We start from the raw sequence: 72,089 nt of genomic DNA on the forward strand, positions 1-72,089 counted from the left end.
TATTACTTTATTGATACTCAGTTTGTACATATTGTGAAAAGTAGTACATACATTCGATACATAAAAATATAAAGTAGAAGTAGTGTAAACACTACTTGCGGCGGGTATGGCTCCTAGTACTGGGCCCTGCCTTATGGGATTTTGACTCCCTCAAACACCTCTCTAGAGCAGTCTAACGCTCTTGGAGTGCTCTCATTTCAATCTGAACCGTAATCATTTCCACATGGAGCATATCAATGTGGTGTATGGTTTCATCATGATCTCTATCTAGATGATGAATATTGTGACAACCATCAAAATTCGAGTCGGTTCTAGATTTGATAAACTTAGTTGTACGTGTAGGCACGCCACATACTAGACTTAGTAACTAGAAACTAAGTTATAACCTACTAGAAACTTGGAAACAATTAGAATCAATGGATAGTATACTTAGATTTCACATTGATATGTGAATACTACAACTACTTAACTGTAGTGAATATCCATATTTAGATCACTCGTTGACTCGAACGCCTTTTCATGAATCATATACACACATGCACTTGACCTAGTGGTAGAAATTAGGTCCTAGTCTCGTTGGAACTTAAGTCACTGTTGAAAACTAGGTCTAGTATACTTGATTCCTCAATTTCGCTTGAATCTCGGAATCACTACATATAATGCCAATAAACTGATAAAATAAGTTACAAAATTATTTATAACTATAAAAAGAGTTATAATACCATAAGATAAATTGAAGTCTCAAAGATTCTATGGATTTTGATATCCAAATATTTATTAAATCTCAAAAATCTAAAAGCCCTAAAACCTAAATTTTATAAACTTTAATAAAAGTAATACATAAAGCTTGTTGTTAAAACATGTAGAAAAGTAATACACAAAGTTTGGGAAATTTTAGAAACTGTTTTCTATTTATTTCAATTCTTATTAGAATAAATGAACAAAAATCATAAAATTGGGTTAAATTATTTAGAAATCCATTTTTATATTTTTCCCAGCTTAAGTATATCGAATGACAGTATCGTCAAATGTTTGGGAATTTTCATCATTTGGATGCTATTTTTCACGAATTTATATTGTTATGAAGTCATAAAAATTTGGAAAAATAGTTAATCACATCAAAAAATCAAGGGAAAATTTATGGAAGACCTCTACTGTGTTTAGAATCAAATGCAAAGTTTGAGAATTTTTGGAAACTGTTTGATAATATTTTGGCTTTTTAAGAGCTTAAAACACATTTAAATGTGTTGAAATACCCTCAATTGATATTACAAAATTTTGAAAAATTTATATAAAAAATTGTCTTAATCACATGAGTTATAAAACTTCACCATTTCAGAAAAATGTTTGTAACTTATCAATATTAAATTTTGACACAATATTGGCATAATTCTATTGTAGTAGCAAGTATACTAGTGTTAGCTTTCTATTAGAGACTCATTAGTGTGTAACATCGTGTAGGAATCCATAGCGGTACAAGTGGATCGTAGTTGAAGGCACCATTTGCATCATCTTAATGCATATTGTGAGTATTCACGCACTCCCCCTATTTTTGGTTTTATGTTTTGGGGTGGAAAAGCATGTCCGAAAAACTATTTATTGTTCGTTGTATTTAAATTGATTTGTATCAAACTTGATTGCTATATTTTGCTATATCTCTCTATGTATGTCTATGCAACACGAAACATAACAACTTATCGTCTTAAGTCCCTTCCCTTACACTTTTCTCCAACCATTAACTCTTTGAGCCAATGGTCATTATGGATAGCGCTGTTAGGAATTGATAACTCCTCACTCGCCCGATTGCTTGAGTGCATGATACCATATAATCTATGGAATGATAAGCATAGATATTGATAGGGCATCAATCATAGGCTTGGTTGGGAACTCATTGTTTGCTCATACACATACAAACTTGTTATTTATTATGGCAATAAACTTGCTTATTAATTATAGCAATGAACTTTGTTTCTCATTACATCAACGAACTTTATTTATGCAAACTTACTAATCATTTTTGCAATATATTTTTATTTATGGAAACTTTTATCAAAACTTTGGTTTTGATTCATGAAACCAATATTTTTTTTTATCTGTGAGTACTCAAACTATTTTTATAGTTGACGCTCGTTTTACATGCTTTTTCAGGAATCATCGAGTAAGTGGCACTTAGGGACACTTCACTATTAGGAGCATTCGCATGTGTTGTATTCAAAGTTCTTGTGTTATACTTGTATCCCCCCTTAAAACAATAAAAATTATGAAAATACCGGGGTATGAACTCACTTGATAAATGGTGATTTGGATGGCGTTTCGTTTTTTGGAAAAGGAGTTTATTTGGTGAAAAACCGGTTTTAATTTGGTAGAGTTTCGACTGGAGAGAGGTTGTTTTTCTCAGGAATCTCAGGGCTTCGAGGCTTGCTTAGGGTTTTAGACTTGATATCGGGGCTTTAGGGGTTGTATATAAGTTTCTGGAAGTGAAAGAAGTGAAAAGAAATGGAAAATGGGCTGAAAAATGTGAAAAATCCGAGAAGTCTCACACCCTTTATATAAGGGTGCGAGGGTGCGGTCCGAGGGGTGAGTCAGTAGCCACGCGTCATCAGCAGCGAAGGCCATGAGGCCGAAGTCGGAGCCAATGATGTGAGGTTCGGAATGCGCCACCGGAGCGAGGCGCGCGTCAGATCAGGAGGATGGCCAAACTTCGGTCCAATCAGGAGGCGCCATGCGCAGCTTCGGTCCAATCAACAGTGAACACATGTCTGACACAGTGAGGCCTCGTGCGAGGTGTCATGGCAGAAGCGTGACCATGCGATTTTTCCCGATTTTCAACATTTATCGATTTTTGTGCCAAAAACTTGCGAAATTCATAACATTCACATACGAACTCCGTTTTTGACATTCTTTATATGCACGTGTAGGTAAAATTATACTCTACGACTTTCGTTTAGACTTCGTTGGCTAATTTTGACTTTATTTTTAATATTATTATTTTTAACAGACCGGGACAAGAAAATCTGTTAAAAATTCATAACTTCTTACTCTGACGTCCGTTTTTGTCTGTCTTTTTACCGTTGTATTACTACTGACGAGACCTTCAATTCTTGTTTAGGTTGTGTTGGCTAAAAATCACTCGATCTTTATTTCGAGTTTTTAGCTGTACACTACTATACTGAAACTTTGAAAAATTATAACTTCCTCATACGAAGTCAGATTTTGGCGTTCTTTTTATGAAAGTTCTCGGTTTAACATAAACTACAGCTTTCATTTAGATAGTTAAGGCTAAAAAGCCTTTTATTGAAAATTCAGTTTTTACACTGAATAGTGTTTTGCCGGTTTTTTCGCGGATATTCGATTGGTCATAACTTCTTCGTTATAACTCGGATTTTAGTGTTCTTTATATTTTTGGAAACCTTGTTACAATCTTTACCACTTGGTTCATCCCAATCGAAAATGTTTAATATTTTATTTTTGAGGGTCAATTATGTAAATATACACAGTATGCTAAAATTTCTCTTTTTTATTTTAAAAAGAAATACAAATTGACCTACCTTATTACATAGGTTTGAAATAATGGTTTGTTACAAGTGAATCAGGGTGCGAACCATGAAGAGAATGATTCTAGATCCCGAGAGCGAGAAGCTTGTTTGGAATTCCTTTGGAAAAGGGGTACTATGTGGGAGGTCTGTGGATAGGGTCCCACATAAGGGTTATTTAGCATTGTCAGGATTCAGTGGTTTTAACAACTGTTAGTGATTAACGGACTAAAGCGCCAAGGGAAGTAATACCACATCGCCGAGGTATTAGTTGGAGCATCTATCTTGTGGCCTTCAAGACTTGAGTGTGAGGTCATTCAAGCATTAGTGACTGTCGGTTTCATTGGGGTTTAGGAAGTATTCATTTGGTTCTTAGAAGTGTATGATTAATTGTGATTGGCTAGTAATGGAACACTAGTGGGAAAGAGTTAGTTGTCATCTGATCGATCGTTGGGAAGTGAGAAGGATTAGGAATCCTCTAATTTTCATGTATTATGAAGGCTTAGTCGAATCTAAGTGGGGGAGGGTTACCCCGGGATGAAGAAGTGGGAGAGGTTTTGAAACGGGGAATAAGTTTCACAACCCAACAGGGAGAATGGAGGCCCCAGTGGCTGTTTGGTTTAAGGATTGTGTTGATTGGGGGTTCGGTAAAACTCCCCAGCTTAAGGAACACATCTTCTTGGTGCTTGATAGCGGAAGTTGGGGAAACAGGTTGGAGTTCTAGTCAAGAATTGAGTTCAGTTCGAGTATTCGGTCGAGGGTGTACTCATCTATGGGGGTTTTCAGATTGAGAGATTGAGGATTTTTGTTAGCTGCCAGGGCTCGATAGTACTTTTTAGCATGGGCGTGCGGGTTATTTACCGTATGTGGTAGACACGCAGGTCATGGAACAGACCACAGATTCTCAAGAGGGTGGACGATCGACATGAGGCCTAGGGTTATGCCGGGGTTAGATTCCACGGAATGGGTCAGGAGTTCGGAACCCGAAGTGGGTGATGCTCAATAGTTTAGAGCAGTTCGGATAGACTGAAGGCCAGTGGGGCGTACCAGTCAGGTAGAAGGTTCTAAGAGTGGTCTAGATAAACTGAAGGCCTGGTGAGGCGGTCCAGTAATGTTAAAGACTATGTATGTGTTTGTAGATCTACGTGCAGGTATTAAGTATGTTGCTATGTTATAACAATCAACAATTCTGTCCCCAATTAATTAACATGCTGTTGGAGCAGGCGGAAGACTCCGACGTATATTTGGTTTGATCGGGAGTTGCTATTAGAGATCGGATGCAGTACAGAGGATCTTGGTTATCTCATCAATTCAGAGTGCCTCAAAGTATTAATCTTCCTGGATCAGGTAATACTCCAGTTGGGGACTGGGAAGTAGATCCGAATGGGTATTCGTCAGCCTTAGGAAGGATTGGGATTAGAATATCCCGTAATTATGGTTTTGGGAACCGGGTTAGATCTTTCTCATGATCGTCTGTGGCATTTGGATAGGGTTGAGGCGGTCCTGCTTTATGCAGTAGGCCAAGATACCCGGTACGGGCCGACTAAAGGTCGTAGGCACGGAGGCTCAAATGGGAGCGGTAGGGTTGCGGCGGTAGGCTAAAAAACCCTGAGAATTTCAATTCGATAGTTGAATTGATTAGACATGTTGGTATCCCAACCCGAAGGGGTGATATGGGTTAGATATGAGTGTCGTACTGGTTGGCCGGTAGTGGTAGGTATGTGATGATGGTTTGAGTTATTGTGATATGTCTTTGGTTGGCTGCATCTGTGAAAGAGCCACATCGTGTTTGAAGTGAGGAGAAGGTGGGTCGTTGCTATGAGATGGTTGTCGGACGTGGAGGGGTGTTTCTTCACGTGTTCATGCCCTGCTGATCAGAGGGTTAGGTGTGCTCTGAACCTGTTGAGGCTCGTGGCGAAGGATTGGTGGAGATTGACTACGGGGTCATTTTTGGATGTGCAGAGGGTTGCGGTTTCATGGGATCAGTTCAGAGAGATGTTTAGCACTCGTTATGTTCTGCGGGTTGAGAGGGAGAGATTGGCTCAAGAATTCCTTAAGCTGAAGTAGGATTCGGAGTCAGTGACTCAGATCACCAGGATGTTCACTGAGAGGGCGATGTTTTTCCCTGATTTCGCTTCAGAGCCGGCTTAGATGTCCTGATATCTGAGTATGCTCAGGAGAGATATCAGACAGTTTGTGTCTACGCAGAGGTGCGAGACCTTGTTGGAGTTGCAGGAGGCCGCCAAGCGGCGTGATTGAGCTGCAATTGCGTGAGCTGAGGCAGGCTCTGGTGCAGTCGCAGCCGGCGCCGAAATGGTCCAAGACTGTTGATTCTAGGGTGGGAGATCAGAGCAGCCACGCTTGTGGGAAGTGTGGGAGGGGTCACACCGGAGTTTGTAGGTCCGGTGGTGCATGCCGCAAGTGCGGGAAGGAGGGGCACTATGCGAGGGATTATCGGCAGCCAGCGTCGGCTTGGGATCTGAGGATTTGTTATCATTGTCATTAGGTTGGGCACCTGAGGGTCAACAGTCCACAGCTTGCTGCAGGACCAGTGCAGGCTCCAGCGCCGGCCACTTTGAGGATCACGGGTGGAGGTCAGGGTGGAGCGGAGCCCCCAAGGGCTCAGGGTCGTGATTTTCAGCTTGCAGCAGAGGAGGTCAGAGCAGTGCCGGATGCAGCTTCGGGTATGTTTCTTTCTTGATGTCTTGATTATCTTGTGATTATTGTGGAGTATTGTTTATCTGCTAGTCTCATTGTGTGGTTTTCGGTATGGTATTTGTCACACCCCCAAACCAAAATGGCGGAAACATTCGGGGGTGGATGACTTCACGTAGTATCACAACAATTGAATATTGTAAAGAAAGTAACACAACCATCATATATATAATGAAAACGTACATTTTTGCGTTATACATGTTATCAAAAGAATATTACAATATGATGATAAATGTTCAATAATAAAAACATCCTTAGTGTTCCTTCTCCCAAAAGCTGGTAGTTACCTGTATTACTGATTCCCTGAGAAATACAAGTGGTTTTGAAAAAGTGTCAACAATTAAGTTGGTGAGTTCATAAGTGTTTTGCATTGAAAAGTATTTCCTTTTTGATGGTAAATCGATGAACGAGGTTTTCAGAAAATCCAATATTTTCTATAAATGATTTGAAAAGTTTCCCGTGTTGGAGTGCGTTAGTGTTTTTCATACTTGAGGAGTAGTGATAAAATTTGTGTTATCAATAAGATGGAAAACTGAAATGCATATATGAATCTTGTAAATCAAACTTGTTTTTATACTTTTATGTGAGTTTTATAACCATACTATTGACACTGACGGCCTGTAACAACATTCTTCAGGTGTTGTAGTGTTATGACATTTGTCACCCCAGACCTGCCGGTCTAACTATAGCTAATAGTTTAGGTGCGGGGTTGTCAATCCCGTATAGATCTATACAAAAGTATCACGCTCTCTCTCCAAGAGATTATGGTATATAATACAGGACTTGAAATGCATACATACGAGTACGTTGAAGTTTAAATGTCTCACATTACTTGGTATAAACAGATTTACGGTAATAAAGACTTTACTTTATTTGAACGTATTTCGTTTGTCAAGATGTATATGTATAATGTACAAATAACTTGATAATTATATTCATTATAGTTTCTCAAAAAGTATGTTTCCATTTTTGTAAGATCAACTTGATGATATAACAGTACTTTAAACATAAAGATATTTGTATCAATGCCCTATAAGAAAGGTATTAAAACTATGTTTATAAAACGATACTTTGATTTGTAATGTACTTGTATCCCCCCCTAAAACGTGAAAAGAATTGAAAAGTAGGGGTATGAACTCACTCGTTAAGTTTGAAGAGAGAGGCTAGGGTTGAGCAGAACTTCGACCGCGGATGGTTGCATCGTCGGGCTCTTCGGGGATCTCTGCAGCGTAAATCTTTCGTCGGGGGCTCGAGTGCGGAAACCAAGGTAAGAAAATGGTCTCTGGAGCTTAGTGATATGGGAGAATGACTGAGAAGTTGTGAATGGTGTGCAAAACTCGAAGCTTATGCCATCTATTTATAGTGCTGGAACTTCCTCGTACGCGGTGCGTAATCTTGGAGTACGCGGGGCATAATATGGCGTCATGGATTACGACTCCTGGCTAGCTAAGCGTAGCTTGGGCGGGCCGATGGGACTCGACTCTGGGTCTAGTACGCGGGGCGTACTCCCAAAGAACGCGGGGCGTAATCTGGCCTGTCCTCTTCTAAATTCCGTATCTTTCGCGTACGAGCTCCGTTTTTCGTGTTCTTTATATCCACGTGTAGGTGAGATTATGCTCTACAACTTTCATTTAGACTCCGTCGGCTAGTTTTGACTTTATTTTTAATGATATAATTTTAAATGGCTGGGCCTCTTAAAGTCCGTTAAAAATTCATAGTTTCTTTATTCGACGTCGGTTTTCGTTTGTCTTTTTATCAATTTGCCCCTATTGTGGAGATCTTCAACTCTCATTTAGGTTGCCTTAGCTAATTAACACTCGATCTTCAATTCGAGTTTTTAGCCCTCTACTACTGTTACGAAACTTTGAAAATTCGTAACTTCTTCATACGAGGTCCAATTTGGACAATCTTTTTATGTACGCTCACCTTTCAACGAGATCTACGAATTTTGTTTAGATACTTAAGGCTAAAATGCATATTATTGAGATTTTACTTTTTACGTCAAATAATGTTTTAACGGCGTGTCGTAAATATACGAGTGGTTATAATTTCTTCAATATAACCTGGTTTTGAGCGTTCTTTATGTTTTCGGAAACCTCGACATGTTATCTAATATTTGATGCATCCCAACTTAGATATTTGAACACTTTATTTTCAAGGTTAATTTAATTGTATTTGAATTTTGAGCGTTACAATGCTTTTGGAAAATATAGGGTTGTCACAGTATTTGTTGTCCGTTGAGGGTATGGTATGGTTATGGGTTAGTGTTTGGAATTTCGTTGGTTATCATTCATGAGGGTTATTAGTGGAAATCTGGCATTGGTCTGAATGCCAGGTAGCATCTGCAGTCTGAGGAGTGGTTAGCTGAAGATTGAGTTTCTTTCGAGCGGGATGATCAGTGTGGAAATGTGATTTTCGTGAAGGTTGCTAGTGCGAGTGGGAATCAGTCCGCGTGTAAGTGTTGGTTTTGTGCAAGGTTGTTTTGGGAGGTTAGTGATAGCGACCGGTGGTTGATAGTCAGTGCCCTAAGTGCGGGAGAATTGGAAAATTCTCCGGAAGATCGATTAGCATATGAGGTTGTTAGCTATTTGGGATTCAGTAGTGTTTCTGTCAGCCAAGAGCGTAGGCTGGTATGAGTAAGTGGCAGACATGCATGGCGGGATACAAACCTAGGGTATTTGATTATGGAGGCCTGGGATCAGGCCGGGATTGAGTATGTATGATGGAGATAGAGTTTGGAACCCTTAGAGGGCTAGAACAGTATGCATGGGAAGATTTCTCGGAGAGATAACTCGGAATGATAAATGCTAGTTGAGCGGTCCGGATAGACTGAAGGCCGGTAGGCGTACCAGTCAGGCCGAAGGCTCGGAGGACGGTCCGGCCAGACTGAAGGCCCTGGAGGGCGGTCCAGATTGGCTGAAGGTTCTGAGAGTGGTCCAGATTGGATGAAGGTTCTGAGAGTGGTCCAAATTGACTGAAGGCCTGGTAAGGCGGTCCAGTCATGCTGAAGACTCTGCAGGTATTGTTAGATCGGTTCGAGGAAGTGGATTGATTATGTTGCGATGTGTTAGCATTAGAAGGTCTGGCCCCGGGTATTGATCTTGATTAGTGGAGATAGTGCATGGAATCGAGAGTCCTTGCGAGCAGATTTAGATCATGTGTGTTGCATGAATAGCGATTATGCTATAAAGGAGTGGTGTAGCGTTGGGCGAGCACCGTGGCACTTGTCGTAGTGACAAGGTGGCCAAGTGGATTTCCTTGGTAAGGAAAGAGAGAGGAATGAAGCTCCAAGAGGGAGTGTAAATTCACGGAACTAAAAGCAGCAGCGCAGAGTTATGATTGGAGTGGTCCGATTATGGTCATTGATCAGCGTAATTGCGGCAGTGGTATGGGATCACATCCGGATTGGATGTCTGCTGAGGTCGCGGAAGGAATTCCGCGGGTGTAGAGCCAAGAGGCTCGGAAGGGATGCAGGGATGGAGTCTTGGACTCCCAGTTTGATTCTGATCAAGGATTTTTGTATGTAGTAGTGCTTCATCCCGGGGGATGTTTGGTGGTGTCGTCAGTGTAAAGGGTTTTCCCAACCCGAGAGTGCTAGGGCTAGTTCAGCATGTGCATGCGATTGCAAGAGGAGAACTCATGGGAGTTGCTCTGAGGCTGAAGAATGTGTCATTCTGTTAGAATGGAGTGGATAAAGTTGGACTCGGATCGGGAACCCGGTGGTTCAGGGTTATATCTAGCTCATAAGAGTCAAGTGATTGTTGTGATCAGGATCGAGAAAAGTGCCATGGAGTGGTACTCGGTTGATAAGTATGGAGCCTGATAGGTGTGGTTATCAGAGGGTAAAGCCGGTGGCCGGCTTGAAACGGTGGTCAGGACACCGCAAGAAAGGAGAGAGTGAGTTTCGGGTTTCGATGGTTGTGCTTTGAGGAAATTGGTCTGGTTAATGGCAGGTGATGCAATGCGAGAGTATTTCTAGGGTTGAGTTGCCGCAAGATTCAAGGACGAAGCCTAATTTAAGTGGGGGAGAATTGTAACATCCCGGAATGTCAAGAGTAAAGTTGAAGGGCTAAAAGTGTAAATTGGAAAGGGCAACTCGGCGAGTCCACGAGTGGACTCGGTGAGTAGGGTCGCGATTTTGGTCGCGTGTTAAGTGGCCAACTCGGCGAGTCGGCGGCTGGACTCGGCGAGTTGGTGCTGAGTGGAGAAAACCCTAATTTAGGAGGATGAGCCCTATATAAAGGACATTATACCCTCTCCCCAGCCTCTCTACCCTCCCTTGAAGTCCAAAAAACCCTAGAAGCACGATTGTGAAGGTTTTGTGTGCTTTTGAGCCTTGGAAAAGAGATTTGGAGGAAGATCTTGGAGAGTTAGGAGGCTTGGAGCAAGGGGCTTTACTTAGATTCAGATTTCATTACTGTTGGGGCTTCCTTTTGAGGTATTATCTCGTTCTTGGGCTGCTATTCATCTAGATTCATCATTTTTGGGATGTGTGGGCGGTTTAGCATGTGGTATCTTGAGTTTGAAGAGTAGATATGAGGTTGCTACCTCAGATCTGGAGTGGAGGAGGTCTAAAGTGCATTAAAGTCCCTGTTCTTGAGTGATTGGTGAAGCCATCTTGTCCCAAACCCTAGCCCTAGAGTGTAAAATGCCTAGATCTCTTTGGATTCACATAAAGTTTGCCACTTTACGTGATGGATGGGTTGTAGGAGGATAGATCTACGTTTTGGATCAATTGCATGGCCTGGAAGGCTTCTGTATGGGATGAGATCTAGAGGCACTCGGCGAGTCACAAAGGTGTACTCGGCGAGTTGCTTGAAGATGGACTGGAACTCGGTGAGTTGGAAGAACAACTCGGCGAGTGGTTGAAGATAGCCTTAGACTCGGCGAGTCTGGTCGTGAGGTCCAAGTTTCTTCTGGTTGAGCTGTGACTTAGTGAGTCGAGTGAAAAAGGACTCAGAGTTGCTGGACTCGGCGAATTAAGTTGCGGACTTAGTGAGTATGTGGACTTGGCGAGTCATTGGGTTGACTTGGCGAGTAGAGTCAGTCAGGGATTGACTTTGACTTGTCTTTGACCAAGGGTTAACCAGTGGATTCCAGGGGCATTTTGGTAATTGTTAGCTTTTGTTTTGAGTTCAGAGTCTTGGTGTTGGCCAGTGTTGGAGATCATATTAGTGGTTGGAGTAGCTTGGGTTTATCTGCTCAGTCGGCAATTTCGAGGTGAGTTATCCTTACTATATGAACAGGGTCTAAGGCACCAAGGCTGGCCCTTTATCGGATTGAGATCCGGGTATTTGTTGTTATGTTGTTGCTTTGATATGTTTGCATCCTGGTAGCTAGGATGGTATATGTTAGAGACCTGGTTAAGGTCGGTATCCTGTTATGTAGGGTGATGCTATGCTAGTGACCGGTTAGGTCGGTATCCTGGTTAGGATGATGATATGTTATGTGATCTGTTAGATCGGCTTGTTGATTGTGAATTGTTATGTGATTGTATGTTTATGTGCACATGGTTGTTGGACTGGGGATGGGTTGAGGCGGGTCCTGCTTTGTGCTGTAGGCCAAGATACCCAGGGTGGACCGGTTGTCCCGAAGGCCTAGCGAGCGGTCCAGATAGGCCGTAGGCCCCAAGAGGGCGGACCAGACGTGCCGAGGCTCGGAAAGTGGACCAGGCCGACTGAAGGCCCAGTGCGGGCGGACCCGTCATACAGTAGACTCAGAGAGTGGACCAGGAGGATTGAAGGCCCAGTGCGGGCGGACCAATCACACTGCAGACTCGATGTATATGGCTAGACTCGAAGGGTGGACCAGGTGGACTGTTGGCCGGTGCGGCGGACCAGTCACACAGTAGACCCGATGTGCATGGCTGTTCTGTGATCGGATATGATATGGCATGTTATGCATGTATGGTATATGTGGTTGGTTTTTTGGGGATATCTCACTAAGCTTTCGGGCTTACAGTTGTGGTTTAATGTTTTTCAGGTTCTTCCGGAGACCGTGGCAAGGCAAAGGCGTGATCGTACCGCTCCTCATGTTTATATTGATGGGTTTTGAGCATTCTAACACTTCCTAAGTGTACATGCAACCCTAATAACCTTGGATCTATGTTTGTCTAATTATCATGCAAAGTTGAATTCCAAGGTTATATTCCTATCTAGCATACATGGGGAACAATTTTTTCTTGAATGAAAGATAGAATAACTTACCTTGTAGTTGCTTGTGTTCCTTGAAACCTTGTAAGCCTAGCACCCTAAGTGTGATGCCTCAAATGCTTCACACAACACCAAATGCTCTTGGAAAGACTTTAGAGAGAATTCACACTTCTTGAAATTGGCCTAGCCCTCAAGTTTCTTATATGTCTTGTGTGTGTTGCCAATTTGTGGAGAATGGGACCTTTATATAGTATTGTGTCATGACTCTTCATTTTCATGACCCATGGGTTTGTAACTCCCATGGAGCATCCATGGAGCATCCTATGGGTAAAGCCCAACTTGATAATCCATGGAGCCTTTTAGCCCACTATACAAGATATGAATGATTTACATAATCAACCCATATATTTAATTAGTTATCCTTTGATCACTTAATTAATTCCAAATTAATTCTTTGATCAAACTAATCAAATAATATTATTAATATATTAGAACTTATAATATATTAATAATCTCCAAGTGATATTTCTCTCATTTAGTCTATCCAATTGCATGGTGCCATGCAACCCAAATGGACCATGTCGGGTCGGGTCAAGTACACCCCAGAAATAGTTATGGACTTAGACACCTTATCCTACAGTCTCCCACTTGGATAAGTCTAATAACTATAACTCTAGTACTTCAGGAACCGACTGGAAATCGTAGCTCTTTCAAGGTTTCTCGGAACTGAGAAGATGATGGTACGCCATTTAAGATAAGAGATCATATAATCCTTTGTTCTAGATATCAGCCGGACAAATACATGGAACAATGTCTTACTTATTGTCCAGCAGTTTGTTTCCCGATTTCCGATTTGTTTGACAAAGAACTTATTGAACACATCAACTTAGTTCTGACCGGGCCCGGTACAAGGTCAAAACAAAATCATCGAGGGGCCCAGATATCAGCTTCTAATCCAAGAAGGAACAGATAAACTTCGACTCATATGTTTGTTCTACCACTCATTGAATTACACACAAAAGCACGTTTTATAACATCGAGTTACCAATGCGTTTTCGTACAATCAATGCATAACCAACTCGTAAGTAACAAATCATATCTCTAGGTTTGAAGACTTATATGATATTACCGTCTCACGATCACTCGAGATAAAATTCCATGAAGTGATTCCAGTGAGCGTGGGTTGAGTCCAATGCTCAGAACTTATGAGCACTCATGATTGTTGTAGCCATGTCCAACACCTTAGACCTATGCAACCAATCATGACAGTCTTGATTCATACCTACTTCCGACATATGACCGACTGTGGAGGTTTGAATAATATGATATACCAACCAAAATTATTCTGGAAGTCAAAACATGCAAAAGAAATATAGTAAAAGATCGATAAGAGATAGCAACACTTTACTCATAAATAAAACACCTTTTATTCATCATCAAATGTCAATTACACTTTACAAATTTCATAAGTTATCTAACTACTAAAACTTATATCATCCTTCAGTCCTATGCTCCGAGCATGCTGGAGATGCTTAACCCTACTCAGTCCCTTCGTGAGGGGATCTGCTGGGTTCTCATCCGATGATACCCTCTTCGCCACGAGGAGTCCTTCTTCGATTCGATGTCTAATAAAATGGTATTTTCTGTCGATGTGTCTAGATCTCCCGTGATCCCCAGGTTCCTTGGCTAAGGCAACAGCACTTTCACTATCATAGAAAATTTCCATTGGCTCTTTAATAGCTGGTACAACTCCAAGGTCTCCAATGAAGTTCTTCAGCCATATCGCCTCCTTTGCCGCCTCGCTAGCTGCAATATACTCTGATTCACAAGTAGAATCTGCCACTGTCTCTTGCTTGGAACTCTTCCAAGAAATTGCTCCTCCGTTTAGGGTAAAGACCCAGCCCGACTGAGAGCGGAAATTATCCCTATCAGTCTGGAAGCTAGCATCACTGTACCCTACAACTCTCAAGTCATCACTCCCACCGAGGGTAAGGACCCAGTCCCTAGTCCTCCGTAGGTACTTGAGGATATTCTTTACCGCAATCCAGTGTGCCTTGCCAGGGTTCCCCTGATACCTGCTAACCATGCTTAGGGCAAAGGCTACATCAGGTCGAGTACACGTCATAGCATACATGATCGATCCTACAGCCGAAGAATAAGGTATTCGACTCATTTCTGCTATCTCAGCCTCAGTGCTAGGGCTTTGTGTCTTACTCAATCTGGCGTTACTCTGGATAGGTAACTCTCCTTTCTTGGAATCTTGCATGCTGAATCTCTTCAGCACCTTATCCAAGTATGTACTCTGACTAAGTCCAATTAGTCTTTTACTCCTGTCTCTCAAAATCTTTATCCCTAGGATATAGGCAGCTTCACCAAGGTCCTTCATAGCGAAACACTTCCCAAGCCAGGACTTTACTTCCTGCAGGGTTGGGATGTCATTTCCTATGAGTAGTATGTCATCCACATACAGTACCAAAAAACTGACTATGCTCCCACTAGCCTTGATATAGACACAAGATTCATCTTCACTTCTAGAAAAGCCAAATTCCTTGACCTTTTCATCAAAGCAAAGATTCCACCTGCGAGGTGCCTGTTTCAATCCATAAATGGATTTCTCGAGTTTACACACTCTATTAGGGTACTCGTTGCTGACAAAACCCTCTGGCTGACTCATGTAAACATCTTCAGCCAACTTTCCATTAAGGAAAGCGGTTTTGACATCCATTTGCCATATTTCATAGTCATGAAATGCAGCTATAGCTAACAGAACCCGAATAGACTTAATCTTGGCTACTGGAGAAAAGGTCTCATCATAGTCCACTCCAGGAATTTGAGAGAAGCCCTTTGCAACTAGTCTAGCCTTATAAGTGTGTACTTTACCATCCATGTCGGTCTTCTTCTTGAAGACCCATTTGCACCCTACAGTCTTATGACCTGGTACATTCTCAACCAAGTTCCAAACTTGATTGTCATACATGGATTGTATCTCGCTATCCATGGCCTCTTTCCACTTGGCAGCCTCAGGGCCTACCATGGCTTCCGTGTAGCTGTTAGGTTCATCCAGACCTACTAGTGTCTCATCACTAATAAGTGTCTCACCTTCCGCAGTAATATGGAAACCATAGTAATGCTCAGGTGCATTCCTAACTCTCATGGAACGCCTCAGAGGTACAGGCTCATCAATTCTCTCAACAGGAGTTTCCTCCTCAAGTTGAGGGCTAGTGTTTGAAGTTCCTTCACCGCTTGATTCTTGAATTTCTTCAAGATCAATTTGCCTCCCACTGTCTCCTTGGCTTATAAATTCTCTCTCTCGAAAGACTCCTCTTCTTGCTACAAAGACCACATTGTCACTAGGTCTGTAGAAGAGGTAACCAAAGGATTGCTGTGGGTAGCCGATGAAAATACACCTCTCGCTTCGAGGTTCGAGCTTATCATGAGTCTCGCGTCTCACGAAAGCCTCGCAACCCCAAATCTTGATGTGGTCTAGTTTAGGTACTTTACCAGTCCACATCTCGTGAGGAGTTTTGGCAACTTTCTTTGTAGGGACTAGATTAAGAATATGGGCGGCAGTCTCTAAGGCATACCCCCAGAATGAGATTGGTAGCATAACTCGACTCATCATGGAACGAACCATATCCAACAAGGTTCGATTACGCCTCTCAGCTACACCATTCAACTGTGGTGTCCTGGGAGGTGTCAATTGTGAGACAATCCCACATTCCCTAAGATAATCGAGGAACTCTGAACTAAGATACTCACCTCCTCGATCGGATCGAAGCATCTTAATGTTCCTGCCCAATTGATTCTTGACTTCCTGTTTAAATTCCTTAAACCTCTCGAAAGTCTCTGACTTATGCTTGATTAAGTAGACATATCCATATCTACTGTAATCATCAGTGAAAGTCAAATAATAACGATTAGCATCCCTTGTGGTATGTTTGAATGGTCCACACGCATCCGTGTGTACAAGGTCCAACAAACCTTCACCCCTCTCACATGAGCCTGTGAAGGGTGACTTTGTCATTTTTCCAAGTAAGCATGATTCGCAACTATCATCTGACTTTAGGTCAAACGACTCCAAGACTCCATCCTTTTGGAGTTGGCCTATGCGTTTCTTGCTTATATGTCCAAGACGACAATGCCATAATGATGCTTTATCCAAGTTATTATTATTAGTAGAATCAATACACAAAACATTATTTCCTAAATTATCTACAACAGATACAGCTTCATACACACCATCACAAGGTAATGCTTTAAAATAAAAGACATTATTATAGAAAACATCTATAGAACCAACTTCATTATTAAATGAAAAGGTAAACCCTTGTTTGTACAAAGCATGAAAAGAAATAATATTTCTTGCCATTCCTGGCGTATAACAACATTTATTCAAATCTAAACTAAACCCACTACTTAGAGATAAAGTATAAACTCCAATCTTGGTGACAAGTGAAGCTTTCCTATTCCCCATGATCAAGTTTATTCTTCCTTGCTCCACATTCTCACTTCTTCTTAGTCCCTGCAAGTCACAACAAATATGAATACCACAACCGGTATCAAGGACCCAAGATTTAGAATGGGGTGAGTTATTAGAAATGATAGTGTAAATACCTGCGTGGTTGGGTTTAACTTTCCCATCCTTCACATCCTGCTGGTACTTTGGGCAGTTCCGCTTCCAATGAGACTTTTCATGGCAATAGAAGCATTCAGCCTCTTTTGGGTCAGAAGAAGGAGTGACGAAACCTTTCTTGGTTCCACTTGAAGAAGAGCCATCAAGGGTCCGAGCCTTGGTACCCTTCGAGGATCACTTTCTCTTCCTCCATCGATTCTTCCCAATTGCCAAAACCGGAGTTGAGTTTGGAGTAGGAGTGATAGCAACCGACTTCCCCTTAAGACCTGATTCTGCGGTCTTGAGAAGTCCCTGAAGTTTGCTGAGTGTGACTTCTTCCTTATTCATGTGATATGTCATGCGGAATAGATCATTGCACGATGGTAAGGAGTGCAAAATGATATCTATTGCAAGATCCTCAGGGAAGTTCACATTAAGCTTCAGCAAACGATCCACATACCTTTGCATTTTCTGCATGTGGCTCGTGACGCATTCCCCGTCCTTCATCATGGTTGTTATCATGGAGCAGATGATTTCATACCTCTCTTGTCTTGCACTTTGATGGTATCTTTCCATCAAATCTTGGTGCATTTCATAAGGGTAGAAATCTTCATAAGACTTTTGGAGTTCCGCTGTCATCATGGCCATCATGATGCAAGCCACTTTCGTAGCATCCCTTTCATGTGCCCGAAATTCAGCGATCTCCTGAGGAGTTGCAGTGGTCTCATCAATCTCCTTAAGCTCCTTGTCAAGGACATATTCTTTGTCCTTGTAGCGGGTAATCATCCTGATGTTTCTGATCCACTCATTGAAGTTGGATCCATCAAAGGTGACTTTCCCACACAAGTTCATAAGGGTAAAGGAGCCATTAGGATTAGAGCCAGAAGCAACATTGTTTGAAGACATCTGAAAGAAAAGGACAAGATTAGTTTAGATATAAGAGAGTCCTTAATAAAACACCCAAATGTAATATTAAGGCTAGGATCCAATCACAATATAATATAACTTAGAAGAGGTATGCCGTAATCTAAGCTATACCATATTTGAAAGGTAGGTGAATGACGATTCACCAATTTCCACCACGAAAACCGAAATATTTAAGTATTAGGTTTTTGATTGGTTCTTAGAAATTCCTAGATACTTTGAGATTCAATGAAATTTTCAAAGGCATGTTTCAATCTCGAGTGTGCCCTCCAAGTTTTGTGACTGGGATGCCGAGGATGACAAAACGAGGTGTGAAGTAACCATGCAAATCACTTGGTACCCTTAAAAGTTTATCACTCAATCGATGTGCCGGTAAACCACACACGCTCCATCGATACTATAATAAACCCTAAGTCACCCTTTACCTACCTTGTTAAGTCCAAGTTAGTGTGCCGGTTAACCACACACGCTCCACCAATGACTTAATCAAAGTGTAAAGTGTAATTTCATGGATTAGCACCTTATTCACATTTTTCCTAAAGTAACTAAGATTGGGAATTTAATAAAAACATTTAGTTACTTTATAATATTCATCATACTTTGAATGAGAATTTATAAGTCCTTGTCTTACCCGTTTGGCTAACGACCCTCCACCAGTCAAGCAAGCGGTGGGTGAGAATAGACACCCATTAAGTCACCATTTTATAGGCAACAACCTTATACCCACCTTATAGACCGGCTTCGTGAATGAGGCATACTAGCGGTAAGACGACTTTGTTCTTATACATATATATAATTATTAAATCATCATACTATAAGTATAAGGGTTTAATTTTAACTTTTAAAATTCTAAGGGTTGGAACTAAAGTTTAACTTAACTTTACATGTTCCAAAACTTGAGGGCAAGTTTTGTAAACTTTCAAAACTTTTCATTTCTTGTAACTTATGAGTTTAATAGAGTAATAAAATGAGGACTTTTCATTTTTTTCTAACTCTTGTGTTCTTTTAATGGTTTTTAATCCAAGAGACTTTTGGTTTTCCATAACTTGAGGACAAGTTATGGACTCCATTAAAACACATTATGATCAAGAATTAAACTACCACATAGGTTACAAATAATTCCTATGATCATCTAAACATCATAAGAACAAGAATATGAATATGAACACTTTCAAGAATCAAAATCACATTAAACTTGTAATTTTGATAACTAGTTGTTGTAAATGAATTAGCAAATACATTACACCATCTAAAACAAGTTTTCAAGTACCAAAACAATTTAGGGTAATGTATCCAATCCATTTCCAGCAACTAAAGTCGAAATTCTGCACTCTGTCGACCCTACTCGCCGAGTGCATGAACCTACTCGGCGAGTAGGTTGAAGATACAAGTGGACTCGGCGAGTCCCCCCATGGACTCGGCGAGTCCATCAGTCAGACAACAAGATTTCGACTTTTTATTTCAACTTTTAAGCACAAATAAAAAGCAAACAAGCCTAGGCTCTGATACCACTGATGGGTTTTGAGCATTCTAACACTTCCTAAGTGTACATGCAACCCTAATAACCTTGGATCTATGTTTGTCTAATTATCATGAAAAGTTGAATTCCAAGGTTATATTCCTATCTAGCATACATGGGGAACAATTTTTTCTTGAATGAAAGATAGAATAACTTACCTTGTAGTTGCTTGTGTTCCTTGAAACCTTGTGAGCCTAGCACCCCAAGTGTGATGCCTCAAATGCTTCACACAACACCAAATGCTCTTGGAAAGACTTTAGAGAGAATTCACACTTCTTGAAATTGGCCTAGCCCTCAAGTTTCTTATATGTCTTGTGTGTGTTGCCAATTTGTGGAGAATGGGACCTTTATATAGTATTGTGTCATGACTCTTCATTTTCATGACCCATGGGTTTGTAACTCCCATGGAGCATCCATGGAGCATCCTATGGGTAAAGCCCAACTTGATAATCCATGGACCCTTTTAGCCCACTATACAAGATATGAATGATTTACATAATCAAACCATATATTTAATTAGTTATCCTTTGATCACTTAATTAATTCCAAATTAATTCTTTGATCAAACTAATCAAATAATATTATTAATATATTAGAACTTATAATATATTAATAATCTCCAAGTGATATTTCTCTCATTTAGTCTATCCAATTGCATGGTGCCATGCAACCCAAATGGACCATGCCGGGTCGGGTCAAGTACACCCCAGAAATAGTTATGGACTTAGACACCTTATCCAACATATATGTGATGTGATTCTGGGAATACTCTAAATAAATTGTATTGAAAACCTTTTTGTAATAATTTAATGAAATCGGGTTGTTTTTGAAAAGTTTAAATTGGTTGGAATTTTGTGGTCGTTACATACAGGACCAGAGTGTTGGGCAACTGTAGTGATGACAGTAGTGTCGATCGGTCATCGGAAGCATTCTAGTCATGAGCTGAGGGCCGGAGAGGGCATACCAAAATCATGCTATGGGCTCAAAGGCCATCCAGACCTATGTTCAGGACCACGTAAGGGTATTCCAGTTATAGGCTGTGGGCATAGATCCGTGGAACTCAAGTTATGAGTAGACCCGAGTTATGTTCATAAAGGTATTCCAATCTAGGGTATTCCATTGTAAGGATGACCGGTCCCTATGATTGATTGGACCTGATATGTTTGGTATTCCAACTTGAGGATTGACTGGGCCAAACATGTGTGGGATGCGAGGGTATTCCATCCTAGGGATGACTGGACCCGTCGTAGGAATGCCTGGTAATCCAGCCCGAGTCTCATTGGACCAAGCATGAGTGTTCGTGTTTTAGTGGGTTGATTTTTTTTTGTATGATATTGTGGGACTGATTTCCTGTCAGCTCAAAGGGTTCGCCTGAGGAAGGGGGAAGGATGGGTTTCTGATACTTTGGATCATCAGGATTTTTGTCAAGATAGAAAAATGGCAGGAAGGATAGACCTTGTGAAAAGGTTCGATTGGGATTTACATCACCTTTCACATTTCGCAGTTGAGAAAGTTCATCATGGATCAAGAGGCGATAATGTCATTGGATGACATTCAGGTCGGTGAGCGCCTGGATTCTGTTGAGAGGCCTGTGGCCATACTGGGAATAAGGGTGAAGGTTCTGCGGAACAAGGAGGTACCTTTGGTAAAGGTACGGTGGAAGCACCAAAGAAGGTCCGAGTGGACGTGGGAGCCGGAGGCAGAGTTGCGGGAGCACTATCCGAGGTTGTTCACTGCAACAGACTTCGAGGACGAAGTCTAGTTCAAGTGGGGAAAACTGTAACGCCCCGATTCTCGAGTATCAATTTACAAGGTATTAATTCTCATGATTCATGGTCTACTGGACGAGTTTGTGGCATGACTCGCTGAGTAGTAGCGAGTTGGTCCGCAAGTTTAAGTGACCTACTCGCTGAGTCCAAGAAGTAACTTGACGAGTAAGAGCTAGAAGATGAACCCCTAATTCTGGGGTTTTGCACCCTATTTAAAGGCCCTTAACTTTCCTCCTCAGCCTCCCTTGTCACCTTCACGTCCAGAGAAACCCTAATAGCTAGCTAGACTCTATTCTTGAGTGTATGAGGCCAAAAGAGAGTGTATTGGAGCATTTCTTGAAGAGTTAAGAGCTTGGAACAAGAAAGAGCTTGTAGATCCAGTTTTTCCAGTGTTGTGGCATCAAGATTGAGGTATAAAGCTATCACCTTTACATTTCATTGCTTAGATATCCTCTTTGTGAAAGAAAATGGTCATTTATAGGACAAGATAGAGTCATTCTTGGGTTTGAATCCCCTAGGCTTTGTGGACAGAAAAGCATCAAGCTTTATGAAGCCTTGACCCTCCTTCATGTCCAAAACCTTCTCCTAATGCTAGTTATGAGTGTTTTAGTTCCATAGACCCTTGCATGCACGTAAAGTTAGCAACTTTATGTGATAACAACACCCTAGGAGCCTAGATCTACATTTTGGAGCGTTAGCTTCACAAAAAAGCCCTTGTATGGAAGAAGGATTGAAGGGACTCGGTGAGTTGCTTGGTCAACTCAGCAAGTCCGATGAAGATTGTCATGGGCTCGGCGAGTCAGATGAGTGACTCGGCGAGTCGGCTAGGGTTTTCCCAACTTTTGGACATGTATGATCTAGGTGAGTTTCAAGGGAGACTCGACGAGTTGTCCAAGGATTTTACGACCGCAAACCTTAGGAACTCGACGAGTCACTCTAGTGACTCGGCGAGTTGGCGAGTTATGCAAGGAACTCGGCGAGTAGCTAAGGGTACTCGACGAGTTGAGGTCAACATGGACTGTTGACCTTAATCATTAACTTTGACCTTGACCAAGGGTTAACCATTTTGACTTTTGAGAGTAATTGGTAAGCGAGTATTTATGAATTGGATCATTGGTGGTTATAGGTGTTGGAGTTTGGGGCAGTGTTTCGGGAGCGTAATTTTGTGGTTCAGTCCGGCATTGCAAGGTGAGTTATCATCAGTATACTCAAGGGACTAAGGCACCAAGGCCATCTCTTTGGATTGTTATCTAGTTATGTTATGCTAGTATGATCTGTTAGATCGGTATCCCAGAGGGTAGGGTGATATTATGTGGTATGTAGTATGATCTGTTAGATCATTATCCTAGAGGGTAGGATAATATAATGTGGTATGTGGTATGATCTGTTAGATCGGTATCCTAGAGGGTCAGATAATATTATGTAGTATGTGGTATGATCTGTTAGATCGGTATCCTGGTAGATAGGATGGTATTATGTGCTATGTGGTATGATCCGTTAGATCAGTTGTTGTCTATAGACTGTTATGTGATTATCTGTTATATTTATGTGCACATGTTTGTTGGGCGGTTGAGGCTTATCTGCTTTGTGCAGAGGCTAATAGACCGGGGCATTCCAACCTGTTGTTTGTGGGCCATGAGTATTCCATCCCGAGGATGATTGGACTCATAGTATGTGGGCATTTCAACCTGTTGGTTGTGGGCCTGGAGTATTCCATCCTGAGGATGATTGGACTCATAGTATATGGGCATTCCAACCTGTTGGTTGTGGGCCAGGGGTATTCCATCTTGAGGATGATTGGACCCATAATATGTTGGCATTCCAAACTGTTGGTTGTGGACATGGCGTATTCCAACCCGATGGTTGAATAGACCCATAGTATGTTGTTTATAATTATATGTGTATTGTTGTGGGTATAGGTATTTTGAGGGTAACTCACTAAGCTTCCGGGCTTACAGTTTCAGTTTATTGTTTCAAGTTTAGCGGATGGCTGCGGGAAGGCAAAGGCGTGACCGTACACTTCCTCGATCAATGATTATGATTTCTGGGAACTCTAATGTTTAAATTACTTTGAAAACTAATTGTAATAATTGAATGGTTTTAAATGATATAAAAAGTTTTAAATTGCCTTGAATTTTATTGGTGTTACAAGATTAATGCCTACGAGGCTTACGAGCGAAATGCTACGAAAGTTCATTACATCGTACTTGCAACAATGATCGCCGAACTCCAAAAGTCCTACGAGGACTACTACCCCTATGAGATGCATCAATATTTTATGGATAGGTACCATCAATGCGTGAGGCAGGAAAGGTACGAGATCGTCGCTGCGATGATAACTACCAAGATGAAGGATGGAGAGTCCGTCACGATCCACCTGCAGAAAATTAAGAGATACATGGACCGCTTGCTAAAGTTAAATGTTAACTTCGATGAGGAGCTGGCCATAGATATCATTCTTCACTCCGTGCCTCCTTGTTACAACCAGTTTTGCATGACCTACCATATGAACAAGGAGGAGGTCACTCTAAGCAAGCTTCAAGGCCTGCTAAGGACTGCTGATAGTAGTCTGAAAGATAAATCCGTTGCATCAAATCCTACTACCGCCCCTGTCTTGGCAATTGGGAAAAGGAAGTGTAAGAAGAGGAAGGCTCCTTCTAAGAGCCACAAGGGAAAGTCCCATGATGGTACCTCTTCTAGTGGAACCAAGGTTGGTCTCGCTGCACCCTCCTTCAACCCGAAGGATGCAGAGTGCTACTACTGCCATAAGAAAGGGCATTGGAAACGAAGCTGACTAAGTACTTGCAAGATATCAAGGATGGGAATATAAAGCCATCCTTCTTAGTTATTTATACTATTCATTCTAACAACTCATCACATGCTATGTCTTGTGTCCTCGATACAGGATGTGGTTTTCACATTTGTTCTGATTTGCAGTGTCTAAGAAGAAGTAGAGATGTGGAGCATGGGAAGATAAACTTGATCTTGGGGAATAGGAAAGCTTTTCATGTTACCAAGATTGGAGTTTACTCTTTAGTTCTTAGTAGTAGGTTAGGTTTAGATTTGAATAATTGCTGTTATGCGTCAGAAATGACACGAAACATTATTTCTATTCATGGTTTGTATAAACAAGGCTTTAGATTTTCATTTGATAATGAAAAAGGTTCTGCTAATGCTTTCTTTAATGGTTCATCTATTTTCAAGCATTTCCTTGTAATGGTATATATGAAATTGTGATGGTTGTAGATAACTTAGGAAATGATGTGTTACATATCGATTCTTCTAATAGTTTGGACAAACCATGCTTGTGGCATTATTGTCTTGGACATGTCAACAAGAAGCGCATAGCCCAACTCCAAAAGGATGGAGTGTTGGAGTCATTCGACCTTAGGGACGATGACGTGTGCGAATCTTGTTTGCTTGGAAAGATGACCAAGTCACCCTTCACTGGCACTTGTGAAATGGATGAGGGTTTATTGGATCTCATACATACCGATGTATGTGGGCCCTTTAGATCCACCACAAGAGATGCAAACCGCTTCTATGTTACTTTCACTGATGATTATAGTCGATATGGGTATATCTACTTAATCAAGCACAAGTCAGAATCTTTTGAAAAGTTCAAAGAGTTTAAGCAAGAAGTGGAGAATCAGCTGGGCAGGTAAATTAAGATGCTTCGATCCGATCGAGGTTGTGACAAGTCCTTACCTCTTAGACATTCCAATAGAGTTACTGTTCCACCTTTTTATATGGTTTTCATATAACAAGTGAGGGTGATACGTTTATTAGTGATAGTACACTAATAAATTTGGATGAACCTAATAGCTACAAGGAAGCCATGGCAGGTCCGGAGTCTGCAAAGTGGAAAGAGGTTATGAACAGTGAGATTCAATCCATGTATGACAATCGAGTTTTGAACTTGGTTGACAATGTACTGGGTTGTAAGACGGTCAAGTGCAAATGGATCTTCAAGAAGAAGACCAACATGGATGGGAATGTACACATTTATAAGGCGTGATTGGTTGCGAAGGGCTTTACTCAAACTCCCGGAGTTGACTATGATGAGACCTTCTCACCAATAGTGAAGATAAAGTCTATAAGGGTTATGCTAGCCATATTTGCGTTTTATGATTATGAAATATGGTAGATCGATGTCAAAATCGCTTTCCTTAATGGGAAGTTGGCTGAAGATGTTTACATGAGTCATCCATAGGGCTTTGTCAATGCAGAGTACCCTAATAGAGTGTATAAGCTTGATAAATCCATTTATGGATTGAAACAAGCATCTCGCAGATGGAATCTTTGTTTCAATGAGAAAGTCAAAGAGTTTGGTTTCTCAAGAAGCGAGGATGAGTCATGTGTATATGTCAAATCTAGTGGGAGGATAGTTAGCTTTTTCGTTTTGTATGTCTATGACATACTGCTCATAGGAAACGACGTCCCAACCTTGCAGGAGGTCAAATCCTGGCTTGGGAAGTGCTTCGCTATGAAGGACCTCAGAGAAGCTGCTTATATTCTAGGGATAAGGATAGTGAAAAACAGGAGTAAAAGACTAATAGAACTTAGTCAAAGTACTTCCTTGGATAAAGTGTTAAAACATTTTAGCATGGAAAATTCCAAGAGAGGGGAGTTACCAATCCAAAACAATACCAAGTTAAATAAGACTCAAAGCCCGAGTACCGAAGCCGAGATAGCGAAGATGAGCCGAGTAACTTATGCTTCTGCAGTTGGCTCGATCATGTATGTTATGACTTGTACTCGGCCTGATGTGGCCTTCGCTTTAAGCAAGGGCAGCAGATATCAAGGGAACCCTGGTAGAGTACATTGGACCGCAGTAATGAATATTCTTAAGTACCTTCGGAGGACTAACGAATGGTTTCATATCATCGGTGGGAGTGATGAGTTAAGGGTACAAGGGTATAGTGACGCCTATTTTCAGACCGACCGAGACAACTTCCGCTCTCAGTTGGGCTTGGTCTTTACCCTGAATGGAGGAGCAGTGACTTGGAAAAGTTACAAGTAGAAGACCGTAGCTAATTCAACATGCAAATCAGAGTATATAGCAGCGAGCGAAGCATCAAAGGAGGCAATATGGTTGAATAACTTCATCGGAGACCTTGGAGTTGTGCCAACCATAAAGGAGCCTATGGAGATTTTCTATGATAACGAAGGTGTGGTTGCCTTAACCAAGGAACCGAGGGATCATGGCACAGGAGATATCATTTCATTAGACATCGGGTAGAAGAGGGACTCCTCGTAGTGAAGAGAGTATCGACAGAGGATAACCCAGCAGATCCCCTTACGAAGGGAGTGAGTAGGGTTAAGCACTTGCAGCACGCTAGGAGCATTGGGCTGAAGAATGATATTAGTTTTAGTAATTAGATAGCCATAGAAACTTGTAATAGATAAATTGTAATTGACATTTTGAGGATTAAATAAAGGTGTATTATTTATAAGTAATGTTACTGTCTTATGTCAATTATTTACTATTGTTTCACTTTTCATGTTTTGACTTCCTAAATAATAAGATTATTTAAACTATCCACAGTCGTTCATACTTTGGAAGTAGGTATGAAAGAAGACTGTCATGAATCGGATTGTAGATTGTCTAAGTGTTTAGACATAGCAAAAGTTTGTTGCGACTTTCATCAGTGCTCTAGAAATAAGATTAGAGTATTGGATTAAACCCGCGCTCACTTGAATCACTTCATGGAATTAATCACGAGTGATTGTGAGACGATAATATCATATAGTCTTTAAACCTAGATATATGGTTTACTGTTTGAAAATTGGTTAAGCATTAATAATGCGTAAACGCATCAATAACTTGATGTTTGATGTGTGTAAAACTCAACTAGTTTTAATCCTACTTTTAATTATAAAATAAACACACAAAGGAATTGGACCTATCAATTGTGGTAAAGTTAAATAAGTAGGGTATCGAACACAGGGAACGAAAAATTAAAACTAAAAGCTAATATTATCTAAAAATTAAGTAATAAAGGGGGTTTTCTATAGTTTTCCAAGACTAGAAACTTACTAACTAATACTTAGACTAATTAATTACAAACTAGATAAGCAAAGATTCAACTAAAGTCAATAATGAAAGGAACTTCTGTTTAGGTTCAACTCAATTGATCCTATGGTTGATTTTATGGTAATAGTGCAATGGATTAGTTGTTCTATTGGCTACCGATTCAAGTGATTAGGTTCACATTTGCTACACTAATCCTTAGAAAACAAATTAACTCAAACAGTGGCCAATTGTCTAAATTACTTTAATTTCCTAGGTTATTTATTCGGGTTAATGAAGACTTGTAATGGTCAATTAAATTGGTCCTTTAGTTAACCTCTTATTGATGGTCATCCCACAAGCTCACAAGGGAATTTACCTATTTTCCTATTAATTCTAGTTTCACATTCGTTATTCCTAGTCATATAATAAAGAGGTCACATAAATTATATGAGGTAAACAATTAAGAGATGTTCATGCAGCTTAATTCTCTTCCTATTAACAGAAAAACATTTATCATTCACACATAAGGTTCTTTAACAAGCTAAAGTTAACAAAATCACCAATATTAAATCAATCCTACCATAAATCAAACTATAGTATCATTATTGTCTCCCCAAACAGAAATTAAAAGGTTTTAGCTCATGATTGAGGCAATTGAAAGCACAAAAACGAAATCTATATGTCTATACATGATGGAAACAATAGATTGAATTGAAAGTAATGGAAATTTGCCTCTAATCTCCTTCGGAATTAGATTTAGGGTTTGATCTTCGTTCTCTAGGTCTTCTCTGACTTTATTCGTAGCTTTTCTCCCCAAGGGTTCTCCAGAATACTTTGTGTTGATCTGAAAAGTCGTTTTTATAGATTCGCCCCGACTCGCCGAGTCCATGACCGACTCGTCGAGTCCATCGCTTAATTCCCGTACACGGAAAGTTAAGGAGTCCTTAGATTCTCGAATCTTCGTATCGACTCGCCGAGTACCTTGTGTTTTTAGCATTTTTCTTCTTTGCTCAACTGCCAAGCTCCTAACCGCTTCTCCTACTTCCTTTTGCTTCCGAGCTTCACTTTTGGAATGAAAACACAATTCAAACACTTTTAGGTATCTTTTGTCCATATTATGCACATAATTAGGTAAAATTGAATATAAATCTATACTAAACATATGGCTAATTATGCACATATCAAAATACCCCACACTTGACTTTTGCTTGCCCCCAAGCAAAACTGATTTTTAGCACATTAGAATCACATAGGACAACTCCAATCGAACCCATCCATTACGCCAAGACCACAATGCGTGCATTTGTGTCTAAAATTTTCCTAAACCCCCCCCCCCCCCCCCCAATATTCCAAATACTTACAATCCTCATAAACATTCACCCACTTATCCCGAACAATGCTCATTTTATGCATCCCTCTGAATCCATCCGCAGAAAACTTCCTAACCTCAAGGTGTTTTTGGTTGAGCAACCCAAGCATAAATAATCTAGAAATTACAATTTATGATACCACTATGGAACTCTTTTGCATCCTCACTTCTTTGACAATTTGTCTTTGATTTCCTTGAATTAACCAACTTCTTAATTTTTTTGATATCCTCAACTTTTTGAGTCTTTGGAATTTTGATCTTCATACTTTGACTTTGATGTTCCAAAAATTCTTCGAACTTTTTCTTCTAATTTTCCTTTTTTCTCACATGTAACCCAGTTATATTATTTTTTTCCTTTCAAAACCCAACATGCTTAAGCAGGGGCGCTCAACTTCAACCTTAATTAGCTAAAGAATAAAATCTTCCTGGATACATTTCTGGTACACGATGCTAAACATATTGCATCCTTCGGGCTAAGAAAGGTTGTGTTTTTGTCCCATGATTTCACTGGAATAAGGAAGCCACAAATGCACTAGAACATATATAGGCTCAACTAAATATTTGGGTCTTCATGCAATTATCAACATAATTCTAACATGGAATCCTAATTACTTTTACCAAAATTTTCTAATTTAAGTTCTAAGAAATTTTCATGCAAAATTTTTAACTAAAATTTTAACTAATGTAACCAACCCCCTACCCCACACTTAATTCATGCAATGTCCCCATTGCATACTAGGCATAAAAAAATATGAAATGTAGAGGGAATTAGAACAAACTCCCCTGGGGTAGCAGTCGCGAGGCAGATTGTCTCTGAAGCTCCATCTTCAATCGAATTTAGACATGGAAACAGCTCATCCATGTCTCGGGCGTCATGTCGCATGTGGTAGCTCCGAATGTGCAGGAGCGATACTGGAAAATCCTCAGGAATTAATTGTAAAGAAAGGGTAGCCAAGTGGTGTAACGAATAGCATCTAAGCATCAGCCTTTTAGGTTGAATAATGAATGACTCGTCGAGTCTGGTAACTGCACTCGGCAAGTAATGGCGCGAAAAGCATGAAATCGTGAAAAGATGTTAGGACTCGTCGAGTCTGGTAACTGCACTCGGCGAGTCCTTGATGGGTGAAAAATAAACTCTAATTTGTATCCAGCTTTTGGTGGACTTCAAAAACTCCCCCTTGCTTCAGTAACTATTCACTCATGAACCCCTTTAGAACCGAACTCAACACCTAGACTTAATGCGTCGCCCTTTCTTGACTCTTTCCATTTTTCCTCACATTCTCTAGACTCCTTATGGTAGTACTCCCTAATTCAAATTCGGAAAGGAACCAAAGGAATTAGAACATCAAGCACATAATTCAAATCCTAATTAAAAGTTTAAAACACACCAAACAAACAAAATAAAAAAAAATTGTTCAACAAAACACAAATAAAAAGAAACTAGTCTTCATCCGCTTCCTCATCATCGCCATCATGCATAGCTCCACTTCCACCGGCTCCCCTTGCTTTGCGCTTATCCTTTCCTCCCAGCTTGGAACATACGGAAGTTGTCCCCCATCTACATGTTGAATATGGAAATGTTCAAATAATTGGATGAAAGATTGGTTTGTAAAATTCGAACTCCGACCCAAATCATCTAAATATCTCCTCCCTTCCTCATTTAACCACTCCGAGGGAACATTGTCCTCAACCGGAATAACCGGTGGATCATGGTGTGGTTGCTCGCGTCTTGGTCGAACCCTTCGTCCCGGTGCCTCGATCCCGATCACGACATCGTCATTGGGAATAGCATAATGCCCCCTCCATAATCCTCAATAATTCTAGCCCTCCGAAAAAGAATAGGATTAAAAGGAAGGGTCGGAATCATCGTCATCAAATTCCAAGCACCACGAGTCATCAACCCATAAGAGTGGGCTAAACGCGTCACGAACATACCCCCATTAATTTTTGAGGTTTTTCGGTCCTTGATCGCCCCTTCAGCCAAGTATGAAGCCAAGCACCATGGTATGTTGCAAAAAGTGTTGGGTGTAATGATGCTCCAAAGATAAAGACATCAAGGTTAGAAACCTTGTCATCATCCTTTCGTTGGTTGATAATGTTGGAGATAAGGCAGTGAATAAGGCGGTGAGTGGGTGATCGTATGCTTCCCCTATTGAGCTGATTTGGGAATGTAAAGTTTGTTGGCAATGGTGTTCCACCAACTCATGCTTGTGACACCATCCGGGAATACCTTATGGCAATGCTCCAAAAAGTTACCAAATACAGTCGTGTGAGTCAAGCTTCGGTTATAAATTCCCAACCTCCAAGCTAATTCAACCATAGAACATTGGCGAACCTCACCCCCAAGACAAAAAGTGATGTTCTCCGGGCTATAATAATCATCCCCACCCCGAAAATGTAATGTGGAGAAAAATTCCAAGCACAATTCTCGATAGACCGGCTCTCGGGTACGAAACAAACGACTCCAACCATCGCACGTGAGCGACACCCCATCATGAGTAAATTCCTTAACAAGGTATGGTGCCAACTCCTCTTTGTATCAGACGTTCTGTAACCATTCCTAGTCAATCGTATTGGGAACACAAATCTCCTTTTTCTGGATTTCTGCAAGTTTCTTCTTCCACCTAGTCATCGTGGATTGGGACTCGATTCGTGGAAATTTCAACCAAGGGAAATCTTCTTGGCTTCCTCGTGAGCTTTGAACCCGCGAAAACATGTTCCTGCATAAATAAGTACACAAACAAACAGAAACGAGCAAAACAGTTAGGAATTAAAATTGGGACTGCTTCAGACATGACTCACCGAGTCCAAACCCGACTCGCCGAGTCTGAGGAACTGCATTAGGAATTCACGCTTAATCTTTTTCGGTTTATACTCTGTCTTGTAAGCGTGTATCTTCCTCTTATATGCCCGTCGCAATTCTTCTTTCTTTTTCCGCGTAGCATCTTCTTCAATTACATGCTTGATCCGTTTCCCAGCCTTCTTTTTCTGCATTCCATTCTTTGGCCCCATCTTTTGTACTTCTCCTTCTTTAAACATAATTAATTCATAATTGGAAAAGACTCGGGCTAGAGGTTTGACTAACTTGATTTCTAGATTAGCCATATATGTCTCAATGGATGAGTTATTAGTATCATCATTCCCAGACTTCGCATTCTCCTTTTCTCCCAAGCTTGCCCCATTATCAAGTCGCCTTTCTTCATCTCTTTGTATCACTGTATCAAGGTAAGCTACTTGAGCATATTGGAAGTTACAATCATTTTTAACAATTTCGCCTTTTGCTGTTGGACCTTCCAAAGGATCTGGAAAAATCTTCATGTCAAGAATAGGAAAGAACTTGTAAATAGCAGGTAAAGGTTGCCCACACTTCTGAACTTTTTTATTGGACTCGTCGAGTCTGTCGATGCGACTCGGCGAGTCAATGCGTATTCCACATATTCCATTGATTCTTTTGGATTAGTTCCCTCCAACAACTTCTCTATCTCTTATAAGTCTTTTTCAGCATCAAAATTTTCCCCAGAAGATAGTAGAAATTGATTTGGATCTTCTTCTTGTAAGAGTGCAAGTTCTTTTTGTAGCAATTCATCATCCAAATCAATAGAGGAAACTTCTTCTTTTCTTGTTTCTTCTTGCTTAATCTCTTGTATAGCCTTAAACACTACTGATTTATCTCCTACCCTCAATGTTAGTGTGGACTCGCATACATCTATCAATGCACATGCGGTATTCAAAAATGGTCTCCCCAAAATAATTGGAATTTTGGGGTCTTCTTCCATGTCAAGCACTACAAAGTCCACGGGGAATACAAATTTGTCAACCTTTATGAGAAGATCTTCACAAACACCTCTTAGACGAATGATTGTCTTATCTGCTAGATGGATCTTCATATTAATCGTCCTTGGCTCTGGTAAATTCAACTTCTCGAAGAAAGAGTATGGCATTAGATTAATACTTGCACCCGAATTGGTCAATACTTGAGTAGCAAGTATATTTCCAAATTGACAAGGAATCGAGATGCTTCCCGGATCGCCCTTCTTTTCTGGTAGCTCATCTAATACTAACTCCGCGACTTTAGCCATATCTTTTCTAGCAGCAAAGAGACCCTTAAGCAAGTTTAAATATTTAGGTGTTTGAAGCATCGTTTCAGCAAATGAGATGTTGACTTGAAGGGCTTTCACATGTTCCATGAAAGTTCTGTACGCTTTAGCCTTTTCGTCAGGTATGGCTCGTATTGGAAATGGAAAAGGTGGCCTATAAGGCTTTAAGGAAACAACAATTTTGTCATCAGACCTTGGACTCGTCGAGTCCATTAGAGGGACTCGACGAGTCGTGTCGGGTTTAGCTGAACTTGAAACTTCTGTCTTTTCTGCATGCACCTTAGTTGAGACCTTTTGTGTAGGGGTCAGAGGAGTGATAATTTCCCCAAAACTAGTTTAGCCATCATTTCCGCCGTGCCATCGTTAACCATGTTCACTACCCCCTTACTTACTTCATTTCGCGGGTTATGGTATTCTCTAGAATGTTTAGACAACTCTTCAATTAATTCTTTGATCACCGGGGGTTCCTTCTTTGTGAGCGGGCCTTGCGAGTTAAGTAATTGCCTTGTTGTGACATTGACTCCGTCATAGAAGATGGAGACTTCTTGTTGGCTATTAAGGTCATGGTGTGGGAAATTTCTTAGTGGACTTTTGTACCTCTCCCATGCCTCATAAAGGGACTCTCCGGGTTGTTGTTCAAAGTTAGCAATAGCCTTCTTCAACTTGGCTATTTTAGAAGGTGGGCAAAAATGGTCAATGAATTCTTCTTTCTCTTAGCCCATGTGGTGATGGATCCGGGAGGGAGTGGCTTGAGTCAATCTTTTGCAGCACCCTTGAATGTAACTGGAAGCATGCGAAGTAGCTGGGTCTCGCGAGGCACATTTGGAACATTAAATTAATCAGCTACATCATTGACTTCATCCAAGTGTTTAAAGGCATCTTCGTTATCTTTTCCGTAGAAGGGAATCTCCTTTAGTTGAGCAAGTATGTGACCATTTAGTTCGAAAGTAGCAGTAGCGGGAATTGCGGGTTGCACAAGCCTGGGGACGGTATCGTCACGCATCTTCTTCTTCCATTCCCCCATGGGGACTTCATCGATGTTAGCCATGATAATGGCTAATTCGTCGCCGGAATCAAAGTCGTGTCCGAATGTAAGTGCTTCCTCTTCTTCGGTTTCGTATTCGGTGTCTTCTTTAATCGGGTCTTCTATTGCTATAGAGGCACTGGAAGCTCCTGATTTGCTGCTCTTCTTCTTGTTGAAAACGGATTTTAAATTCTTTAAAGGCGAGCTTTTTGAAGAAGTGGTTTCGCCAATGATTTTTCCTTTGTTCTTTAAAGTAGACTCCGGATCGTCAAGTGGAGGAACCAATGGAGTGTTAGATCCTCTGGTCATGAAACAACTGCAAGCAAAACAATAAAAACGCATAAAAAAACAAAAATAAAAATTAAAACTGTAATCAGCGATGGACTCGCCGAGTTGACTCGAATGCACTTGGTGAGTTCAAGGCAAAAACAGGAAAATTCCTAATTAACTTTTTTAAAACAGAAATTTATCAAAACCTCTCCTAATTACTAAATTACCTATAAAATTAACTTTGTGCAAGAAAAACTCACACAAGGGTTCGATAAAATTAGGAATTAGACTTAATTTTTTTGAACCGTTCCCCGACAACGGCACCAAAAACTTGATGTGTGTAAAACTCAACTAGTTTTAATCCTACTTTTAATTATAAAATAAACACACAAAAGCAGTGGACCTATCAATTGTGGTAAAGTTAAATAAGTAGGGTATCGAACACAGGGAACGGAAAATGAAAACTAAAAGCTATTATTATCTAAAAATTAAGTAATAAAGGGGGTTTTCTCTAGTTTTCCAAGACTAGAAACTTACTAACTAATACCTAGACTAATTAACTACAAACTAGATAAGCAAGATTCTACTAAATTCAATAATGAAGGGAACTTCTGTTTAGGTTCAACTCAATTGATCCTATGGTTGACTTTATGGTAATAGTGCAATGGATTAGTTGTTCTATTGGCTACCGATTCAAGTGATTAGGTTCTCATTCGCTACATTAATCCTTAGAAAACAAATTAACTCAAACAGTGGCCAATTTTCTAAATTACTTTAATTTACTAGGTTATTTATTCGGGTTAATGAAGACTTGTAATGGTCAACTAAATTGGTCCTTTAGTTAACCTCTTGTTGATGGTCATCACACAAGCTCACACGGGAATTTACCTATTTTCCTATTAATTCTAGTTTCACATTCGGTATTCCTAGTCATATAATAAAGTGGTCACATAAATTATATGAGGTAAACAATTAAGAGATGTTCATGCAGCTTAATTCTCTTCCTATTAATAGAAAAACAGTTATCATTCATACATAAGGTTCTTTAACAAGCTAAAATTAACAAAATCACCAATATTAAATCAATCCTACCATAAATCAAACCATAGTCTTAATATTGTCTCCCCAAACAGAAGTTAAAAGGTTTTAGCTCATGATTGAGGCAATTGAAAGCACAAAAACGAAATCTATATGTCTATACATGATGGAAACAATAGATTGAATTGAAAGTAATGGAAATTTGCGTCTAATCTCCTTTAGAATCAGATTTAGGGTTTGATCTTCGTTCTCCAGGTCTTCTCTGACTTTTATTCGCAGCTTTTCTCCCCAAGGGTTCTCCAGAATACTTTGTGTCGATCAGAAAAGTCGTTTTTATAGATTCGCCCCGACTCGCCGAGTCCATGACCGACTCGTCGAGTCCATCCCTTAATTCCCGTACACGGCAAGTTAAGGAGTCCTTAGCTTCTCGAATCTTCGTATCGACTCGCCGAGTAGTCGACCCTACTCGCCGAGTACCTTGTGTTTTTAGCATTTTTCTTCTTTGCTCAACTCCCAAGCTCCCAACCGCTTCTCCTGCCTCGTTTTGCTTCCGAGCTTCGCTTTTGGACTGAAAACACAATTCAAACGCTTTTAGGTATCTTTTGTCCATATTATGCACATAATTAGCTAAAATTGAATACAAGTCTATACTAAACATATGGCTAGTTATGCACATATCCATGTTATAAACCACATTTTTGTGTATGATTTAATTAGTAAATAGTAAATGCATATAAGTCAAAGTTTATATGTTCATTTTATCCTACGAGGGTAAAAACGATATCTTGGGCCCTTCGATGATCTGGTTTGACTTATGTGCCGGTTTAACGCACACGATACCTGCTCGACATATCCTATAAAATATGTATTTACGTCGGTCGACAAATGTAAACTTCTTGTGAATAAACAAAATAAAAATTATTCAAGAATAATACGTGTGCTTTATATATATAATATTTGTAAAAATATTTATATTAAAATTATCGAAGAACGATAAAATAATATTATATTTTTATGAGTTATGGTTTCGACAACGTATTTAATTATTATAATAATAAAACGTTTATATATATATATATATATATATATATATATATATATATATATATATAATATCCTTATTTCAATTAATATAAATATAATTTTCATAGTTTTGAAAATAAGAAATATATATATCGATATATTAATTTCTTTATATTAGATTGGTTATTAAATGGTTTAAATGGTTTGTATTTCATTCTATTTTAACGGCTAGTTATAAAACACGTGGGCATAAGAAACAATCCATATATTCAAGTTAGTTTGAAGTGGATAAAAGTTTGACAAATTTAGTCAAAAAAGAATTATGGATATTTATTGCTATACATATGTGTCAAAAATTTACAGTTTGCTTCGTGCCAAAGAATACCTTGTACATATGTGTCAAAATTTTAAGATACATGTTAATTTTTAGAGAATGACGATGCATAATAAATGTAGTATAAATAGTTTTTTTTATGAAGTTTAAATCATACGTTTTATCATCTTGCAAATGGAATAGAGATAACGTATAACAACATAATATTTTAAGAGATTGAGGAATCACATTCAAAACTACTTGGAAGTAAGATATATATTCGTTGTATAAGGTAATTGTATAGTCACTTTCTTCTTACACATAAATATGAAATATTTTTATAAAATACGTGCTATGTGTAATTATATTCTTTGTTTATTTGAGATGGGTGTTGAATAAATATTTTATACAAGTTTTAAACTGTATATGTTTTTTTATCAACAAATATGTTGGGTAAAACATGGGTAGATGAAATAATTGACATGTGTTAAAATGATGAGAGACCTCGATATTGTTATTGTTTCAGTCACCTAGTGGAGTATAGATGGCGACCACAGACCTTTCTAGACAGTCCAGTGGAATGCTAGCAGGCTCGCAACCTGTAGGTGTTTGTGAACTTAGTGTTCAATGGTATACTCCATCCCTCACATGGTGGCCTTATTTGAAATAAATTGCTAAGGAATCCCTTAAAGCAGTGTTGTCACCCCGATGAAAATCCTTAGGCTAGGTCCCTTATGAAAGGTGTTTAGGGACGTAAAGTGAGGATAACGGGAATGGGTAATCAGAGCTATTGTTGTTTGATGAAATTAATAAATTTATTGTTGCCGGATGAAAATTAATAAATTTATTATTTGTGGGTTGAAAACCCTATATGCTCACCAGACTCCCAAGTCTGACCCACTCAGCTTTCTGTATTACAAGTAGTGGACCCCGAGCATAATTGGAAGACAATGAGACTTTTTGATTATAGGCCAGTAGTTGTAAATAACTGTTGTAAGGCTTATAATGTACTATTTATGCTTTTGGTCTGTATTAGAACATGACATCCCGAGGTTTTTTTATGTAATGAAAACATATTTCTTTAAGAAATGTTTTGATAAATTTTTATTATATTTTTTTGGGAACAAATTCTGCAACATCTTTTGGAAAATTACTCTCATTTTATTTTAAAAGCATAAACTAAATCAGTCTTTTCTGGTCGAGAAAAATGGGGATGTCACAGTTGGTATCAGAGCATTAGTTTAAGCGAACTAGGAATTTGTAGGATTTCTAGACTTAAACTTAGAATCCTAAGTGATGATCGTGAGATGAGTGTCTAGCATATTTTAGACACGAGCACTAGTATGTTTTAGGAAAATTGTCTAAAAGGCTTTTACGTGCTAATTGCTATATGTTTGCCATATATGCCATTATTTGTTCGGATCTGTGGTCTATTGCCGACCGGATTTGGAAACCTTATGTGTTTAGGATTCTAAGTGTACGACTACGATATTAGAACTAGCATATGTGACATCCCCATTTTCATGGCCAGAAAAGACAGAATTTGTTTATGCTTTATAAAAATCAGAGTACCTCTTTTAATAAAAATGTTGCGGAATTTGTTCCCAGTAAAACATGATAAATACCATATCAAACCATTTCCAAAGAAAAGTATTTTTATTCATTTTAAAACATTTTGGATGTCATCGTCAATACAGAAACATAACCATAAACAAAACTTACATTTATTATCACTAGTGATTTATATCTTCTTAATCTCTCAGTGTAATGTAATTTCATATCAACACATGTGATATAAAAAAAAACTGAGAGGGTCATGCTGGTAAACCAGGTGACTACATAGGATTTGCTGAACATGCTGAACAGGCACTCCTAAATCTCCCCATTATCTTCTTTACTCTTAAGGATTTACCCTAAGAATTAGATATTACTCATTCATTCTTTCCTAAGGATTATCCTAAGGAATAGGCACGAAATCCATCGTTGCTAGGATTTGCTGAACATGCACTAATTCCATAGTAGCCAGGGCTATCTCGTTTATTGACAATATCGTTTCTGAGAATCCAGACGAAATACATGTCAATGGGTTTTTATCTCGTTTATCAATAATATCGTTTTCGAGAATCCACTCGCAATACATGTCAATGGGTTTTTAGAGTACACCTAGTGAATACACAGTTCAAATAACACCTACAGGTTGCAAGCCTACTAGTGTTCCACTGGACTGTCTAGAATAGTCCGTGGTTGTCATTCATACTTTGCTAGATGATGGGTCCAACACTTGGGTAAAAGGCTTCTCTCATGGTTCACTTCTCACCCTTATCTCATGGTCTATATCACCTCTCATCATTTTGTTTTTGTCACGCAAATAATAGCCCAATTAATTATTCTAAGGACCTAATAACATTACTATAATTATTTAAAAACTATATTAAAAATAGCATAGGCGTAGCTCACTTACAACGAGTTTTAAAGAAAACCGGGCTTATGTTGGAGCAGCGTTTCCGAACTGAAAGACCCTTTTTCTCGGGACTCCAGGATCCTCGGGACTTCCTTCGGGTGCTAGGAGGGTTCGCTAGCGTTTAAGATGGTTGGAATGGGTTAGAGAGAGAAAGAAGTTAGAGAGAGAAGTGATTTTGGAGTGAAGAAGTCGGCAGCTTCGCACTTCTATTTACAGTGGCTGAACCTCGGACTACGCTGGGCGTAACATTGGATAAGGCTGCTACGTGGCGATCTCCAGATGGTGCGACGTGGATGCCTCGGAACCACATGAGACCGAAGTACGCTGGGCGTACTCCAATTCAGACATTGGGCGTAATGCGAATGGTGGCGTGTCACTCATCCGAAGCGGGTCCTCCAATCAGCAATGGACGGTCCAGATCGAGCCACGTCATCACTATTCGCACCAGCTTCGCAAATTCGAGTTCCAACTTCAAAAAATCATATATTCCTCATACGAGCCCCTTTTTCGACGTTCTTTACATCCACGTATAGGCGGGAATGTACTCTACAACTTTCGTTTAGACTCTGTCAGCTAATTTTGAATTTATTTTAAAAGTTATATTATTAACAGGCCGGGACATGATTGGTCCGTTAAAATTCCATAACTCCTTCATCTGATGTCCGTTTCCTTCTGCCTTTTTATCGTTACAATACTATTAACGAGATCTTCGATTCTCATTTAGGTTGTGTCGGCTAAAAACTGCTCGATCTAATATTCGAACTTCGGGTTGTACATTGCTAAGACGAAATTTCGAAAAATCATAGCTTCCTCATCCGAAGTCAGATTTGGGCGTTCTTTTTATGGACGCTCTCAGTTTAACATATTCTACGAATTTCGTTTAGATCGCTAAGGCTAAAAATTGCTCTATCGTAAATTCACTATTTACACTTCCCGGTACGTGTCGGTTCCGTCGCGAAACTTCGACGGGTCATAACTTCTTCGTTATAACTCGGATTTCGACATTCTTTTTATGCACAGAATCCTTGTAAAATATTTTAAAACTTGGTTAATATTACTACTTCTAAATAATCTTCCATCAAAAACTCATTTTTTGATGCTCTTTGTCTCTAAATTGACTTGCCTGGATCTACAGGTGTTACAACATATAAACGTTTCAGAGTAATAAGGAGAATTCAAATGACTATCATGAATAACGATCTAAATTCACCTAATTTAATGTATAGATCAAGATGGAAAAAACCCAAAGTGGAGCTAGAAATGCAAATAGAAACCAGCAACCTCAACCCCAAGTGGTGGAACAGGTGCCTATAGCAGGAGATGCACCAGAACCCATCACCATGGTTAGAGTACAAGCCATGATTCAGGCAATGATGGTTGAAAAAAAGGAGGAAATGAGGCAACTATTGCTAAACAATAGGAGTGAACCTTCAATGCCTGTTGAACAACCTGAATTAAATGACGATCAGTTGGAGGAAGGAAACTACAGTAGATCTGTTGGTCAAGATGAATCACTTGTGGTTAGGAGAAACAATCAAGAGGATGGTGTTGAGAAAAATGGATGAAAGTATAAAGACTTTATGACTTGCAAGCCATCAACTTTTAATCGACAAGAAGATCCTGTCGGAGTAATGGATTGGATCTCAAAAATGGAATTGGCCTTCATGACATGTGGTTGTCAAGGCAAGTTACAAACCAGAATTGCAGTGCGTCAGTTCAGAGGTAGCGTTGTTCGCTGGTGGAACACTTTAGGAAAGACTCAAAGCCCTAATGAGCCACTGCAACTGACTTGGACAAAGTTCTTAGTGCAATTCAAGTGCAAGTACTGCTCGGCCCAAAATCTGCTTGAGTTAGAAAACCAATTTCTTACATTAAAGAAGGGAAGTATGACTATTGATGAATACACCAACAACTTCACAGAGAAAATGGAGTTTCCTTCGCGTATTGTCCCAGACGAGCTGTCGAAAATCGACATGTACGCAAAAGGACTTCCATGGGAGTATGCAGTGCCAGTGCGTCAGGAACTTACTTCGGAGGCAGCTATCTGGGCTGCCAAATCTGTTGAAGATATGATTAAGGAGAGAGCCGCCAACAACGTTGAAGTTGGCGAAAAGAGAAAGTTTGAAGGAACTTAAGGTTTGAACAAGAAAATTAGCTTCTCGAAGTCTGGTTCGAGAAAATTCGGAGGAGGAGCCAAAGCAAAATGGTGTGATAAATCTAAGAAGAAACATGTTGGGAAATGTGATGAGGATGTCACTTGTTTTAAATGTGGAAAGCCAGGGCACTACGCCAGCAAGTGCACAACCAACAAAAGGGTGTGCTATGGATGCCATGAAGAAGGGCACATTTTGAAGGATTACCCCAAGAAGATAGAGGCAGCGAAGCCCAATCTCCCACCAAAGCCAAAAGCCAGAGCTTTCCAAATGACATTGGAAGCTGCAAAGGATGCAACAGATGTCGCTTCAGGTACTTTTCTAGTAAATGGATTGCCTATCAATTTATTGTTTGATTCCGGATTGAATTACTCCTTTATATCACATAAATTTGGTGAAAGACTAGCATTGCCTATAGAAAAGCTAGATGATGCTCTAATTGTAGAAGTTACTAGTGGCAAATTCATATAGGTTAGCGATTATATTAGGAATATCGTCATCAACCTAAATGGAAACGAATTCCAAGAAAAGTTGTTACCCATCGAGTTAAATGGTTTCGACATCGTTTTGGGGATGGATTGGCTTAGCGTCAATGATGCTGAAATATTGTGCAAGAAAAAGATAGTAAGGGTATACCCGCCTGGAAAGGAGTCGTTTATGGTATACAGAGATAAGCGTAGAGTAAATTCTGGAATCATTTCCCTAATGAAAGCCAGAAGATGTTTATCTAAAGGATGCACTTCATACTTGGCATTCGTGATTGATGCTAAGAATGAGAAAAAGGATATGCAAACTATACAAGTGGTGTGTGACTATCCGGAAGTTTTTCCTGAGAAAAGTGGAGTTTAGAATATACTTGTTACCAGGAACAACACCAATAGCAAAAGCCCCATATCGATTAGCATCGACAAAGATGAAGGAGCTTATGATGCAACTTCAGAAATTGTTGGACAACAGTTTTATTAGACCTAGTTCATCACCCTGGGGTGCCCTGGTGTTATTTGTGAAGAAGAAAGATGGGAGCATGAGAATGTGTATAGATTACAGGGAGCTGAACAAGGCGACAATAAAGAACAAGTATCTGTTGCCAAGAATTGATGACCTGTTTAATCAGTTGCAAGGTTTGAGCTATTTCTCGAAGAATGGTCTTAGGTCAGGATATCATCAGCTAAAGGTAAGAGAGCAGCATATTGAGAAAACTACATTCAGAACAAGATATGGACACTATGAGTTTTTGGTTATGTCATTTGGACTAACCAATGCTCCAGCAGCCTTCATGGATTTAATGAACAGGGTGTGTAAACCATTCCTAGATAATTCTGTGATAGTGTTCATAGATGACATTATGATTTACTCGAAAAGCCAGTATGAGCATGGAAGACACTTGTGAGAAGTGTTAGAAGTATTAAAGAAAGAGAAGTTGTATGCGAAGTTCTCCAAATGTGATTTTTGGATTCAAGAAGTCCAATTTTTGGGTCATGTGGTTAATTGTCACACCCCAAAACCGATGGCGGAAACGTTCCGGGGCGGAGGACGTCATGTAAAGTATCACAACCAATGTACCTAGCAAGCATAGTAAAAACAACCATTACATTACATAGGAATATTTACATTTGTTTGAAAGCAAAGTAATACATGTTTTATATATACATCAGTACGAACAAAAGTATAGACAAAACTTCTATATACACCATCTTCTCCAAAAGAACGTGCGATACATGTCTAACGAGAACCTGAGAATACAAGCAGTTTTAAAATATCAGCATAAAGCTGGTGAGTTCATAAGCGGTTTGTTTCTGGTAAAAGAACAAGTTTCCTTTGGTTTTTCTGAAAAAGTTGTTATCCAAGAAAATCCCATATTTTCTTATAAGAGAAGTTTAGTTATCCATTTGTTAAACAACCTGGTTAAGAGAAGTTAAGTTATCCCAAGAAAAACCCTTATTTTCCTTAAAAGTTGGTGGTTGGTTATCGATTCGGAATACAGTGTACAACTATCTACCATACTTGTAGCGTTTAAGTAAAGTATCCTGAAAGCCTGGTTATCCTTGAAAAATACATTTGTTTTAACACATATATAAAACTAATAAGTAGGTAGTAAACTAATTCCTAAGGGTGTTAGTTTACTAGGTTCATTATTACTAAAAAGTAAATCTCCATTATTCAAGTTTGCGAGTTCCATAACCATACGATAGACTAGATATGGCAATAAGAAGTCCATTATCATTTTATGACTTTTGTCACCCATAGACCTGCCGGTCCCACTGTAGCTAGCAGCAAGGTGCGGGGTAGTCAGCCCCGTATAGATCTATACACTCAAGTCACGCTATCTGTCCAGGAGATTCTGGTTACAGGGGCGGTCCTCCACTCGTGTATCTTTGTGGAGTGTTACAGAGGACGTGTCTCCAATCTTAAGAATAAAGAATTTAAAAGTAATAATACGGAAAATCCTGTTTGATGAATGGCATGAAATCCTTTATGAAACATAAAATATAACATTTTATATTGAGTTTCGCAATTAGTTTGAAAACTAATTCTGTAAGTTAAATGGTTGGTTAATACGATTTTCTGTGTTAAAGCATACGGAATATGAAACATTTCATACGAAATAATAAGTTTGAGTACAAGATTCCTTGTACTTTTGCTTGTATTCCCCCCTGAAAACATGAAAACACGGAAAAAGGTGTAGGGGTATGAACTCACCGGTCGGGAAATGTGTCAGATAGGATGCTAAGTGTCAGTTTAGGGCTTGAACACACGCGAGGATCCTATGTAAAATGAGGAGATACATAATTGTATCTAATTAGACATTGAACTACTAATTAAGTAAGATAATACACTCCGAGGCGCGAAAACACTTTATCTCAAGTGTTAGGAATGATACGGGATGTATCTAAGGGGGTGTAGGGCCTAGATATGGAGTTTACTCTTCGAGAGTAAACTCTTAGAAGAGATTACGGCCCATAGACCATATCCCCATGAGTTTACTGTTGGATTAGTGTCTAAGGTTACAACTATATTAGGCAAGTATTTGACCTGGTTGTGCATGGTCCTTTTGGGTTGCCTTCACCATAGCAACTTGATAGGATGATTTATTAAGAGAGAGTAAATGTTATTATAAAGAATAATAATATTGTTAGTATAAGTCATAGAATTAATTAGAATTAATTTGGTGACTTAAAGAGATTAATTTAATAAGAGGGAATAAACTGTCAATTGTTTGATAGTTAAACTTTAGACTGTAAATCCATATAGATATATGATGGACGAATTCTAGAAGCTAAAGGATAGCTAAAATCGTCCATGGTGTTATCTAGGAATGGATTTGGATAGCCTTAAGAGAAGATTATCCAATAGGGTTTAGGTTGTAACCCTTAAGGAGTCTACAAGTATAAATAGTCCCCATGGCTAAGGGAATTCGGAACTTAACCTAAAGTAGAGAAGCTCTGGCCGAATTCCTCCCCTCTCCTCTCTCCCAAATCATCCTCCTTGCTATTTTGTGTTTGTAAGCCATTAGAGGAGTGACAATTGTGACTCTAGAAGCTCCAAGACAACAAGATCAAAAAGGAATTCAAAGGTATGGTTCTAGATCTGTTTCAATGTTGTTATTTAACCTAATTAGTTATTAGAAGTCTTGGATTCAAAGCATGTTTAATTAGAAAGCCTAGATCCGAGCATTAGGGGTTTGCATGCGCACATAGGAAAGTTCTTATGGCTAAAACCCATCATTTACGGCCGTAAAATCATGGGTGGTGTGTTCTTGGATGTTTAAAGATCTTACAACACCTGTGTAATTAGGCTAGGTTCAATTCTAGGGCATAGGAAGTGGTTAAGTCCTCAAATGGACCATTTATGGGAGTTTACGGCTATAAACATAGAGTTTACGGCCGTAAACTCTTACTTGTCCCTTCCTTTTGTGTTTTGATGGTTCTAGGTTAAGCACACATGATTCTAGTCCAATATACAAGCCATGGAAGGAAGTTAGGGCACCATTTAACATCCTTAGAGGAGTTTACAGCCAAGGGACCAATCATTGGGGGGTTTACAGCTGTAATCTCCTATGTTTATGGTTTCCTTGATGTTTAAGGCCCCTACTTCGATGGTGGTTGATTCTAGACATTATCCCAAGCCATAGGAGGTGTTTCAAGGGCAATTTAACACCTTAAATGGTGTTTACGGCCTATGAAGGAGGGTTTACGGTCCAATAATGTTCTTGGGCCGTAAACTCATGTTTACTACCCAAATGATAAGATTTTGGTGTTCTAAACTCGTCCATGCAAGTCCTTAAGTCATAGCTAAGCACTAGGAGTGATTTAAGAGGGTTTTGGGGCTTCAAAACCCCATTTAAGGGTTTTTACGGTTTTGGAGTGTTCTAGGGCCGTAAACACATGATTTTGAGAGTTTTGGATGATTTAAACCCGAATTTGCATGCTAAACAAGCTAAACTACAAGCTAGGATAGATCACTTACCAATTTGGAGCTTGCAAGGGGGTGTTTTTTGATCAAACTTTGAGTTGTAGAGAGAGAGTAGTGAGAGAGAGGGTGTTAAGAGTGGAAAAGCTTCAAATGGAGGTCTACTCATCCTTATATAGGGTTCGAGTTTGTGGCCCAATGGAAATCTACCCCATACTGACGTTAAACGGAGCTTATGGTCGTACTCGATTAAGTTGTCGTAACCCGACGTGGTCGTAAACTAGAAATCTTTTTAAAAGAATTCGAGGGTGTTTCACATGTTTCTAACTCATTTGGACACTCATGAAGTCACAATAAAAAGTCTTAGTTTAAATAACCTAATCCAAAATGTTAACAGAACAATTCGATAAAGACGAGTTTTATTGACAGAAACGGGTTACAGTGACGGAATAAATTTCAGGTTGTCACATTAATCAAGAAGGTATTATGGTTGACCCAGCTAAGATTGAAGCTATAAAAAGTAGGAACAACCAAAGAGTCCTATGGATATCCAAAGTGTAACATCCTGAAATATCAAGAGTAGAGTTGAAGGGCTAAAAGAGTAAGTTGTGGAAGAGTGACTCGGCGAGTCCATGGATGGACTCGGCGAGTAGAGTCGCGACTGGGTCGCGTGTTAAGTAGCCGACTCGGCGAGTCAGTAAGGAGGACTCGGCGAGTAGGTGCTGAGTGGAGAAAACCCTAATTCTCGGGGTTGAACCCTATATAAAGAACATAACAGCCCACTCTCAGCCTCTTTATTCATTCCCAAGTCCAGAAACCCTTAGCCTTCGTGTGTGAATGATTCTATCTCAATTGGAAGCTTGAAGGAAATGATTATTGAAGGAATTTTGGGAGATTGAAGGCTTGGAGCAAGGGGCTTTGATTGGATTTGTGTTTCATTGTAGTTGGGGCGTCCATTGGGGGTAATATCTCGTTCTTGGTCTGATTGTATGTTGTTTCTTCATTTTGGGGTTTGTGGGAACTTGTCTATGGATGTAATTGGAAGTCTAGAGGTTAGATCTGAGGGTGCTACCTCAGATCTGGAATGGAGAAGAATCAGAGAGCATGAAAGTCCCTGTGTTAGAGTGTGTAGTGAAGCTTTCATGTCCCAAACCCTAAACCTTTGTGCAAAAGGCCTAGATCTCTTTGGATCAATTGCATGGTCTGGAATGCTTCTGTATGGATTCAGATCGATGGAACTCGGCGAGTCACATGGGTGAACTCGACGAGTTGTTTGAAGATGAGCTGGGACTCGGCGAGTTGGAAGAACAACTCGGCGAGTCGGATGAAGATGGCCTTGGACTCGGCGAGTTGTATGAACAACTCAGCGAGTAGGTTGAGGATAGCCATAGACTCGGCGAGTCTGTTCTTGGACCCGACGAGAGTTGTCGAAGAGTTTCGATATTCTCTGGTTGAGTCGAGGGTCGGTGAGTCAAGGGATGACTCGGTGAGTTGTGTGCGAGAGGACTCAGAAGTTGTGACACTCGGCGAGTCTCGGGGTAACTCGGCGAGTTAGGTCGCGAATTGAGTGAGCTCTGGGTATGGGAACTCGGCGAGTCATCGGGTTGACTCGGCGAGTAGGGTCAGTCAGGGGTTGACTTTGACCTTGTCTTTGACCAAGGGTTGACCAGTGGTTTCCAGGGTTATTTTAGTAATTGTTGTTTATGGTTTTGAGTTCAGTGCATTGGTGGCTGTCCAGCGGTGGAGATCGTATCAGTGATCGGAGCAGCTCGAGTTATCTGTTCTGTCGGCAGTTTCGAGGTGAGTTATCCTCACTATATCGATAGGGTTTATGGCACCAAGGCCAACCCTTTTATCGGATGGAAATCCGGGTAGTTGTCTATTGCTATGATATTGCGGGATATGGGCCGGAAGGCGTTATATGTTGTGGGCCGGAAGGCATTACATGTTGTGGGCCGGAAGGCATTGCGATGTGGACCGGAAGGTCATGGCCTGGAAAGGCGTATGTGTACATTTAGTATGTTGACTGATTCGTAGGGTGATGTTATGCTAGTGACTGGCTAGGCTGGTATCTTGGTTAGGGTAATGCCATGTATGTGATCTGTTGATCGATTGCTGTCTGTGAGCTGTTATGTGATTATGTGTTATGTGCATGATTGCTAGGTCTGGAGTGTGACCCGGTATGCGGGGTCGTTCTATGTTCTGTTATGATATGTATGCTTTTATGCTGTGGGCCGGAAGGCAATATGTTATGGGCCGGAAGGCATTGCGTTATGGGCCGGAAGGTGATATGTTTTGGACCGGAAGGTCGTGGCCTGGAAAGGCGTATATGTGGTTGGTATATTGGGGGTATCTCACTAAGCTTTCGGGCTTACAGTTGTGGTTTTATGTTTTCAGGTTCTCAGGAGTCTGTGGTAAGGCAAAGGCGTGATCGTACCGTTCCTCGCGTTGGTGTTTTATGAAGTGAACCTGGGAAATACTCTGTTAAATAATGTATTGAAAACCTTTTTGTAACAACGTTATTAAAATGGGTTGTTTTTGAAAAGTTTTAATTGTTTTGAAATTTTGGTCGTTACACAAAGATTTCTAGGATTAGCTAGATATTATCCAAGATTTATCCAAGGTTTTCTTCGATAGCTGCTCCATTAACAGCTTTGACCCATAAGGGAGCTACTTATACTTGGAGTGAGAAGCATAAGGAAGCATTCAAGAAGCTAAAGAAGAAATTATGTGAAGCACCGATTCTTTCTCTACACGATGGAGTTGAAGACATCACACTGTATAACGGTGCATCGGGAGTCAGGTTAGGATGTGTTCTAACTCAAAGAGAAAAGGTGATAGCATATGGATCTCGACAATTGAAAGAGCATGAAAAGAACGACCCCACTCATGATTTGGAGTTAGCAGCGGTAGTATTCGCCCTAAAGATATGGAGGCATTATCTTTATGGCACTAAGTGCAAACTTTTCACTGATCATAAAAGTCTTCAATATCTCTTTAATCAGAAGGATTTGAACACGAGGCAACGACGCTGGCTAGAGTTACTCAAGGACTACGACTGTGAGATACTTTACCACCCTGGTAAAGCAAATGTTGTCGCAGATGCTCTCAGTCGGAAGGTAAACCTTGAACAGAAAAGTCCAAGAGCGTTGAGAATTGAAGTTGTCTCGACAATTACGGGAAGTATAAAGAAAGCTCAGGAGGAAGCTTCAGAGAAAAATGACCAAAAGGAAGAACGTTTGGGCAAAACGTTAGTGTTCGGTACAAACAACCAAGGGTTGAAGGTATTCTAAGATAGGATTTAGATACCTAAGACAGGAGGAAGGAGAAATCTTCTGATGGAGGAAGCTCACACGACCATGTACTCGATTCATCCCGACATCATGCAAATGTATAGGGATCTGAAACCCTACTACTGGTGGCCAACGATGAAACTTGATGTTGCAAAGTATGTGGCCGAGTGTGTGACATGTGTAAGGGTTAAAGCACATCATCAGAAACCGTATGGGAGTTTAGAACCTTTACCTGTACCTATAGGTAAATGGAAGACATCACTATGGATTTTGTAACTAAACTACCCAGAACAAAGAATGGTCACGACATGATTTGGGTGGTCGTTGATCGGTTCACCAAAAGTGCACATTTCATAGCCGCCAATGAGAAGTGGTCTATGGAAAAGCTTGCAAAGGTTTACGTGAAAGAGATAGTGAAAGCTCATGGTGTTCCCCTGACGATTGTGTCAGACCGTGATAGTCGTTTCACGTCGAGGTTTTGGAAAAGTCTACAAGAGGAATTGGGTACGAAATTGTGTTTAAGTACAGCTTACCATCCGCAAACCGATGGTCAAAGCGAATGAACAATTCAAACATTGGAGGATATGCTACGAGCATGTACCTTAGAATTTCAAGGTAATTGGGATGATCATTTACCTATGGTAGAATTTTCCTATAATAATAGTTTCTACTCAAGCATCAAGATGGCACCTTACCAAGCTTTGTATGGAGAAAAGTGTCGAACGCCGTCGTGTTGGCTTGAAGCTAGGGAAAAACAGTTTATGGGACCTGAAATAGTCCATCAGACTGCTGAAAAGTTGATAGTGATTAGGGAAAGGATGTTAGCAACTCAAGATCGTCAAAAGAGCTATGTTGACAAGAAAAGACTGTCGATATCATTCGAAGTTGGTGATTCGGTTATACTTAATGTCTCGTCGTGGAAGGGACTTATAAGATTTGGTAAAAGGGGAAAGTTGAGTCCAAGGTTTATTGGACCATTTAAAGTTCTTCAAAGGATTAGGAACCAAGCTTACAAACTCGAATTACCCGAAGAACTGAATGATATTCATAACACTTTCCACATGTGTTATTTGAAGAAGTTCACGGGATAAGTTCCCGACATAATTCCAATTTCTGAGAAAAGGATCGATGAAAACAAGAGGTTGATTGAGGAGGCCGACGCTATTGTTGATCGTAAGACGAAAAAGTGACGACGTAAGATAGTCGAATTAGTATTAATGCGATGAAAACATACGAATGGGCTGAACCTCACTGGGGAGACAGAAAGTGACATGAGAAGTCGTTATCCACATCTGTGTGCTAATGTATGATTCTGGGACAGAATCATCCTAAGGGGGAGATAATTGTAACGCCCACGATTCCTGCTAGACATATCTTATAAAATATGTATTTACGTCGGTCGACAAACGTAAACTTCTTGTGAATAAACAAAATAAAAATTATTCAAGCATAATACGTGTGCTCCATATATGTAATATTTGTATAAATCTTTATATTAAAATTATCGAAGAGCGATAAAATAATATTATATTTTTAGGAGTTATGGTTTCGACAACGTATTTAATTATTATAATAATAAAATGTTTATATATATTTATATATTAAATATATAACATCCTTATTTCAATTAATATAAATATAACTTTCCAAGTTTTGAAAATAAGAAATGTATATTAGATTGGTTATTGATATATCAATATATAAAACACGTGGGCATAAGACACAATCCATATATTCAAGTTAGTTTGAAGTGGATAAAAGTTTGACAAATTTAGTCAAAGAATTATGGATATTTATTGCTATACATTTGTGTCAAAAATTTACAGTTTGCTTCGTGCCAAAGAATACGATCTACATATGTGTCAAAATTTTAAGATACGTGTTAATTTTTAGAGAATGACGATGCATGAAATAATCCATTATAAATAGTCTCTTTTTTTATGAAGTTTAAATCACACATTTTATCATCCTGCAAATGGAATAGAGATTGTGTATAACAACACAATATTTTAAGAGATTGAGGAATTGAGAACCACTTGGAAGTGAGATATGTATTTGTTGTATAAGGTGAGTGTATAGTTATTTTCTTTTTAAACATAGATATGAAGTATTTTTTTAAAAAATACGTGCTATGTATAATTATATTATTTGTTTATTTGAGATAGGTATTGAATAAATATTTTATACAAGTTTTAAATTGTATATGTATTTTTATATACAAATATGTTGGGTAAAACATTGATAGATGAAATAGTTAACGTGTGTCAAAATGATGAGAGACCTCGATATTGTTATTGTTTCAGTCATCTAGTGGAGTATAGATGACGACCACGGATCTTTCTAGACAGTCCAATGGAACGCTAGCAGGCTCGCAACCTGTAGGTGTTTGTGAACTTAGTGTTCAATGGTATACTCCATCCCCCACATGGTTGTCTTATTTGACATAAATTGCTGAGTAATCCTCTAAAGCGGTGTTGTCACCCCAATGAAAATCCTTAGGCTAGGTTCCTTATGAAAGGTGTTTAGGGACGTAAAGTGAGGATAATGGGAATGGGTAATCCGGGCAATTATAGTTTGATGAAATTAATAAATTTATTGTTGGCGGATGAAAATTAATAAATTTATTATTTGTGGGTTGAAAACCCTATATGCTCACCAGGCTCCCAAGTCGGACCCACTCAACTTTCTGTATTACAGGTAGTGGACCCTGAGCATAATTGGAAGACAATGAGAGACTTTTTGATTATAGGCCAGTAGTTGTAAATAACTGTTGTAAGGCTTATAATGTACTATTTATGCTTTTGGTCTGTATCGGAACATGACATCCTGAGGTTTTGTTATATAACGAAAACATATTTCTTTAAGAAATGTTTTGATAAATTTTTATTATATTTTGGTTTGGGGATAAATTCTGCAACATCTTTTGGAAAATTACTCTAATTTATTTTAAAAGCATAAACTAAATCGGTCTTTTCTGGTCGAGAAAAATGGGGATGTCACAGCCGGACCCGGTCAGGACTGAATTGTATGTCAGAAGAATCAGAGATCGAGAAACAAACTGTTGGACAATAAGTATGAGTATGTTCCATGTGATTCTCCACACGATATCTTGAGAACGGAGGACTATACGATCCCTTATCTAAAGGACGTGTCAGAGTTCGACAACGGCTTTTGAGAGCTACGATTGCTAATCGGATTTTGAAGTCGTACTTGCATCTATAGTTATTAGACTTATCCAAGTGAGAGAATGTTGGATTAGGTGTCTAAGCCCATAACTATATTTGGTATGTACTTGACCCGGTTGTAGCATGGTCCTTTTGGGTTGCATTCACCAGAGCAACTTGACTGGATGATTAATAGAGAAAATGGTTATTATGGTTTATTAATATATTATATGAATAATATATTAAAAGAGAAATCATATTGGTTAATTAATATTGGTCAAGAATTAATTAAGAAATTAATTTTATGGTCAAAAGATATTAATTGAACCTAGGGGGACTGGAATTGCAATTATAAGATAACTGGATTTTAGGCTGAGTATCCCTTAGGAATGGGATGTTGAAATCAAGGGGGAAGCCCAACTTGTTTTCATCCAAGGCCTTATTCTGGAAGGTTCCTTTGGACTGATTAAGGCCTAAGCAATCCAATTAGGGTTTTTAACTGAAACCCTAGCAACTCACCTATATAAAGGACCCCAGGGCTTCACAAATCGGCTACACCTTGAACCTAGAGATCAAGAGCCAATTTTGAGCCTCCTTCACCTCTCTCCAAAGATCAACCAACTTGCTTTGGTGTTTGTGATTGATGTGCACAAAAGTACCCACTAATTTTAATATTTATAACCTAACAAACTTAAACTAACTATGCACTTATAGGCAGTGTACCTAGTCAGATTACAGTATAGTTTGGGTAAGTCGGGTGTCGATCACAGGGAACGCTGCTATTAATTAATTTACTTATATTAAATTAACCTAATTATTAACAAGTTTAAAAGGGGTTTTATCTGATTTTACAAGATCAGATGAACTTAAATCAAAATCAATAAGTAAAAACACACTCTTGTTTAGTTTGAATCCACTTCTTCCTTATGGCTAGCTAATGATTACGGATTATTAAGTTGGTTTTTAGTTGTATTAGTAATTTAGTTCTAACTTTACCAATAATTAACTAATTCATGTCAAACCATGTATGTTCACACATAATTAAACACAGAACTAATTATGAATGTAAATATGCTATGTAAGATTTGTAATATAAACGCAATTATAGTCACAATACACGTTCTCTAGCACAGCTAAGCTTATTTACTCTAGTTACTAACTAAGATTGGTCAATCCTAGCTCTAACAATTTAATGTTAAATAAATCATTAGGTAAACAAATTCATGCAGTTAATGGTCACTAAGCTACACAGAACATGCAATCAAGCAATTAGAGAAATAAACAATAGCATGCTAGGTTATACAAATCAAACACAAGCAATTTTTACCAACTAAACTTAATCCATAAACATTGAACTATTCATAAGTTGGAAGCTTCATGTAGCTAAACAAGAGTAGCTAGATTCAGCTGCTCATCATAGCAACTAATAAACCAACACAAATTAAAGTAATAGAAAACATGTTCTTAATTAACTAAAATATAGACCTTTATTCTTTTTGGTGTTGAAAACCTTCTTCCAGACCCTTTCTTTCGCTCTAATTCGTCTCCTGGAACTCCTTCCTTCAGCCAAAAGGTTCCTTTTTTTCGTAATAATCAGGAACACTTAAATAGCCTCCAAAACCCCGTGCCACGTCGTGGCTATCCAGGCCACGTCGTGGGCTTCAAGTTATCCGTACCAGGCAAGGAATCCTCCGAATCGCGATCTTTATCTTCTAGAATCCTCATGCCACGTCGTGGCTGACTTTGCCACGTCGTGAATTTAGTAGCTTTCATGGATTTGCTTGTCTCTTGTCTTCCAAGTCTCCCATGTTCTACATATTTTCGGTTTTGGTCCTTCTCTTCGAAAATCCTTTTAACTGACTGAAAAAGTACCATTATTCTAAACATATTATCAACTTATTAATAAAAATGTACTTAAATATTGCCTAAAAATAGGTATAAATATGGCAATATCAAAATACCCTACACTTTGGCTTTGCTTGCCCTCAAGCAAATCTAAACTTAACTCTTAATTACTAACACCACATAGAACAATCCAACTCTAGCTCAGCCATTATGCCAAGACCTCAACGCATGCATTTGTGTCTAAAATTTTCCTAAAGTACCCCCATACTTTAAATACTCACAATCTTCATAAACACTCGCCCACTTTTTCCGAACAATGCTCATTTTATGCAACCCTCCGAATCCATCCGCAGAAAACCTCCTTATCCTCAAGGTATTTTTAGTTGAGCAACCTAAGCATACATAATCTAGAATTACAATCTATGATACCACTATGGAGCTTTTTTGGAATTCTTCACTTCTTTGACATTTGATCGTTGATTTCTTTGAATTCACCACCTTATTTGATTTGATTTCTGGTATCTCCAACTTTTTGAATTTCTCGGAATTTTGATATTTTGATCCTCACTTTATTTGCTCCAAAATTCTTCAAACTTTTCTTGTAATTCTCTTGTTTTTACATGTACCTCACTTTTTTCACTCAAAACCTACATGCTTAAGCAGAGGCGCTCAACCTCAACCTTTATTGGTTAATGATAATAATTTTCCTGGATACATTTCAGGTTTAGGCTGCTAAACATATTGCATCCCTCAAACCAAGCGGGGTTATGTTTTTGTTCCATGATTTCACTAAAATAAGGGATGCCACAAATGCACTATAACGTATATTGGCTCAACTAAATATTTGAACTTTCATCGGATCATCCCACATAACACTAGCAATTATAATTCAAATTATTATTACTAGATTCAATTATTAAAAATTTCAATTTCCAAATTTTCAATTTTTACTATCAAATTCTATGATTTTCTAGCAATTTACTTTTTCTACCCCTACCCCACACTTATTTCATATAATGCCCTCATTGTATGCATAAAAATAAATCAAAATTAAAGAAAAGGGAGAAAAAGGAACAGACTCCCCTGGAATAGTGGCGTGAGCATCTCCAAAAGTGGGGAAAACGTGCGTCTTGAATATGGACCTCCAAAAATAGAAACTCGGTGTAGAACTGGATGAATATGTAAATAAACCACGAACATGACTCGAAACTTCAATTCTTCAAAGTGGGTGCTAGTATGTAGAAATGTGGGAAAGGAAAAACTGATACACGTTGTGATATAAGATGAAAGCGCGAACAACAAGTTGCTTTATTCTTCAAGTGTCATGAGTGTCTCGACGTGGCGTAAGGATCCCACGTCGTGGAAACTCGACATCAACAAAAATGCCTTATTTCTTGATGCACCCTAGCAGCTTGACCAATGTCTAAATGGTTTAAGACGCTTCTATGTAAATACACTTCCTAACTGTAACCTCTCTCCTACTAACGTACCCCATACTTATCTTGAATTGTGGGTTCCAACTCATGACTCTAAGCTTCCTTGACTTGACTAGACAAACACGACTCTAGAGTTAAGCTTATATGCTCCTTAAAATTCCAATGCTAATCTGAAAAATGGAACAACCCAAAAGAAATAAAAGAGTAACATCATAGTTCAAGAAAGTTTTACATTACAAACCAAATTCAAACATAAAAAAAACTACTTAAAACAAAATAAAATAAAAAGAAAAGAAAAAGAAAACCAATCATCATCTCCTTGGTCCTGCACTCCACTTGGTCCTGCCCCATCATTCTGTGGACGCCAAAGCTCCTCCCATGTTGGAAAATCAGAATACTGTGGTGGCATAGAAGGTGGTCGGGTCACACCCAAATGCGAATAAATACCCTCAGTAAGTTGGGTATGATAAATGGCATGCCCCCGGAGATTATCCAAATAAGTTCCCACCTGACTTTGAAAAGGGTCGGTGGGCACTACCTGTACATACTGTGAAGTAGCACGCTCTCTCTCGACCTCACCTCTAGCTCACACATTCCGACGCCGCGGTCTGGCTGGTGGTTGCTGCCCTGGCTGCTCCTCCTCTTGCTCCTCATCTATCGGCGGTATAACAAAACGACCCCTGACATTCACCACTGCCCGCATAACTCCCAAGACTTGAATAGTCAAATCAGTTTCCGGGAATCGAGTAAGATTCCTCACAAAGTCATGGGTCAAAATATGATATGACCTAGCAAGGCGAGTAACCAAATGCCCCCCCCGTAATCGGACTCCCGGGCCTAGAATTAGCCGCTTTCTTCCCATGAACCTCGCCAACATATACGGTAAATCATAGAAAACCCCTGAAGTAATAAGAGTCGATAGATAAAACAAATTCTGAATGGGGACTTCATCACCATGATGCTTGTGATTTCTTGAAAAAGTGATCAGGCGATGTAAAAATCGGAAAACAGGATTCCGAATTTGTGACTCACTCGAGTCACGAGTATTATACTCATGGCTAGAAATACCCTGCCAGAACTGAACATCCATAATACCGGGATTAAAATCTCGAACGCATCCAAGTAAGAATGGTATGAAAAACGGAGATTGAGTCTCCACTTCGGTATAAAGCCCCATCCGCCAAGCGAATTCTCGAAGACTACACTCTCTATAAACACCACCCAAACGAAACACAAGTGCCCGGTTGTAAGTAAAATCAATGGTGCGTTCCTTGAAGCATACGGTAGAGAAAAACTCCACCGATAATTCTCGATATACGGGTTCTTGAATTGCAAACAAATTCCTCCACCCGTGACAAGTGAAAGAAAATTGATCCCCTTCGTATGTTTTCGACCGATAGCGTTCTAACTCAACAACCATTCCCAGACCATCGAGCCACCCCCAATCGATAATTGGGGCTATCGCAACTTCCCTATTGTACAGCCATCCCAGCCGATTCTCATAAGTAGTCAACAATGGTCGGGGAATGTTTTGAGGAAACTGATATAAGGGATGTATACTCGCCACATCAATCGGGTTTTCCTCCTGTGGAATAGCTCTTCGTGGTCCCATTTCTGCATACAAAATCAAACCCAAGAAGCAAACACCCAAAACATTAAAACAATAAAACCGTTTGCCAGAAGTCATGACGTGGCCAGGCTCGCCACGTCGTGGACCGCAGTCGAACCCTGTGTGTGGATCGGTCAGTTTGTATGCGATTTCTACCAAAAATAATGCTTGGGGTTTGTTCCTATGGACATTTAAGGGACATGCAACCTAGAATCAACAACTAATTTCAACCAATTTCGTGAATCACATAAACCCTAACCATGAAAATTTAAAATTGTAAGATATAACTACAATTAATGAGTAGAACACATACCAAATAGAGTTAATTGACAAGAACTTGCAAAGAATTTGGAAGCAAATTAAGAAATTGGCTGCGGGGACCTTGTTCCCGTTCATGCAACAGTAACAAATGGGAATGGGAATGTTAGTCAAAGGGTTTTAAGGAAATGGTCACCCCGTGAATTTTTAAAGGCCACGCCGTGGCTGGCTATGCCTACGTCGTAGACTTTGAAACTATCATCTGTTCCCGTATTACACTTTTACCACGACGTGGCTGTATCAGCCCACGACGTGGCATATGCCTTGTAACAGCCCGGATTCCCAGGTATTATTCATTTATTTATTTTTGTTAATTGTGAAGAGACTCGGCGAGTTGGAGCCTAGACTCGCCGAGTATGATCGCGGATTTGGACGCGGATTCGCGCCTGGACTCGGCGAGTCCGTGCTGTTTAATGAAACCCTAATTTCTCGGGTTTGGGGCCTATTTAAAGGGCCTTATGGCCGTCATTTGTGCTCACCCGTCCCCAGAGTGAAACCCTAGTAAGCTTAAGCGTTTGGAGTAAGTTAAGGAGCCATTATTGACCTTGGAGGCGTTATCTAGCAAGGGAAAGGAAGCAAAAGCCAAGGGGGAAACAAGAGGATCAACTTCCTGAAGATTTGAGGGCCAGAACATCAGGTTTGAGGTACCATTTTCGAACCATTCTCTGTTATGTTGATGTTCATGTTGATTTAGGGCTTATTGAGCCCTTTTGTGGCTAGATCTAATGCTTCCTTAGTCCCTTAAGCGAGTTAGGTTCTGGATCTGGACCCTTGGAGGTCCAGAGTGTCCCTTTGTCCAAGCTTTTTATGAATCCATGGAGGTTTTGGATTGGGGTCTTTGTGCTTGAGGTCAAAACACCATTTATGAGTCATTGGGTGTGTTATGAGCGCCAAGACATGAACTTTACGTGATGAATAAGCTTGGAAGGACTGGATCTATGAGTGAGTGAAGCAGATCTGACCTCAGAAGGTCGTTTGGGGTTGTGCATGGAATGCACTCGCCGAGTCCATTTCCAGACTCGACGAGTTGGTGCGGGTTGTTCTGTGATTTAGAACCAGGGTTTGATTAACCGAGTCGAGGGAGTGACTCGGTGAGTCGGAAGGGACTCAGAGGAAACGGGTCCCCGTAGAGACTCAACGAGTCCACGCCAGACTCGGCGAGTTGAGTTGACCGTTGACCGTTGACCGGAGTTGACCAGCATTGACTTGATAGGGTTAGTCAACCTTAGTTGCGAAAGTGTTAATTAGAGATGTATTGTGTTATAGGAGGACTTTAGCTCGGGAGATCGAGCACTAGTGATTTCAGGGATTTGCGAGCTATCGAGATACGCGAGGTGAGTCTTGTCACTATACTTTACCTTGAGTAGGTAATCAGAGTTATGTGACAGAGTATTTCTATGCTATATGTATGTTATGTGTTGTACTGCATTATTTCTATGTGATTTATGATGTGCATGTTTATAGAGTTGGAACCGGAAGGTTCACAGAGTTAGAATCAGAGGGTTCACAGAGTAGGGTCCACGGACCCACAGAGTTATAGCCTCGAGTGGCTAATATGTGTTATGCGTGGTATTTTAGGGAACTCACTAAGCTTTGTGCTTACAGTGTTAGTGTTGTTTGTTTCAGGTACTAGTGATGACCGTGGGAAGGCGCCGGCTTGATCTGTACACACGCATGGGATTTTATGATATGTGATCTTGGGATTTTTGTATGATATGGATTGGAGTCTTAAAACATTGATGTTTTTTTTACGAAAAATTAAATGAAAATGATTTTATTCTTATGCGAAAAATTATTTTGGAAATTACGGTGTTACAAGCTGGTATCAGAGCCTTGGTTTGAGGGATTCGAGTACACCTTCGGGCGTATGAACTCAAACTGAGGATTTGAGAAGTATTTTCAAAAAGAGTAAAAGATTTTTGGAATAACGCAGAGCAGAGTTGTGTGTACGATCAGTCCGTGCCAGAACGGTGATTTCCCAAAATACCCTCATGTTATGTGATATTGATATTGATATGATGTATTCGCATGCTAGAGTAGGCTAGGTATTCCTATTAGGGCTAGAGTGGCCTGATTTGTGATGCCTTAGCCTAGGAAGAGGTGAGCTGCTATGAGATGCTTGAGGGTGAGTAGGTAGCAGCGAGGGGCTTGTGAGAGATCTATTAGAGAGTGGCCTATGCATGATAGAGTACTTGGAAATTGGGATCTGAAGAGGAGGACTTGGGGTGTATTCTGATATGGTGCGGACAGTAGTATTGGGCCCGTACTATTGAAAGCACCGGAGCGGTGTACAGCCCAAGTAAGAATCTTTGGAATACCAAGGACCAGGGAGGAATGAGTTGTCGAATGTGAGTATACTCGAATGGGTTCTAATTTATCGTATGTTGTATTTCAGAGGTAGATCATCGTGAGGACACGTTTGATGCCTGAGAGTAGTGGTACCAATGATGAGGAGATCCGCCGGATTATCCACGAGGAGGTGGCTGCGGCCATCAGGGAAGAGATACCAGAGATGTTTGGGTCTATTAAGACCACGCTGATTGAGACCTTTGACGAGCGTTATGCCGCTCTTTCTGAGGCTGCTGTTGCAGCGGCCACCGCAGCTATTGCTGCCGTGAGGCCGCAAGGTGGTGATGCGTTGCTGTTCCGGGAGTTCAACAACACAAAACCACCAGAGTTTGATGGGACCCAGGATCTGGTGGCAGCTATGAGGTGGATTTCTGATATAGAGGGGTGTTTCTTCACTTGCTCATCTCCTAAGCATTTGAAGGTTCGGTTTGCGCTGAACCAGCTTCGCTTGGGAGCGAAGGACTGGCGAAAGTTTGTGACGGCACATTTTACGCCTGCTGAGCTTGCGGCAGTGACCTGGGAGAGGTTCACTGCCATGTTCCGAGATGAGTATGTTCCCCAGGTGGAGAGGGAGCGTTTGGCCCAAGAGTTTCTGACCCTCAAGCAGGGTACTGAGTCAGTTACGGTGATTACCAGGATGTTCCATGAGAGGGCGATGTTCTGCCCTGAGCACGTGTCTATGGAGCAGGCACGTATGAGATGCTATCTGAGTATCTTGAGGCGGGTCATTTGGGAGTTCGTGGCGAACTCCTCGTACCGGACATTTGCCGAGCTTCAGGCAAATGCCCGGAAGAGGGAGATTGAGCTAGAGACTCAGGCCAGGGAGGAGGCGGAGTCTCAGGGGAGGGATTGGCGACCGACACAGTCTCAGCCAGCAGCCAAGCGGGCCAAGCCCGCTGATCCTAAACCAGGGAGCCAGAAGGGCCGCACTTGTGGGAAGTGTGGCAAGGAGGGGCATATGGCCAAGGACTGCCCCAAGGGGTTTGCGGTGTGTTTTCACTGCAATCAGACCGGACACCGGAAGGCAGAGTGTCCGCAGTTGCGAGGATCATCTCAGGGAGCACCTCAGGGATCTGCCCCTGCCGCCATCAGAGCTACCGAGAGTCGGCCAGTGAAGGCCGAAGCGCCGAGGGCACGAGGGAGAGCTTTTCAGCTGACCGCGGAGGAGGTCCTCGCAGTGCCCGATGTCGTGGTTGGTATGTATTCTTTCATGTATTTATTTTGATGTTGAGATATTATGCTTATGTTATGTTATGCGTAGGTACTTTTCTTGTGAATTCTGTACCTGCCTTGGTGTTATTTGACTCGGGTGCGAGTCGGTCTTTTGTGTCTTTGGCTTTTAGTCAGCATATCAGTGTTAGTTGTGAGGCGTTGAGTCGGCCTCTGAGAGTTTCCATAGCTGATGAAAGGGTGATATATGCCACAGAGGTTCTCCGAGGGTGCGTAGTCGAGATTTTCGGTATTGAGTTCCCGATTGATCTGGTTCCTATTACGATGGGTGATGTCTGTGTCATTTTGGGCATGGATTGGTTGAGCAGATTCAGTGCGGTTATCGACTGTGAGCGATAGCTGGTGACCATACGAGACCCTAGTGGGGGAGTTCTTTCGGTGTATGGCGAGGGTACGTGTTCAGGATCAGCGTTTTCTTCGGCCGCTAGAGCGAGGCAGTGTCTACAGCAGGGCTGTAAGGGTTTTGTGGCGTATGTGATGGATACGCGGGTGGATTCCGAGAGGCCGAGTTCAGTTGAGGAGGTTCCGGTGGTGCGCGAGTTCCCGAATGTGTTTCCCGAGGAGTTGCCGGGTGTGCCTCCTGTGAGGCAGGTGGAGTTCAGTATCGATTTGGTTCCAGGGGCCGTGCCTATCGCCAAGGTGCCTTATCGCCTTGCACCTCCAGAGATGCAAGAGTTATCCTCCCAGCTTCAGGAGCTGCTGGGGAAGGGGTTTATTCGGCCGAGCAGCTCGCCGTGGGGAGCGCCTATCCTGTTCGTCAAGAAGAAGGATGGTTCACACCAGATGTGCATTGATTATCGGGAGTTAAACAAGCTAACGGTCAAGAACCGTTACGCGTTGCCGAGGATCGACGATTTATTCGATCAGTTGTAGGGAGCATCTTGGTTCTCCAAGATCGATTTGAGGTCTGGATATCATCAGGTGAGGGTGCGGGATGAGGACGTCCAGAAGACAGCGTTCAGGATGCGTTATGGGCATTATGAGTTTGTGGTGATGCCTTTTGGGCTCACCAATGCCCCGACAGTGTTCATGGATCTCGTGAACCGAGTGTGTTTGCCGATGCTGGATCGGTCAGTGATTGTGTTTATCGACGACATTCTGGTATATTTGAGATCTAGAGAGCAGCATGAGGAGCATTTGCGAGAGGTTCTCAGAGTTCTGAGATCGGAGAAGCTTTATGACAAATTCTCCAAGTGTGATTTCTGGTTGCGAGAGGTCCAGTTCTTAGGAAATCTCGTTAATCAGGAAGGGATATTGGTCGATCCGGCCAAAGTTGAGGCGGTGATGAGTTGGGAGGTGCCGAGGTCACCCTCTGAGATTAGGAGTTTCCTAGGATTGGCAGGGTATTATCGGAGGTTTATCAACGATTTCTCCATGATCGCAGTGCCACTCACCAGATTAACCCGGAAGGATGTCGCTTTTTCTTGGGGCCCCGAGCAGTAGGCCTCCTTTGAGACACTTCGCCAAAGGTTGTGCGAAGCCCCGGTGTTAGCCCTCCCGGATGGGATGGAGGACTTTGTGGTATACTGTGATGCATCGATTATGGGGTTGGGAGCGGTGCTAATGCAGAGAGGGCATGTGATAGCATATGCATCGAGGCAGCTGAAGCCTCATGAGACGAGATATCCCACCCATGACCTAGAGTTGGGGGCAGTGGTGTTCGCCCTCAAGATTTGGAGTCACTACCTGTATGGGGTTCGGTGTACGATATACACGGACCATAAGAGTTTGAAGTATTTGATGGATCAGCCCAACCTAAATATGCGTCAGAGAAGGTGGTTGGATGTGGTCAAGGATTATGATTGTGAGATCCTGTACCACCCAGGAAAGGCTAATGTGGTAGCCGATGCATTGAGCCGCATGGCGGAGAGCACCCCGCTGCGGGAGGTATGTTTGACATTAACCGTGATAGCTCCAGTGTTGGATGCCATTCGTGGGGCACAGGCCGAGGCTGTGCAACCTGAGATGCAGAAGAGGGAACGGGTTGTTGGTTTGGTTTCCGAGTTCGTTACCGATGGTCGGGGGCTTATGACGTTTCAGGGGCGTATCTGGGTGCCGTTTGTGGGAGGAACGCATACCATTTTGATGGAGGAGGCTCATCGGTCAAAATTTTCGATCCATCCGGGGGCCACTAACATGTTTTTGGATCTGAGAAAGGAGTATTGGTGGCCCTGTATGAAGAGGGATATCGCTTGGTTTGTTGAGAGGTTCTTGACCTGCCGTAGGGTTAAGGCCGAGCACCAGAGGCCGCATGGTAAGTTGCAGCCATTGGAGGTTCCCGAATGGAAGTGGGAACAGATCACTATGGATTTCATCACCAAATTGCCGAGGACTTCCAGAGGAGTTAATGCAATTTGGGTGATTGTGGACAGGTTGACGAAGAGCGCTAATTTCCTTGCTATCAGCGAGATTTCTTCAGCAGAAAAATTGGCGGAGGTATATGTGAGGGAAGTGGTATCTCGGCATGGGGTGCCGATCTCGATTGTTTCAGACCGTGATGTTCGCTTCACTTCCAGATTCTGGAAGAAGTTTCATGAGGATTTGGGTACTAGAATGCATTTTAGTACCGCATATCATCCCCAGACAGACGGTCAGAGTGAGCGGACGATTCAGACGCTCGAGGACATGCTTCGAGCATGTGTGTTGGATTTCGGGGGTAGCTGGGATGCATACTTGCCCTTGGCAGAGTTTTCCTACAACAACAGCCATCATTCGAGCATTGGTATGCCACCCTTTGAGCTATTGTATGGGAGGAGGTGTCGGACCCCCATTTGTTGGGGAGAGGTTGGTCAGCGAGTGATGAGCAGTACAGAGATCGTGCTTCAGAAGACAGAGCAAATTCAACAGGTCAGACAGAGGTTGTTGACCGCTCAGAGCCAAAAAAAGAGTTATGCAGACAGACGCTGGTCCGAGCTTGAGTTTCAGGTCGGCGACCTTGTGCTCCTGAAGGTCTCTCCTTGGAAAGGAGTGATTCGATTCAGGAAGAGGGGCAAGTTGGGGCCCCGATATATTGGTCCTTTCCGAGTGATCGCGAGGGTAGGCGGGGTAGCCTATCGTTTGGATTTGCCAGCAGATTTGGGACAGATTCACGACACTTTTCATGTGTCGCAACTGAGGAAGTGTATAGCCGATGAGTCGGCAGTGGTTCCATTGGAGGATATTCAGGTGGATGCGAGCCTGAATTATGCTAAGAGACCCGTGGCCATCAGAGATCGGAAAATCAAGGTTCTGAGGAACAAGGAGGTACCCCTAGTTTTGGTTCAGTGGCAACATCGGAAGGGGTCCGAGATGACTTGGGAACCGGAGCGTGAGATGCGTGAGCAGCATCCAGAGTTATTTGCAGAGCGAGACTTCGAGGGCGAAGTCTAGTTCTAGTGGGGGAGAATTGTAACAGCCCGGATTCCCAGGTATTATTCATTTATTTATTTTTGTTAATTGTGAAGAGACTCGGCGAGTTGGAGCCTAGACTCGCCGAGTATGATCGCGGATTTGGATGCGGATTCGCGCCTGGACTCGACGAGTCCAAGGAATGGACTCGGTGAGTCCGCGCTGTTTAATGAAACCCTAATTTCTCGGGTTTGGGTCCTATTTAAAGGGCCTTATGGCCGTCATTTGTGCTCACCAGTCCCCAGAGTGAAACCCTAGTGAGCTTGAGCGTTTGGAGTAAGTTAAGGAGCCATTATTGACCTTGGAGGTGTTATCTAGCAAGGGAAAGGAAGCAATAGCCAAGGGGGGAAACAAGAGGATCAACTTCCTGAAGATTTGAGGGCCAGAACATCAGGTTTGAGGTACCATTTTCGAACCATTCTCTGTTATGTTGATGTTCATGTTGATTTAGGGCTTATTGAGCCTTTTTGTGGCTAGATCTAGTGCTTCCTTAGTCCCTTAAGCGAGTTAGGTTCTGGATCTGGACCCTTGGAGGTCCAGAGTGTCCCTTTGTCTAAGCTTTTTATGAATCCATGGAGGTTTTGGATTGGGGTCTTTGTGCTTGAGGTCAAAACACCATTTATGAGTCATTGGGTGTGTTATGAGCGCCAAGACATGAACTTTACGTGATGAATAAGCTTGGAAGGACTGGATCTATGAGTGAGTGAAGCAGATCTGACCTCAGAAGGTCGTTTGGGGTTGTGCATGGAATGCACTCGCCGAGTCCATTTCCAGACTCGACGAGTTGGTGGGGGTTGTTCTGTGATTTAGAACCAGGGTTTGATTAACCGAGTCGAGGGAGTGACTCGGTGAGTCGGAAGGGACTCAGAGGAAACGGGTCCCCGTAGAGACTCAACGAGTCCACGCCAGACTCGGCGAGTTGAGTTGACCGTTGACCGTTGACCGGAGTTGACCAGCATTGACTTGATAGGGTTAGTCAACCTTAGTTGCGAAAGTGTTAATTAGAGATGTATTGTGTTATAGGAGGACTTTAGCTCGGGAGATCGAGCACTAGTGATTTCAGGGATTTGCGAGCTATCGACATACGCGAGGTGAGTCTTCTCACTATACTTTACCTTGAGTAGGTAATCAGAGTTATGTGACAGAGTATTTCTATGCTATATGTATGTTATGTGTTGTACTGCATTATTTCTATGTGATTTATGTTGTGCATGTTTATAGAGTTGGAACCGGAAGGTTCACAGAGTTAGAATCAGAGGGTTCACAGAGTAGGGTCCACGGACCCACAAATTTATAGCCTCGAGTGGCTAATATGTGTTATGCGTGGTATTTTAGGGAACTCACTAAGCTTTGTGCTTACAGTGTTAGTGTTGTTTGTTTCAGGTACTAGTGATGACCGTGGGAAGGCGCCGGCTTGATCTGTACACACGCATGGGATTTTATGATATGTGATCTTGGAATTTTTGTATGATATGGATTGGAGTCTTAAAACATTGATGTTTTTTTACGAACAATTAAATGAAAATGATTTTATTCTTATGCGAAAAATTATTTTGGAAATTACGGTGTTACATGCCTGATCGCATAATTTTTCAAAATCATAAATTTTAACTATCTACTTTGCATTTCATTTATTAATTACAGTTCCCCACAGCTAATTCTTTACTAACTATCAGTTATTAGATGATGAGTTGATATCTTTCCTAATTAAAAACTAAAAAAAAATAAAAGAAAAGAAATTGCAAACCAAGCTCGGGTTGCCTCCCGAGAAGCGCTTCTTTTTCTTGGAGTCTTGAGCTGGACTCCGTGCCTTCTACGTTGAATCTTCTGGAGAGTCCACCACTAAGATCTTTTGTTCCTTGAATCGCCTCTTGTAAGCTTGAACTCGCCTTTTATATGCCCTCTTTGAATTCTGTTTTTTAGCTTTGCCCTCTTCTTCAAGCTTGCGTTTTGTGCCCTTGGGTTCTTCCTTGCACCCTATAGCATCCTCCTCCTCTTTCACCACTGGCTTTGTCACTCTTGAAGTGACCTCCTCTTCATCACTTGTCATCTCCTCATCCTCTTTGCTCACCCAAGAAGGAGGACTCTTGTAAGCTACGACTTCAATCAAATATGGAACAGATGCCCTCGGTTTTGTTCTTTTGACTTGATTAACTACCTTGATCTCTTATTCCATAAGCTTTTCCAGTTCTTCAAGTTCATTATCTTCTTTGATTGTGAACACCTCTTCTTGAACATGTTTCTCTTGGAAGTCATCTTGTATTCCAAAAACTTCTTGTTCATCTCCAACCCTCAAAGTGAGCTTAGACTCGCGAATATCAACAAGAGCTCCAGCAGTGTTAAGCAATGGACGACCAAGGATTATTGGAACATCGGGATCTTCCTTCATATCCAAAACTACAAAGTCTATTGGAAAAACAAATTTTCCAATTTTCACCAAAATATCCTCCACGATGCCCGGGGTTGTGTCACTGAACGATTCGCCATGTGAATCTTCATTTTTGTAGCCTTCATCTTCTGAATTTCTAATTTTTGATAAAATGAAAAAGGCATCAAATTAATGCTAGCCCCAGAATTGGCTAAACCATTAACCTTCATTTTATTACCAAACTCACATGCAAGAGTGAGGCGTCCAGGATCCCCCATCTTTTCTGGTGTCTCTCCCAACACGGCTTTTAAGGTTTGTTCACTTAGAACCACCTTAGACTGCTTCTTTAATTGCCTGCGAGTGTCTATACAATCTTGCAGTAATTTCTGATTCTCAGGAGTTTTGGATAAGGACTCGACAAAGGGAGTATTAATCGGGATCCCCTTCACATGCTTTACAAACTCTATATGCTCCTTCTCCAGTAGACTAAGTGCAGCTTGGGGTGGAAATGGCAACGGTGGCTGATAAACTGGAACGGGTTCAAAGACTTTTTGATCAGCCATGCGCCACGTCGTGGCCAGAGGAGTGCCACATCGTGGCGAAGCTGTTCCAGCAACTTTTTCACTTTCGAACTTTGACTTCTTAGGTTTTGGATCGGGTTGTTGTGGTTCTTCTTCCAATGCCTCCAGGAACTCAGAGATTGCTTCTTCTTCAGTATCGATGGCCATTACGTGAGATTGGGTCTTTCCTTCAGGATTCTTCGGGGACAATTTTTCATGGACCAGAGTGGCTAGTTGACCAAATTGTACTTCAAGGTTATGGATGGAGGCTTGTTGATTCTTTATTAAAGTCTGTTGTTCCACAATAGCAGAATCAGTGGCATCGTGTCTCTTTTCCGAAGCTTCCATAAACTTCATTAAAATGGTCTCTAGATCGGGTTTCTTCTCGGCTGGTGGCTGCTCCTTTTGATAAAAGCCTCGACCTGTCTGCCTATACTTCTCTTCTTTTTGATGGGTTTTAGCCATAAGAACTTTCCTATGTGCGCATGCAAAACCCTAATGCTCAGATCTAGGCTTTCTAATTAAACATGCTTTGAATCCAAGACTTCTAATAGCTAATTAGGTTAAATAACAACATTGAAACAGATCTAGAACCATACCTTTGAATTCCTTTGATGACCTTGTTGTCTTGGAGCTTCTAGAGTCACAATTGTCACTCCTCTAATGGCTTACAAACACCAAATAGCAAGGAGGATGATTTGGGAGAGAGGAGAGGGGAGGAATTCGGCCAGAGCTTCTCTACTTTAGGTTAAGTTCTGAATTCCCTTAGCTATGGGGTCTATTTATACTTGTAGACTCCTTAAGGGTTACAACCTAAACCCTATTGGATAATCTTCTCTTAAGGCTATCCAAATCCATTCCTAAGATAAGTCTTGGACGATTTGAGTTATCCTTTAGCTTCTAGAATCCGTCCAATCCATATCTATATGGATTTACAGTCTAAAGTTTAACTATCAAACAATTGACAGTTTATACCCTTTTATTAAATTAACCTCTTTAAGTCACCAAATTAATTCTAATTAATTCTATGACTTATACTAACAATATTATTATTCTTTATAATAATATTTACTCTCTCTTAATAAATCATCCTATCAAGTTGCTATGGTGAAGGCAACCCAAAATGACCATGCACAACCGGGTCAAATACTTGCCTAATATAGTTGTAGCCTTAGACACTAATCCAACAGTCTCCGACTTGGATAAGTCTAGTAACTATATACACAAGTACAATCCGGTTTGCAATCGTAGCTCTCAAAGACACTGTCAAACTCTGATCTAATCAATCTTGTCCTTTAGATAAGGGATCGTACAGTCCTCTGTTAGATATCATGCTGACAATCCTATGGAATGGTTAGTCAAGCATTTAGGTTTCTCGATCTCTGATTTATTTGACATAGAACTTAATCGAACACATCAATTTAGTTCTGACCGGGCCCGACACATAAGTCAAATCAAATCATCGAGCGGCCGAGATATCACTTTTACCTTCTTAGATAAAAGTTACAGATAAACTTCGACTTATATGCATTTACTTATTCATTAACCAAATATTCACAACAATGTGTTTTATAACACCGAGTTACTGATGCGTTTTCGCATTATCAATGTACAATCAATTAACAAATAACAATCCATATATCTAGGTTTTAAGACTATATGATATTATCGTCTTGCGATCACCCTTTTATATATTATTCCATAAGGTGATTCCAGCAAGCGCGGGTTTGTTCCAATGCTCAAAACTAGTTCATAAGCACTCATGAACGTTGCAGCAACCCTTTGCTATGTTTAACACCATTTAGACAATCTACACACCAATTCATGATAATCTTCATTCACATCTACTTCCAACATATGAACGATTGTGGACAATTTGAACAATTCGATTATTCCTAATAAACTCAATTATTCTGGAAGTCAAAACATGCAAAGTGAAACAATAGTTAAACAATTAACATAAGATAGTAACATTACTCATAAATAAAACTCCTTTATTTAATCATCAAATGTTAATTACATTTATTTATTACACGTTTCTAATACTATCTAATCTATGCTAATATCATCCTTCAGCCCAATGCTCCTAGCATGCTGCAAGTGTTTAACCCTTCTCAGTCCCTTCGTAAGAGGATCTGCTGGGTTATCTTCTGGTGATATCCTCTTCACTATGAGTTGTCCTTCTTCTACACGATGTCTGATGAAGTGATATTTTATGTCGATATGTCGTGATCTACCATGATCCCTCGGTTCCTTGGTCAAGGAAACCGCTCCTTCGTTATCACAGAAAATCTCCATGGGCTCCTTTATGGCAGGTACAACTCCAAGATCACCGATGAGGTTCTTTAGCCATATTGCCTCCTTCGACGCTTCGCTCGCTGCAATGTACTCTGATTCGCACGTTGAATCAACTACGGTTTCCTGTTTGGAACTCTTCCATGTCACTGCTCCTCCATTTAGGGTAAAGACCCAACCCGACTGCGAACGGTAGTTGTCCCTATCGGTCTGAAAACTAGCGTCACTATACCCTCGCACCTTCAATTCATCACTCCCTCCGAGGACTAAGAACCATTCCTTCATCCTCCGAAGGTACTTAAGGATATTCTTCACCGCAATCCAATGTGCTCTGCCAGGATTCCCTTGATATCTGCTAACCATGCTCAAAGCAAAGGCTACATCAGGGCGAGTACAAGTCATAGCGTACATGATTGAGCCAACTGCGGAAGCGTAGGGTACTCGGCTCATTTCTGCTATCTCAGCTTCGGTACTTGGACTTTGAGTCTTACTCAACTTGGCATTACTTTGTATCGGTAATTCTCCCTTCTTTGAGTTCTCCATACTAAAACGTTTTTAACCTTCTCTAAGTAAGTATTCTGACTAAGTCCAATTAGTCTCTTACTTCTTTCTCTTACTATCCTTATTCCCAAAATATAAGAAGCCTCTCTGAGGTCCTTCATAGCGAAGCACTTCCCGAGCCAGGACTTAACCTCCTACAGAGTCGGGATGTTGTTTCCTATGAGTAATATGTCATTGACATATAGAACGAGGAAGCTTACTATACTCCCACTGGCTTTGACATATTCACACGATTCGTCTTCGCTTCATACAAATCCAAACTCTTTGACTTTCTCATCGAAGCAAAGATCCCATCTGCGAGACGCTTGCTTCAGTCCATAAATGGACTTCTCAAGCTTACACACTCTATTCGGATGCTTCGGATCCACAAACCCCTCTGGCTGAGCCATGTAAACATCCTCAGCCAACTTTCCATTAAGGAAAGCGGTCTTGACATCCATTTGCCAAATCTCATAATCATAAAATGCGGCAATATCTAGCATCACTCTAATAGATTTAATCTTCGCAACTGGTGAGAAGGTCTCATCATAGTCAAATCCGGGAGTTTGAGTAAAGCCCTTCGCAACCAATCGCGCTTTATATGTGTGTACTTTACCATCCACGTCGGTCTTCTTCTTGAAGATCCATTTGCACCCAACGGTCTTACGTCCGGGCACATAATCAACCAAATTCCAAACTTGGTTATCATACATGGATTGGATCTCGCTATCCATCGCCTCTTTCCATTTTGTAGACTCCGGGCCTGCCATGGCTTCCTTATAGATATTAGGTTCATCAAGGTTTACTAGTGTACCATCACTAATATACGTGTCCCCTTTGGTAGTAATATGAAAACCATAAAACTGGGGATGAACTCTAACTCTATCGGAACGTCTAAGAGGTAAGGACTCGTCAATCGGTTCAACCGGAGTTTCCTCCTCGGGTTGAGCGCCAGCGGTAGAGGTTCCTTCATCTATCGACTCTTGAATCTCTTCAAGCTCGATTTTCCTCCCACTATCTCCTTGGCCTATGAGTTCTCGCTCTCGTAAAGTTCCTCTCCTCGCAACAAAGACAACATTGTCCTTCGGTCTATAGAAGAGATATCCAAAGGATGTTTGCGGGTAGCCGATGAAAATACATCGCTCACTTCGAGGTTCGAGTTTGTCGTGAGTATCTCGTTTTACGAAAGCCTCACAACCCCAAACCTTGATATGTGCTAACGAGGGAGCTTTCCCTGTCCACATCTCGTGAGGTGTTTTGGCAACCTTTTTTGTAGGGACTCGGTTAAGGATATGGGCGGCAGTCTCTAAGGCATACCCCCAAAAAGAGATAGGTAGTGAAGCACAACTTATCATAGAGGGAACCATATCCAACAAGGTTCGATTATGCCTTTCTGCCACACCATTCAACTGCGGTGTCCTAGGAGGCGTCAATTGTGAAACTATTCCACACTCCTTGAGATAATCGTGGAATTCAAGACTTAGGTACTCTCCTCCTCGATCGGATCGAAGCATCTTGATTTTCCTGCCCAATTGATTCTCCACTTCATTCTTGAACTCTTTAAACTTTTCAAAGGTTTCTGACTTTTGCTTGATTAGATAGATATACCCATATCTACTATAATCATCGGTAAAAGTCACGTAGAAGCGGTTCCCATCCTTCGTGGTTGATCTAAACGGTCCACATACATCGGTATGTATTAAGTCCAATAGACCTTCACCCCTTTCACACGTACTCGTGAAGGGTGACTTAGTCATCTTTCCAAGTTAACAAGACTCGCATGTGTCATCTTCCCTAAGGTCGAATGACTCCAACACTCCATCCTTTTGGAGTTGGGCTATGCGTTTCTTGTTGACATGTCCAAGACGACAATGCCACAAGGATGCTTTATCCATACTAGTGGAAGAATCTATATTCAAAACATCATTTCCTAAGTTACCAACAATCATAACAGTTTCATAAATTCCATTACATGGTATAGCTTCAAAGTAAAAGACACCATTTAGATAAGCCAAAATAGAACCATTCTCATTATTAAAAGAAAATGTAAAACCTTGTCTATATAAACCATGAAATGAAATGATGTTTCTAGCCATTTCTGGCGAATAGCAACAATTGTTCAAATCTAAACATAAATTATTCCTAAGCACTAAAGAATACACTCCAATCGTGGTCACAAGTGACGATCTTCTGTTCCCAATGATTAGATTGATTCTTCCTTGCTCCACATCCCTACTTCTTCGTAGTCCCTGCACATTAGAACAAATGTGGTAACCACAACCGGTATCAAGAACCCA

At 40.7% G+C, this 72,089-nt stretch overlaps 1 non-coding gene across 1 annotated transcript; it reads left to right on the plus strand.

The window, feature by feature from the left end:
- Nucleotides 1-33,264: 33,264 nt before the first annotated feature.
- LOC145056125 (small nucleolar RNA R71) lies at nucleotides 33,265-33,371 on the plus strand. Its single transcript, XR_013685661.1, has one exon. It is a non-coding gene; the product is annotated as a small nucleolar RNA R71 (small nucleolar RNA).
- The last annotated feature ends 38,718 nt before the right edge of the window (nucleotides 33,372-72,089 follow it).

The sequence above is a fragment of the Lactuca serriola genome, chromosome 5 (assembly GCF_051521515.1).
Source record: "Lactuca serriola cultivar US96UC23 chromosome 5, Lser_US96UC23_V15, whole genome shotgun sequence".
Classification (NCBI taxonomy): Eukaryota; Viridiplantae; Streptophyta; class Magnoliopsida; order Asterales; family Asteraceae; genus Lactuca; species Lactuca serriola.